General features: G+C 38.5%; 3 protein-coding genes and 3 non-coding genes across 6 annotated transcripts; 5 read left to right on the forward strand and 1 right to left on the reverse strand.

The window, feature by feature from the left end:
* The first annotated feature begins 1,009 nt into the window (after nucleotides 1–1,009).
* On the forward strand, nucleotides 1,010–1,082 carry Trnav-uac (transfer RNA valine (anticodon UAC)). The gene has a single exon. It is a non-coding gene; the product is annotated as a tRNA-Val (tRNA).
* A 367-nt stretch (nucleotides 1,083–1,449) lies between these two features.
* Trnav-aac (transfer RNA valine (anticodon AAC)) lies at nucleotides 1,450–1,522 on the forward strand. Its single transcript has one exon. It is a non-coding gene; the product is annotated as a tRNA-Val (tRNA).
* Nucleotides 1,523–1,820: 298 nt separating this feature from the next.
* Nucleotides 1,821–1,893, forward strand: Trnav-aac (transfer RNA valine (anticodon AAC)). Its single transcript has one exon. It is a non-coding gene; the product is annotated as a tRNA-Val (tRNA).
* A 794-nt stretch (nucleotides 1,894–2,687) lies between these two features.
* Nucleotides 2,688–16,298, forward strand: LOC135476726 (lysophospholipase D GDPD1-like). The gene is made up of 10 exons (XM_064756843.1): nucleotides 2,688–2,876; nucleotides 5,119–5,161; nucleotides 6,178–6,313; nucleotides 8,844–8,889; nucleotides 9,606–9,730; nucleotides 10,555–10,644; nucleotides 11,364–11,497; nucleotides 12,086–12,148; nucleotides 13,507–13,558; nucleotides 14,288–16,298. The coding sequence occupies exons 1-10, from the start codon at nucleotides 2,720–2,722 to the stop codon at nucleotides 14,426–14,428; spliced, it is 987 nt and encodes a 328-aa protein (XP_064612913.1). The 5' UTR covers nucleotides 2,688–2,719; the 3' UTR covers nucleotides 14,429–16,298.
* An 11,653-nt stretch (nucleotides 16,299–27,951) lies between these two features.
* Nucleotides 27,952–45,234, reverse strand: LOC135477015 (pre-mRNA-processing factor 19-like). The gene is made up of 17 exons (XM_064757162.1): nucleotides 45,216–45,234; nucleotides 43,088–43,237; nucleotides 42,104–42,180; nucleotides 41,056–41,113; nucleotides 40,340–40,423; nucleotides 39,848–39,921; nucleotides 39,345–39,425; nucleotides 38,855–38,896; nucleotides 37,919–37,993; nucleotides 37,337–37,412; nucleotides 36,547–36,656; nucleotides 36,199–36,354; nucleotides 34,914–34,983; nucleotides 34,304–34,465; nucleotides 32,794–32,894; nucleotides 31,343–31,404; nucleotides 27,952–30,586 (listed from the first exon to the last, which is right to left on the reverse strand). Exons 1-17 carry the CDS (start codon nucleotides 45,232–45,234, stop codon nucleotides 30,442–30,444), a joined length of 1,542 nt encoding a protein of 513 aa, XP_064613232.1. The 3' UTR covers nucleotides 27,952–30,441.
* A 1,048-nt stretch (nucleotides 45,235–46,282) lies between these two features.
* Nucleotides 46,283–55,919, forward strand: LOC135476537 (selenoprotein M-like). Its single transcript, XM_064756585.1, has 4 exons — nucleotides 46,283–46,397; nucleotides 51,382–51,452; nucleotides 52,880–52,958; nucleotides 54,318–55,919. The coding sequence occupies exons 1-4, from the start codon at nucleotides 46,293–46,295 to the stop codon at nucleotides 54,456–54,458; spliced, it is 396 nt and encodes a 131-aa protein (XP_064612655.1). The 5' UTR covers nucleotides 46,283–46,292; the 3' UTR covers nucleotides 54,459–55,919.
* The last annotated feature ends 1,242 nt before the right edge of the window (nucleotides 55,920–57,161 follow it).

Here is a 57,161-nt window from a genome sequence, read left to right on the forward strand (position 1 = left end):
GGTCTGGCGTTGCCTACGCAGGTTTTACTCTCTTCACGGCTCACACACCTCAATTTTATCCATCCGCGCGGACGTCAACGAAATTCAGGCGCCAACACCGCGCGGTCACCCATTGGTCAGTTTGGGCCCGAAGGAGCTGAAGGAGCTACTCAACCCATCTTTACAAGCCGACGTTTTTGCTCCCCTGATCAATATATTTAATGTTTCATAAAAATGAATGCAAAAGATTGATACTGGGCGTCCACGCGAACGTCAATGAAATTCAGGTGCCAACACCGGGCGGTCACCCATTCGTCAGTTTGGGCGCGAAGGGTCTGAAAGAGCTGCTGAACCAAACTTTGCATGCCGACGTTTTCACTCTCCTGTCATTCATTGGTCCGTCACGTTCCTCGCTCATTGGAGAACGCGCTGCGGACGTCAACGAAATATCGAGCGGGAAAAAAGAACATCCAACCCATCCACCCCATTGGTCCGTTTTAGCGCGACACTGCACAACACCTTTACAAGCTTACCTAAACGGTGGGGTAGGGTGAGCGCGGACTCAAACGCCTAACACCTACAAATTTTAGATTTTTTGTAATCTTTAGGGGCTTGTGGCGCAATGTATAACGCGCCTGACTACGGATCAGGAGATTCCAGGTTCGAATCTAGCAAGCTCGTTATTTTTATTTTATTTTTTTCATTTTTTTATTAATTTTTTTTTTGTGTGAGGGTAGTGTGAGTCTTATTTTCTAAATATTTCAATATACAATATACCTCTATGTTTCTGTACATACAGTTACATGCGTTTTCCTGATATCTAAGTTGCCACGTGTGATATACAGTGCATAGCCTTATACACATGCAAACTAATGAAGAAAAGACTTATTGATTGGATCAGGTATCTGTGCCTGCCTGTTTGACCTGTGGTCACACCTGGAGATATTGATCATCACTGGGTGACAAACGCGATCTTACAATCGTAATTTATAGTATTCAATACACTGGACCACAAAGCCTACAAGTGTGTGGTTCTGTGGTGTAGTGGTTATCACGTCTGCTTTACACGCAGAAGGTCGCGAGTTCGAACCTCGCCAGAACCTTATTTTTCTCTTCATTCCTTTCTTTTTAATTGTTGCAAACAGCGATATTGAGTATTTTTAAAGTTATATTCAATATGCTGCGCGCATGCATGACACGTTGAAAAAAAATTAATTAATCAGTAGTATTCATCTAATATCCCCAGTGAGCTCTGTGTTATATTTGTCCAGTAATCTACATTGATGAGTTTCTCCATGTTTTCTGTGGTTTTCCGGTGATAATACGGCTCCTCAGCGTTTCCATCTTTAGTGAAAATTGTATATATATGTATCACTCAAACGAGGTGAAATGGCTCCACCGCATACCTGCTAGGAGAAAAACCACAAACATATATATTTAACACGCGGTCAATATAGTCATCCTGAAAGGGGTTCCGTGGTGTAGTGGTTATCACGTCTGCTTAACACGCAGAAGGTCGCGAGTTCGATCCTCGCCGGAACCTTGCGTATATTTTTTATTTCCCCACTTTCATTATGCAAGCGATGAAAAGACTCCAACAACTACAAAGCTAGCACAATTCTTCTTTACCATATTTGGTGAACAACAGTTTTAATCCACACAGTATACGGACAAATTAGTCCTACAGGATTTGCTTATTTACTGTTATTAACCTAATAATTAATTCTGAATTAGCGCTGACAACACTGCGTATATAGTGCACGGAACCTTACGTGACAAAATCAACCCACTTACACCTCCGCTTTTGTCCAGGTGTCCTACTTAGAGTCAAACGCAAGAGCGGTTCCGTGGTGTAGTGGTTATCACGTCTGCTTAACACGCAGAAGGTCGCGAGTTCGATCCTCGCCGGAACCTCCTCCAATTTTCATGGCGGACGAAAATACTTTGAAAATCGCGCCTGAAATACTGTTTTCAGGCGCTGTCCTATTTTAAACCAGCTTCTCCAGTAACCATGGTCCTTATTTCTGGCTTGCTTCATGCTGGCTTCCTCTTTGGCTGTCTGGGGGAAGGCCTACCAGCAACCTGCGGATGTCGTTATTTATGTCGTCGAGGTAAGAAGCTTTTAAAACTCTTTCATTTTCAGCACGTCAATTTTAGGGCTCTATCTCTCCAGATCACAGCTGCCAGTGTCACAAAAAAACGGAGATTTCATCTACGACAATCTAGAGCGTGGGCGGCCCTTGGACCCTCGCCTAACTAAGGTACAGTGATAGTGCCCCCCCCCCCCCCCCCCCCCCCCCCCCCCCGCCCCGACAGCCACCTCCACCCCCACCCCATCTCTGCACCACAAACCACTTTTTGCACGACGTTAAACCCCAACCACTTTTAATTTCCAGAGTCGGACTATCAGTGCGGTGTGACCAGTGGTAAACTATACCAATACCCGTGATAGGTGGACGAGGAGAGGAATAAATACCTAGATTTATATAAAGTATATATACATGCTGAAAGTAAACACAACAAGGAAATATCACACAAATTACTTAACGCTGGGACTAATATAACAGATATCTTGTCGCGGTTTCAACGCCTTGGCAGAGACAAAGACCCAAGTGGAGATAACTCTTGTCAGATAAAGAGAAACCATCACAAAATGACGATTTCGCTCTTTTATCGTGAAGGTTAGAAAACACCCCGAGAAACAAATCACCTGTGTTTGTGTTTTCGTTTGCTGCTTTTCATGACTTTACCAATTTATGCCGTGATATTAATCATGATTTCAGTGGCACTTGTTGGGGGATACATAGTCACCTCCCTGGTGTTGCTGAAATTCCCTGGACTGCTTCACAAACGAAAACAAACGAAATTTCGGGCTGTTCATATCAGCCACCGAGGCGGTGAGTAAACCATTATATTTGCAATGATGACTACAGTTTACCTTAGGCTGTTGAACAGATAGTTCATTGTTCAGTGTCTTGATAGACAAGTTTCATCACGATGACAAAGCAAAAATAAACCAGATCGCTGTCTTCATCCAGATCAGGACCCCAGCTGGGCCAAATATAGTCCGATTGAGTGTAGTACGAAGAGCTGCAAAGTGAAAGGTACATGCCTTGAGTGGATATAGTGCAATCCAAAGGATTCAGCATGGCGGGTTTATTTTCGAAAAGGACACACATGTATGATCATGTAGCATTATATGAGAAGTGTATAGGAAAACTTAGCCCGGAAAGACTCCAACTCTTTTTTTATTGGCCAAGCGTCATTGGAGTCTAGATGCTACAACTTTTAATTTCATACTCAGTGATGGTCTAGGCCAATTTTCTTTGTTGTCGAATAAGGTCTCATGTAAGTAAAAGACACCAACCTAAAAGCCTGCTTTCCGCACGTACCGCTCGGCCACCATATGTCCCTACTTTCTTTAGAATAGATTTACTATAGCCATGAAGGCTTCCACGGCACATACTCTTTGACAATTGCCACCATCTTGAATATCTATGTGCATGTCCCACTTCATAGTGGAGCAGTGAGAAGAAGGCGGCAGTGGCCACAGAGGATGTACTGTGGAAGCCTTCATAATAAATCCATTCTAAAGCGAGTAGGGACATATGGTGGCTGTGCGGTGGGTGCAGAAAACAGGTCTTTAGGTTGGTGTCTTCCAAGTGCACAAAACTTATATGATCACAAAGAAAATAGGACTAGACCTTTAGTTGAGTACAAAATTAACACTGTTAGCATTGTGAATCCAATGACACTGTGTCAGTTGAGTCTTTTTGCGGCTATGAGAAACTTGGCCCTGGATGACCGTATTAGAAGATCAGAACCAAATGTCCATGGATTCAGGATTGACAGACTTCTAGCTAGGTCACCATTCCCAGTGTATATTCATCAATGACACGTCCAATCACGTCCAAACATTTCCATCCATTGACGGAAAATATGCTTAAAATAGTAAGAAAATATAAAATATGCCTCAAACATGAATTTTTTTTTCTAATTTTTTGGCCATATCTTTTTTTAAATTTTTTTAAAACCATACTATTTGTTGTATGGTACCTTTTCATTTATCATTTAAATGCAAAAAGGTGGAGTTTTTGTTATTGAACAAAAGTTGTCACACGGTGAAATGAATGAAATAAATTTTATTGAGGATAATTAAAGACCTACTTCAGTGTCAAAACCTTAAGTCTGTGCCTTAAAAGCAAAGTTAAATGATAACACAAGTCCATTACCTAAAAGTATGCATCTCCATGGCACTTTACACTTTTCTTCCATATCTAACATGTTATGTGACGTATCTGTGCAACCATTGATTTTTTTTCTCTCGATTGAGCATCTAACATTTGCGAAGCGGCTGATGCATGGTGGGATCCAAACACTGTTGTGTTGAACTAGACAAAAAAAAATTACAATAATGGAGAGTTTTGTAAAAGGACGACAGTGTCTTTGATAGTAATTGTTTTAGAGTTGCTTGGAATATGAAAATAGTCAATGGGGTTATAACTACATACCAACAATGATTATCGAAGTCGTGGTTTTTAAATATGGAGTTTCGGTTTCAAGGTGTGGCCAGTTACAGATGACATAACATGTGTACTGTGCCATGGAGACAAGCTGTACGGAAGTTGCATAATTCTAGGTAATGGACTTCTAATGAGAAGGATCATTATGGTACGAATTTACTTGGTATGAAAAAAAAATGCATTGTATTAAAACTGCTATTGAAAGTTTAGGGGGATAATACAGAAACAAATGTTTTTTGCCATTTCCACTTTTGCATAGCCTATGGTCATGAAAGAACTGTGACTATCGCTGACTCATAGCCAAAAACCACTCTGTACTTCCTTATGCTACTGATGTCATTCCACATAATTGCCTTACTCGACATTGTATCTGCCTGATTCAACATCACATAAGGAATATTATCACTTTACACCAGGAAAAATTTTATGGAATGCGCCAAAGGTTTTTGTATTGAGGGTCCTTCCTATCATTCTTGTACTTTCATCTAATTTTAATGGGAACTGGAGAAGCACTTTAATGTCTTGTGAACTGCATATCACGATCATGGCAGAATTACATTCTCATGGAATTGTGTTGGTCTATAAGGTTAATAAATCACTGCGTTTTTATTCCCAGGTGCTGGGGAGAATCTGGAGAACACAATGACAGCCTTCAAACAGTAAGTTCTCTTTGTTAAATTTTGCATGAAAAAGTGGAATTTTAGAGGCCAATAAATGTTTTAAAATGTACCAATCAACATCCCTAGCTAGATATCAAAAGGGACAGATGTACATTCCACAAAAAACAGGCAGGGTGGCAATTTCCTCTATAAGTTAACAATGCGCTAAACACAAAAGGCAGGATAATGGAGTCAGCACACTTCTAAAAATAAACCCTGTCTAGGTGTTCACTAGATCTTGAGGTCAATAAAACTCACAGAATCAGGCAAAATAAGTAATGCAGCCAAGGATGAAATATCACTGGAAATACGGTATCTCAGTTCTCTTAGGTGCATACAGTATAAATGTGGGTTGGCCCTGTTTTACATTGTTTGTACTAAGCTCAAGTAATGGACATCATGATGCCCCATGGAATAAATATTATCCTAGTTACTGCAAGAAACATCGCTTATTAGTAGCCTAGTGTGGAAGGAAACGGGACTGGTTGGCCAGGTGTCAGTATAATGTGACTGGCCGGGTGTCATGTTTTGTCTTCGGCATGATATTTCAGTGACGGCAGCACTTTTGGTGGCATGGATTCACCCTGCCACAAGAAGACACAGTATATGTACACACAACCTAATGAGCCTAAAGACGAAAAATTGTAAGTACAACATTAAACCCCAAGCATTCAGTCATCATTAAGTTCCCACGTTAAAATTCACCATGTTTTGCATTCTGATAAACAAACCTCGCCCTTGCGATTTGTTGGATATAGGTGAGTTGACAGTGCTCAGTGCTCAAGCAGTTGGACAGTGCTCAGTTGTAAAAGAGGACTGGTAGGGAGTGGTAATGATCATCATTAACTTGCCAAAGGTTGGTGGTTTTTACCCTGTCCTCCTCATATCATCACATGCTATCCCATATGAAAGTGAAATGAGCACTGGCATGGCAATAATCATACATGTATAAATAAATCCACACATTTTAAAATCATTTTAAATGCTTGAGTGTTTTATGCGTGTCGTATTAACAGTGCATACAGCCTGGGGACGGACATGCTGGAGCTGGACTGTCACATCACCAGGGACGGTCAAGTTGTCGTATCGCACGACAACAATCTTCTCAGAACCACCGGCAAAGATGCTCTCATTTCAGAACTAGACTACAAGGTACTAACAGCTGTACAAAATCATTAGACGTAAATGAGGGCTGATATTTAGAAGTTTCCTGGAGCTCTGTGAAGCATACTGCAAGAAAAGAAAATTGGATAGTACATTTTGTCAGTTTAAAGAGAATTGTGACACAGCTGATTTGCCCAGGTCCATAACTAGACACTGGTCCCTGTCGATCCATAAACACAGATTTGGTCCTGTTGATCCATAAATACAGATAGGTCCCTGGCGATCCATAAATACAGATTGGTCCCTGTTGATCCATAAACACAGATTGGTCCCTGTTGATCCATAAATACAGATAGGTCCCTGGTGATCCATAAATACAGATAGGTCCCTGTTGATCCATAAACACAGATTGGTCCCTGTTGATCCACAAATACAGATAGGTCCCTGGTGATCCATAAATACAGATTGGTCCCTGTTGATCCATAAAGACAGGCTGGTCCCTGGTGATCCATAAAGACAGATTGGTCCCTGTTGACCCATAAAAGACAGATTGGTCCCTGTCGATCCATAAATACAGATTGGTCCCTGTTGATCCATAAATACAGATTGGTCCCTGTTGATCCATAAACACAGATTGGTCCCTGTCGATCCATAAATACAGATAGGTCCCTGGCGATCCATAAATACAGATTGGTCCCTGTTGATCCATAAAGACAGGCTGGTCCCTGTTGACCCATAAATACAGATTGGTCCCTGTCGATCCATAAATACAGATTGGTCCCTGTTGATCCATAAAGACAGATAGGTTCCTGTTGATCCATGAAGACAGACTGGTCCCTGTTGGTCCATAAAGGACAGACTGGTCCCTGTCGATCCATAAATACAGATTGGTCCCTGTTGATCCATAAATACAGATTGGTCCCTGTCGATCCATAAAGACAGACTGGTCCCTGTTGATCCATAAATGCACACTGGTCCCTTTCAATCTATAAATACAGATTGGTCCCTGTCAATCCATAATGACAGACTAGTCCCTGTTGATCCATAAATGCAGACTAGTCCCTTTCAATCTATAAATACAGATTGGTCCCTGTCGATCCATAAATACAGATTGGTCCCTGTCGATTTATAAATACAGATTGGTCCTGTTGATCCATAAAGACAGATACGCCCATGTTGATCCATACACACAGACTGGTCCCTGTTGATCCGTAAAGACAGACTGGTCCCTGTTGATCCGTAAATACAGATTGGTCCCTGTTGATCCATAAACACAGATTGGTCCCTGTTGATCCATAAATACAGATAGGTCCCTGGTGATCCATAAATACAGATAGGTCCCTGTTGATCCATAAAGACAGATTGGTCCCTGTTGATCCACAAATACAGATAGGTCCCTGGTGATCCATAAATACAGATTGGTCCCTGTTGATCCATAAAGACAGGCTGGTCCCTGTTGATCATAAAGACAGATTGGTCCCTGTTGACCCATAAATACAGATTGGTCCCTGTCGATCCATAAATACAGATTGGTCCCTGTTGATCCATAAATACAGATTGGTCCCTGTTGATCCATAAACACAGATTGGTCCCTGTTGATCCATAAATACAGATAGGTCCCTGGCGATCCATAAATACAGATTGGTCCCTGTTGATCCATAAAGACAGGCTGGTCCCTGTTGACCCATAAATACAGATTGGTCCTGTTGATCCATAAATACAGATTGGTCCCTGTTGATCCATAAAGACAGATAGGTTCCTGTTGATCCATGAAGACAGACTGGTCCCTGTTGGTCCATAAAGACAGACTGGTCCCTGTCGATCCATAAATACAGATTGGTCCCTGTTGATCCATAAATACAGATTGGTCCCTGTCGATCCATAAAGACAGACTGGTCCCTGTTGATCCATAAATGCACACTGGTCCCTTTCAATCTATAAATACAGATTGGTCCCCTGTCAATCCATAATGACAAACTAGTCCTGTTGATCCATAAATGCAGACTAGTCCCTTTCAATCTATAAATACAGATTGGTCCCTGTCGATCCATAAATACAGATTGGTCCCTGTCGATTTATAAATACAGATTGGTCCTGTTGATCCATAAAGACAGATACGCCCATGTTGATCCATACACACAGACTGGTCCCTGTTGATCCGTAAAGACAGACTGGTCCCTGTTGATCCGTAAATACAGATTGGTCCCTGTTGATCCATAAATACAGATTGGTCCCTGTTGATCCATAAATACAGATTGGTCCCTGTTGATCCATAAAGACAGATTAGTCCCTGTTGATCCATAAAGACAGATTGGTCCCTGTCGATCCATAAATACAGATTGGTCCCTGTCGATCCATAAATACATACTGGTCCCTGTAGTTCCATAAATACAGATTGGTCCCTTCCAATACATACAGATTGGCACCTTTAAGTCCAAAATTACATCTTTGTCAGCAAAATATATACTCCCACAGGACAGGTTTGCATTTTTTTGTGTACATTACCTATTACATGCTTTTTAATTGTAACAAATAGGCTGTATGTAGACTGATAGGTGTGTTGTTTTTTGTATTTCAGAACTTACCATGTCTCAAGCCAGAGCTGAAGGTAGATTTTGAAGGCAGTAAGTAGTCTGATATTTAGGCGCTGATAGTGAATAGGGAAGTTTTGGGCCTGAACTCTTTTGTCTCTAAAGGTAAAGAAGTCTTATCACGGAACTTGTCAAAAATGTTAATTGTTAACTCAATTAGCAACTTAATTGTCAACTTAATTTGTTGAAATTATTTGCCTCTCCTCTTTCCTTCAGGAACTTATCCAGTTCACAAACGTTCAACCCCATAATTTTCTCCATCATTCACTTATTCTAAATAACTTTTTGGATAAAATGTACATGTAAGTATATAGTTTCTGACAGGTCATGTGATACAGTAGGACTTTTTTTTTTACCTTCAGTGATAGATGAGTTTGAACAACCCTATTCTAGGAGATGTTTTTACAGTTATGGGTCTGCCCTGTAACTGTTCATATTGTCTTATTATGAAACATTGCTACTAAAATTGCAATTCTGATCAGTATAAATCTTCCAGTGTGTGCATTGTCAGTGTATAATGATCACACTTTTACTGTACCATTACTGTTACATATAAACAGGTTGTAAGTGCACTCTCTCAGAGTTCAGAGGGCTAGCTCTTAACTATTGACAAGATTTAGTTATGTCTGGAGTTTTTTATTTGTGTCTGGAGATTTATTTTCTAATCGCCTTTTTTTGTGTTGAGTATTTTATTTATCCAGAGTAGGCATCCTTTTCACAGTGTTATATGCTATGGTTGTGTTTTTCAGATCACTTCACACAGGGGTGTCCAGAAGACAGACGAATACCTCTGCTGAAAGAGGTCTTCCAAACTTTCCCAGAACTTCCAATTAATGTAGACATCAAAGTAGATGATGATCATCTCATTCATGAGGTTTGTCTACCTGTTTTCCCCTTATTATGTCAGCTCATGTTACTATATCAGGGGGGCCTCCGTGGCTCTTTCGGTGAGCACGCTAACACAGTGTAGTGACCCAGAAGCCTCTCACCAATGCGGTCGCTGTGAGTTCAAGTCCAGCTCATACTGGCTTCTTGTCCGTGGGAAGGTCTGCCAGCAACCTGCGGATGGTCATGGGTTTCCCCTGGGCTCTGCCCGGTTTTCACCCACCATTATACTGGCCGCCATAATATAAGTGAAATATTCTTGAGCACGGTGGAAAACACCAATCAAATAAATAAATAAATGCTATATCAGCTCATGTTACTATATCAGCTCATGTTAATATATCAGGTCTTGTAATATCAGATTGATAAATGTTGTGTGGATGAACTGTGTATCAAGTAGAGATACAAGAAGGTAGATGAATTACAGTTGGTCCTGAAAAATGTCTGATCAGGAAAAATGTGTTGTTTTTTAATATGATTCTGAGATTTCTAGTAAGTCACATTTTCACGCTTACACACTGCAGTGGCCTTGACATTAGAGAATTCCCGTCATTATCTTGGTATGTTCCAGGCTTGTCTCATTACATAGGAGAATAAGCCAATAAAAGGTCGTCAGGTCTCCTTACACTTTGACTCGGTGAGGCATCATGTGTTGTGTCTTTCCAGTGAGCCAGCACCCTAAATATTTCAGCAGACCTTTGTGCACAGAATGAAATAATTTTGGAAGTAGAATTTAAACTCCAAGCTTTTTTTTACACTGATACCCAGTTGGTCTCACATTGCTGCATATTTTGTTGTTCTTGATATCTGCAGGTGTCGAGGTTGGTAAAAGACTTTCATAGAGAAGATCTGACAGTATGGGGCAACAGAAGTATAACCATAGAAAAGAAACTTTATAATGAGGTAATTTTTATTCGAAATTTTTCAAACTTTGTTATAATAGTTTTCTCGCTCTTTATACTCTTACCTGTATGGAAATGGTTTTTTGATTATGTATGATTGTGCATGAGATTAAATTTATGCTTTGTTTTCAAAATATAGTTATAACGAAAACAGTGTTCTTGCGATCAAAAATGATGTCATGAAACCTAAATGACTTAAAATATCAAGTAAGGATCTTTTTCCTGGATTCTGAATGTTTTATGGATTTTACAAAAGTGTCTTGGGGTTTGTTTGGAAGGTAGTGTTATACCCCACTGGGAAAATGTCAGCTTTACTACCAAGTGTAGTATTATATCATATTTATTTGCCTTCAAAATGCACTTTTTTTAAGGCTATTTTAGGTGCTTCTTTTACAAAACAATTGGAACAATGACCAAATGATTTCAGTTTAAATCATGTACATGTGAAATAAGGTTGTGTACCGTATAACATAGTGTATGTGTTTTATATCGTGATGTCTTCTTCTGACAATGACATTAAGCCATTGTCATTCATTCTTCTTCCCAAGAAAGAGCCATTATGGTTGAAATTTCAATCCGTCTCTTGCGCATTTGTCAGCGGTATAATTTTCCCTTGTTCCTTCTCATAGATGGGACCTTTGTAGTATAAACTGTGAAAATTTCGTGAGTATAAACTGTGATTCCTATGAAGTAAAATAAAGTTTTTGTGTCTTGTTTCAGAATGCCAACATTCCACTGATTTTCTCCATCAGAAGTGTATTAAATCTGTATCTACTGTTCTACTCTGGACTCTTACCTTTCGTTCCCATCAGGCAGACATTCTATGAAGTTATAATGCCTGCCATTTTCCTCAAGTAAGCTTATTTGTTTTGATTTATTTATTTATTTATTTATTTATTTATTTGATTGGTGTTTTACGCTGTACTCAAGAGTATTTCACTTATACGACGGTGGCCAGCATTATGGTGGGTGGAAACCAGGCAGAGCCCGGGGGAAACCCATGACCATCCGCAGGTTGCTGGCAGACCTATTTGTTTTGATAATGTGGACATTTTCAACATTTATGTATACAGATCTGTTTAGCTTACAAAACTAATTTCATAGATCAGAAAACTGAAAATGATCCAGTTCTTTTGAAAGTGCTAACATTTTATGAATGAGATAAAACCCTAAATTTTTAGTCCAGAATATATTAAATCCTCTTTTCATACCTGACCATAGTTTTTCTTTTTTTAGAAGTTTCCTTTCTGTGAAACTTCCCCAGATATTGGGGTTTAGGGTCTGTCTCAAAATTTGCACAGTAGAATATACCATAAATGATTTTGCACCATTTCTGTGTTAACTTTGACACCACACCTGTTGTAGATTTGGATAATACTGAGCAGTTGATGGTATTTAAGAACGTCTGTTGTTCTTACTTTTGTTTTTGTTGTGTTTTTTAGCCCAGATAAGTTTCCAGTGATGCAGGCCAGGAAGAGCAGATGGCTTGTGAAAGTTTTAGATTTGTAAGTATAGACTAAGATTGCCCTGTTCCTATAAAATATTCCCATCTGGGAAATATAAATTGGTATGATAATCGTGTTTGCGTGTAGGAATTGAATTTTGCAGGGTGATTTTTTCCTGCAATTTTGTTGCTGCAACCATTGATAATTTATGCATGTGTCAGTGTTTTAATCTGTGCTCATTTCTCAATTGTTTGTCTGACCTTGCCTGTGAAAACAAACAACCAACCAAATGAGGAGGAATGGAATTAGCCTATGGGAGAAATTCCTGGCAGGAAAACTTTGAAGGAAACTGACATTAACCTCAGAGTTTAATAGATGTCAGCACAATAGCCTTTTGTAGTTGTTGAAGTCGAAATTTGCTCCTGTACTCCAAAAACGGTGATTAAAAAAAAACGGTCTTATCTAACCATGAAATTCACCTGGCATTCATTTGTGATGCAGCCAATGGTTTGAATCCACTCATAAACTTCGCTAACCTTATAAAAGTTAAACATTATTGAGTTGGGGACTAAACACCAGTTACCTAAGTAAATTTCTTTTCTTGTCCAGTGTGGGGTACCTCTCTGTAAGATACTCTGGTCTTGACTGATTTTAGAACTGATTTGTCCAAATACAATGTCATCCTGTTTTGTCTTGAAACATTAAAAATGCATAAATTGTGGTGGACTGAGGTGGGAGACTTTTCTAGCAGTATTTAACACTTTTTGGATCAGATCTATATGTATTCTTATGTTGGATATAGTTATGGTAGTATTTTGTGTGGTCAGTGACACATGGCCTCTGATATTGAGACAAAATTTGATCAAAAATAATTTCTCCAGCCATTTTTGACAGTTTCACCCAAACCGTGACAAAAGGCATAGTGAGCATCACAATTTTTGCTTGTCCTTCTTTGAGAAATTTTCTTTAGATATGAGATTTCAGAGTCATTTTTTTTTACATGTGGTGTTCCTACCCCTAAAAGTCCTTTGTAGCAAATTATAACTGAATTTCTTCATTTGTGATTTGTCTGAAAATGGAATTACTGGTAGAAAAATATCCAAAGCAGTGACCATTACATATATATCAGATGTTCTACTTGTTCTTGTACATGTTATGTTAAAATTGTGAGCGGTCTGGCAGCAACCTGTGGATGGTCGTGGATTTCTGCATGGTTTCCTCCCACTATGATGTTAGTCGCCGTTGTATAAGTGAAAAACTCTTGAGTTCGGCGTAAAACATCAATCAAAATGTGAGCAGAAATAATTAATAAAATAAAATACTTAACTACTTAACTAAAAATACTTGAATTCCTGCTCAGTACTAATTACTAACAAGTAATTTTCCAATTTTGAGGGTTTGTTTATATAATTTTTCAGCTTCCTCATGCGACCAACTCTGATCAGACACTTGGAGGCCAGAGGAGTTCAGGTGGGTAGTTTTCTCAGTTTTAAGTACTTTTCATTCTGTTTTATGTCATGCTAATGTCAAGACCAGCAGAAAATTCTGACTTGAGAGCTGAAATGTGCTTAAACGTTAGCTGAAATATTACCACACGTTTGCATTCATTGACAGTGAGTACAGTTAGCAACTTAAAAGAGAATCAGGAAATTAGAAAGATTTACAAAAGATAGTCTGTCAGCCAAAGCCAGAGTGATGCTCCGTTAACATTTAGGACACACTTTTGTGGAATGTGTCAGAAAATGACAGGTTATGCCAACAAGAATACAATAAATTAAGAAAAGGATCGACTGAAAAAACATCAACATGGGAATGGCTTGAGAAGAAGAATTGTGATTTGATAGTTTGTGCAACATTCTTTCAGCACATACATGGATTTAATAAGGTGGCCTCAAAATAAATAGGAGCCTCCGTGGCTCAGTTGGTTAGCACGCTAGCGCAGCGTAATGACCCAGGAGTCTCTCACCAATGCGGTTGCTGTGAGTATCAAATCCAGCTCATGTTGGCTTTCTCTCCGGCCGTATATGGGAAGGTCTGTCAGCCACCTGTGGATGGTCGTGGGTTTCCCCCGGTTTCCACCCACCATAATGCTGGCCGCCGTCGTATAAGTGAAATATTCTTGAGTACGGTGTAAAACACCAATCAAAAAAAAAAAAAAAAAATCAAAATAAATAAAATTTGTTGTTGTTGTTCATGCAGACAAACCTGTGGGTATTGAATGAGATGAGTGAATTTGAGCGAGCGTACAAACTTGGTGTGACAGGAGTGATGACAGACTTCCCGACAAAACTTAACCAGTTTCTGGAAGGCCACCCAGAGTACAGACACCGGAGACAATGACACAAACTTCATGTAGCAACGCACCAATATGTAGGCAAATCACCAAGTGTCACTGACTTGTAAGCACAGGTGTGGTTATTTCTGTCTTTGATGTATTTCACAATTCTTTTACATGACATTCCAAAAGCGGAGAATTTTTTTTGTCTTTCAAAATTTCACCTTTACATGTTTGAAAGCACATTGAAAAAATGTTGATGTAGATTTAAATATTTTAGATGATATTTTTTACTCCTGTAATTGTCTTCTTGATGCTAGTTAGTTGATTATAAATCATGTTTAGGCACGTGACCAGCTTATTTTCACTGTGACGAAGAAAAATTCAAAAAATAGATCTGCCCTTGTACTTATTTTAGTAATTTTAGAAACTGTAGAGGTATCAGAATTAAACCTGGTCTGATATCAGTGTGAATGTTATTTTGAAGTCATGTTTAAAGTGTACCCACGTTACCAGTTTACTCTCACTGTGATGAAGAAAAGCTCTGGAGTAGATTTGCCAATGTACTTCACGTCTAGTTTTAGTAATTTATGGGTAGAAACTGGAGTAGATCTGCCAGTGGTGTAATTTTAGTAATTTATTGGTAGAGACTGCATTCCTGGTTAGAAAATATGTAGTTGTTTGGCATGGGCTAATCTTAACACCGAAATGGAACGTTCCAAGTTCAAAAATTTGTTTTGTTTGATTGATTGGAGTGAAATTGTTTGTTTGAGCCGAGGTACTTATATTGACCAAAACATATACTTAATCTTCAGGTCCTCACATCATTATTATTAGAGAAACAAATACTTTTTACAGAGGAAAGTGTAATACAGTGGAGATAAAAGTTTAGCTATTTGTTCAGGTTTTAATAACAGTACAGGTAAAACAACTTGAACTTTATCATCATTTACTTAACTCACACAACTACGAGTCTCTAAGTCATTCTTGTGTTTTACTTAATCAATAGACAATTTTTGTCATTTTTAAAAGTTGAGGTTTGTCAAAGTTGATTGTCATATACTTAAATGTTATGTCATACGATCAAGCATATTGTGTTTCACCTAACGTTTAGCATTTTTCAAGGGACACACTTTGCTTGATTCTCAGTGATTCATTCACCTTAAGAGACAACTTTTTGTGAAATTTGATCAATTTCTTATCAGAAAAACTTATGTGTTGACATCAAAACTGTCATCTTAACGTGTTAATATGCTGCTGAAAGTGAATTATTACAGGCCAAACTCTAGGTGAAATACAGTATTTTAAATGCAGGGCAAAGTGACAGAAGCCAGTAAGCCGGTAAGTTGGATTGTAAAAGAAGACAGCACGTAGCTATTTGGCGCATGTATTTCCTGAGTCTTCACCAGTTGAACTTTTGCCATTAATTTGAAAACTTAGTCTTTCATCATTTGTTCATTCTTCAGATTGTATCATTGTTCATTTGGATTTTGAATTAGTATGTGTTGTAGAGTTTTTAATTTAGAATCCTGTTTATAGTAGATTGCTTTTCTTTTTAAATTGTAGCACATATAAGTTACACTATGATTTAATTTTTTATTTTTTCACATTAACAATTAGATATGATTTTAAGATTGATATTTTTACGGTTTAAAGGTAAACAAAAACAGAGAACTGCCGACATAGTAAATTGTTCATGTTTTACTTTCATCTGCTGTTAAGAAATATGCAGAGTTATTTATTACATTTATTAAGGCCTACCACGTTTATTTTATTTTCTCTAAGAAAAAAAAGTGGAATTGAGGTTGACAAAATGGGTGGGGCCACTATTGTGTGTGGAGTTAAAGATGAGCTGCATGTAAATGGGTGGGACCACAGGCTCAGAACTCATGAATTCTCACCAGTAAAGTGTACATCTGTTGTGGGGAGTAAGAGTTGAGCTAGATGGGTGGGACCACAGGCTCAGAACTCATGAATTCTCACCAGTAAAGTGTACATCTGTTGTGGGGAGTAAGAGTTGAGCTAGATGGGTGGGACCACAAACTCAGAACTCATGAATTCTCACCAGTAAAGTGTACATCTGTTGTGAGGAGTAAGAGTTGAGCTAGATGGGTGGGACCACAAACTCAGAACTCATGAATTCTCACCAGTAAAGTGTACTTCTGTTGTGAGGAGTAAGAGTTGAGCTAGATGGGTGGGACCACAGGCTCAGAACTCATGAATTCTCACCAGTAAAGTGTACATCTGTTGTGGGGAGTAAGAGTTGAGCTAGATGGGCGGGACCACAGGCTCAGAACTCATGAATTGTCACCAGTAAAGTGTACATCTGTTGTGGGGAGTAAGAGTTGAGCTAGATGGGTGGGACCACAGGCTCAGAACTCATGAATTGTCACCAGTAAAGTGTACATCTGTTGTGAGGAGTAAGAGTTGAGCTAGATGGGCGGGACCACAGGCTCAGAAGTCATGAATTCTCACCAGTAAAGTGTACATCTGTTGTGAGGAGTAAGAGTTGAGCTAGACGGGTGGGACCACAGGCTCAGAACTCATGAATTCTCACCAGTAAAGTGTACATCTGTTGTGAGGAGTAAGAGTTGAGCTAGATGGGCGGGATCACAGGCTCAGAACTCATGAATTGTCACCAGTAAAGTGTACATCTGTTGTGAGGAGTAAGAGTTGAGCTAGACGGGTGGGACCACAGGCTCAGAACTCATGAATTCTCACCAGTAAAGTGTACATCTGTTGTGAGGAGTAAGAGTTGAGCTAGATGGGCGGGACCACAGGCTCAGAACTCATGAATTCTCACCAGTAAGGTGTACATCTGTTGTGGGGAGTAAGAGTTGAGCTAGACGGGTGGGACCACAGGCTCAGAACTCATGAATTGTCACCAGTAAAGTGTACATCTGTTGTGAGGAGTAAGAGTTGAGCTAGATGGGCGGGACCACAGGCTCAGAAGTCATGAATTCTCACCAGTAAAGTGTACATCTGTTGTGAGGAGTAAGAGTTGAGCTAGATGGGTGGGACCACAGGCTCAGAACTCATGAATTGTCACCAGTAAGGTGTACATCTGTTGTGAGGAGTAAGAGTTGACCTAGATGGGTGGGACCTCAGCCTGAGAGCTCCTGGATTCTCACTGGCATTGCGTACATGTGTTGTGAGGAGTAAGAGTTGAGCTAGATGGGTGGGACCACAGGCTCAGAACTCATGAATTGTCACCAGTAAAGTGTACATCTGTTGTGGGGAGTAAGAGTTGACCTAGATGGGCGGGACCTCAGCCTGAGAGCTCCTGGATTCTCACTAACATTGTGTACATCTGTTGTGGGGAGTAAGAGTTGAGCTAGATGGATGAGACAACATTCTGAGACCTCATGGATTCTCACCAATGTAGTGTAAATCACTTTAACAACTGAATGTAGTGATGTATTTATATTTATGTAGTAGGCGTTTTACCTACTGTGGTGACCATTTCTTAGGTTGTGACATTCTAAGAGAATGAATCTGATTATATTCACATAACAGGTATTAGAATTAAACCTGGTCCGATGTCATTGGACTCTAATGTGGAAGTTGTTTTGAAGTCATGTTAAAAGTGTACACATGTGACCAGTTTACTTTGACTGTGATAAAGAAGAGCTCGGGAGTAGATCTGCCAATCTACTACACGTGTAATTTTAGTAATTTATGGGTAGAAACTGCATTCCCAGTTAGAAAATATGTAATTTTATTGGCATAGGCTAATGATAACACCGAAATGAAATGTTGCAAGTTGAAATATGTTTTGAAAATTCTGTGGAACTAAGATTGGAGCCAAATTGTTCTTTTGAGCAGAAATGCTCGTTTTGACCAGATATTATTTTTTTGTGAGCCGAGATGCTCGTTTTGACCAGACATTGTTTTTTTTTGTGAGCCAAGATACTCGTTTTGACCAGACATTGTTTTTTTTTTTGTGAGCTGAGATACTCGTTTTGATCAGACATTGTTTTTTTTTGTGGGCCGAGATACTTGTTTTGACCAGGAATTTTGGTCAGTTCCACATACTTACAAATAGATAACCACTGGTCCAACTGGCCTGGGATTTATCGTCATATAATCCATTTGCTAGTGACTGTACTTTTGTGTACTTCATAGCAATAGATTTACTGTTTTTATTTAACTGAGGGCCAAGCTACATGTAATAGCGAGGAAGATCAGTAAATGTGTCTACACATTTTGTAGTTAATTCCAACCCATGATATATGGAAAATATATCCAGGTGGAAATCAAAGGCTGTTCTGGCTGTTCCATTGGATGTTCTGGGTGTTCCATTGGATGTTCTGGCTGTTCCATTGGCTGTTCTGGCTGTTCCATTGGCTATTCTGGCTGTTCCACAACCTCGTACAGCAGAGTGTAGTTTCCTGTACCCATTAGTAAGTGTTAGGGGCCAAGTGTTTAGTACGGAACAAAACTGCTGTGTAAATAAGATTTTTAATAATGTCTGAAGCTGGAAAATTGACCAGTTGTGCCATGCAGCATTTTAAAAATTATTTCTAGGCTTGTGAAAGAATGACATCAAACATGCAGTTTTCTGGCCTGTGACTCATTGTCATGAACATGCATTGGCGTAGGTTACTTAAAATTTGGTCAGATTAGTAGTTTTATAGTGTGAATTGTATGGTGTGTGTGAATTGTGGAGTGTGTGTGAATTATGGAATGTGTGTGAATTGTGGAGTGTGCGTGAATTATGGAATGTGTGTGAATTGTGGAGTGTGTGTGAATTGTATGGTGTGTGTGAATTGTGGAGTGTGTGTGAATTATGGAGTGTGTGTGAATTGTGGAATGTGTGTGAATTGTGGAGTGTGTGTGAATTGTGGAATGTGTGTGAATTGTGGAGTGTGTGTGAATTGTGGAGTGTAGGAAGTATGAAAAGGGGATAATGCGGAGAATTCATGTTCACCTTCATACAAAAATTATTTGTTTGCAAATTTTCATTTTAATTTAACTTGACTATTCTATGTGCAGAAATGCTGAGAAAATAATTGAATTATTAATTACAATTTTTAATTGTACACAAAAAGCAAATAGATGTCTGCTGTGCTTGACATTTTAGAAAAGTAATATGAATGATCGTAAATTATCATGACTCAACACTAGAAAAATAGAAGGTTTATTTGTAAACTTGGAGATACAAAGTAAAGCTAAGCATTATGATGATTTGGGGAATTGTCGGTGCCTGGTTTATAATACTTGCATGCATTGCTAAGCCTTCTCACTTATTGTTTGGGGGAACCAGTAATGCAGAAATAGTTCATTGAAAGCTTTTGTGAATTCTGATCACATTATTTATTTATACATGTATGTAGTCCTCTATAATTTGAGATCAGTGGACTTATATAAAATACTGTTTTTCATCCCAAAAATTGGGCCGAAAAATTGCACTTTCAAAAGTACCAAAAGGCCTTCAAATGATACTTTTGTCATCAGTATGAAGTGATCCTATAAGGTGGGAGAAGCAGTCAGAATCAATCATTATATGTTATTTATATATGTTATGTTATATACAAAAAGGCTTGTATTGGTACATGTAAAATATAGTTACAATGATAAACTTTCTGATGTGACAATTGAACCACATGTAGTGGCGTATAAAGATGACTTAAGGTAGAGATTATTAGAAGCCTGCATCAATCCTTATACAGTCATTTTATCATTGCGTCAGTCAAACAATGCATATGTGGCAGACCTGGTATTAAGGTTCAAGTTTTCCGCAAGCGGTTCAGTGTATCAGGGTATGGGAATAGAATTCAGTGTATCAAGGTATGGGAACAGAATTCAGTGTATCAAGGTATGGGAACAGAATTCAGTGTGTCAAGGTATGGAAATAGAATTCAGTGTGTCAAGGTATGGGAATAGAATTCAGTGTATCAAGGTATGGGGACAGAATTCAGTGTATCAAGGTATGGAAATAGAATTCAGTGTGTCAAGGTATGGGAATAGAATTCAGTGTATCAAGGTATGGGGACAGAATTCAGTGTATCAGGGTATGGAAATAGAATTCAGTGTATCAAGGTATGGGGACAGAATTCAGTGTATCAAGGTATGGAAATAGAATTCAGTGTGTCAAGGTATGGGAATAGAATTCAGTGTATCAAGGTATGGAAATAGAATTCAGTGTGTCAAGGTATGGGAATAGAATTCAGTGTATCAAGGTATGGGGACAGAATTCAGTGTATCAAGGTATGGGAATAGAATTCAGTGTATCAAGGTATGGGGACAGAATTCAGTGTATCAAGGTATGGGACAGAATTCAGTGTGTCATGGTATGGAAATAGAATTCAGTGTGTCAAGGTATGGGAACAGAATTCAGTGTATCAAGGTATGGGAACAGAATTCTTTGTATTAAGGTATGGAAATAGAATTCATTGTGTCAAGGTATGGGGACAGAATTCAGTGTATCAGGGTATGGAAATAGAATTCAGTGTATCAAGGTATGGGAACAGAATTCAGTGTGTCAAGGTATGGGAACAGAATTCATTGTATTAAGGTATGGAAATAGAATTCAGTGTGTCAAGGTATGGGAACAGAATTCAGTGTATCAGGGTATGGAAATAGAATTCAGTGTATCAAGGTATGGGAATAGAATTCAGTGTGTCAAGGTATGGGAACAGAATTCATTGTGTCAAGGTATGGGAACAGAATTCAGTGTATCAAGGTATGGGAATAGAATTCAGTGTGTCAAGGTATGGGAATAGAATTCAGTGTGTCAAGGTATGGGAATAGAATTCAGTGTGTCAAGGTATGGGGACAGAATTCAGTGTATCAAGGTATGGAAATAGAATTCAGTGTATCAAGGTATGGGAATAGAATTCAGTGTGTCAAGGTATGGGAATAGAATTCAGTGTGTCAAGGTATGGGAATAGAATTCAGTGTATCAAGGTATGGGAACAGAATTCAGTGTGTCAAGGTATGGGAACAGAATTCAGTGTATCAGGGTATGGGAATAGAATTCAGTGTATCAAGGTATGGGAATAGAATTCATTGTGTCAAGGTATGGGAACAGAATTCAGTGTGTCAAGGTATGGGAACAGAATTCAGTGTATCAAGGTATGGGAATAGAATTCAGTGTGTCAAGGTATGGGAACAGAATTCATTGTATTAAGGTATGGAAATAGAATTCAGTGTGTCAAGGTATGGGAACAGAATTCTTTGTATTAAGGTATGGAAATAGAATTCAGTGTATCAAGGTATGGGAACAGAATTCTTTGTATTAAGGTATGGAAATAGAATTCAGTGTGTCAAGGTATGGGAAAAGAATTCAGTGTTTCAAGGTATGGGAATAGAATTCAGTGTGTCAAGGTATGGGGACAGAATTCATTGTATCAAGGTATGGGAATAGAATTCAGTGTGTCAAGGTATGGGAACAGAATTCATTGTATTAAGGTATGGAAATAGAATTCAGTGTGTCAAGGTATGGGAACAGAATTCTTTGTATTAAGGTATGGAAATAGAATTCAGTGTATCAAGGTATGGGAACAGAATTCTTTGTATTAAGGTATGGAAATAGAATTCAGTGTGTCAAGGTATGGGAATAGAATTCAGTGTTTCAAGGTATGGGAATAGAATTCAGTGTGTCAAGGTATGGGAATAGAATTCAGTGTGTCAAGGTATGGGGACAGAATTCATTGTATCAAGGTATGGAATTAGAATTCAGCAGTATTCATGGTATGGAAATAGCATTAGCTGGCAGCCAATCAAAAATAATCCCATCATCTTTAAGTCATGTTGTAGCCTTTTCTTCAAATGTGCATTGCATTTTTTGCTGCAACTAAATTTTTATAAATAAAATACATGTATGGTATTTAAAATATTGTCTTTAGTTTGGCAGTTGATTGTTGACCTTGTGGACAGTACTAACCTATTCATACCATAAAATCGAATATCTTGCAAAACAAAAAAACTCAGTAGAAAGATGTTGATGAAAAACTTAATGCATCACTGGAGTTGTTTTGCAGTAACATTTGGGTAGTTATACACAATACAATGTGCCGTTAGGTTTCACCAGGTTTTAACACTTTTGTTGGCTGCAAATATCACATTTATGATTTATGTTTAACTTTGATAATTACAAGGTGAGCTTTGATTCAGGTATAAATTCAATCACCCCTCCCCCACCCCTACCACAAACACAAATATTGTTCTATTTCATTTTTTTTTTTTTTCACTTTTAACAAGAAAAAAAATTAAATGAATATCTTAAGTGATTTTGAGGTAGACAGCATGATGATTTTGTAAGTAATCTCCATTTTATTGAAATTATTGTATTAACTGCTTAGAAATGTTTCAAATATCTACTGCAAGTGACCTAAAACATGGTCCATTACTAAGATGCCCATTCTTTCCCAAATTTTTATTGATCTCGGAAAGGTGTTTTAAGAATTATTTCGAAGCTAGGATGATATCCAACTGGAAAATGTAATTTTCATATTTACCAGAATTCATATTGTATCTGACTATTAAAAATGTGCTTTTTTGTACGAACATTTAGGCTTAAAACAGTGTATATTTTGGGTGATACTAATCTATTTGTGATACAACTTACTGCAGCACTTTGTGATATTCTTGTTAAAATTATTAGTAGCATGCTGCTATAAAGTGTTAGACAAAGAGATATATAGGTAGAAATCTTCAAATCAGTGCAGTCACTTCTATCCCATTTGCAAAATTCTTAAATCACATCAGAGCTTTATTTTTCAATTTTTCAGTTTTTTTATTTTAAAGTGGAGAAATATAATGTTACCACAGAAAACACTTCAGAAATGATTGTTTGCGGAACCGTTTTTAGCATAGCCAAACAATATGATGGACAGGTCAGCAGCTGGTGTTGTTTTTACCAGTTGTATCATCCCAGTAATGGTGTTACCAAAAACAGCATAGGTGACAGTACAACAACTGGTGCTGTTTTTACTTCGAAATATCCAGTTGTATCATCCCAGTAATGGTGTTACCAAAAACAGCATAGGTGACAGTACAGCAACTGGTGCTGTTTTTACTTAGAAATATCCAGTTGTATCATCCCAGTAATGGTGTTACCAAAAACAGCATAGGTGACAGTACAGCAACTGGTGTTGTTTTTACTTAGAAATATCCAGTTGTATCATCCCAGTAATGGTGTTACCAAAAACAGCATAGGCGACAGTACAGCAACTGGTGCTGTTTTTACTTAGAAATATCCACTTGTATCATCCCAGTAATGGTGTTACCAAAAACAGCATAGGCGACAGTACAGCAACTGGTGCTGTTTTTACTTAGAAATATCCAGTTGTATCATCCAAGTAATGGTGTTACCAAAAACAGCATAGGCGACAGTACAGCAACTGGTGCTGTTTTCTTGCAGAAATATACCCTACTTAGCCTGATGGTGCTTTTAAACACAACATAATCTTTGTGATATAATGTCGTAAATGGTTCCTTTTAAATTGGCCTAATGGTGTACATGAAAACAGCATAGTGAACTGTACAGCAACTATTTTTCGCAATTTTCATGAAGAAATATCAAGGTAATTTTACAACTATTTAGCTTAAAAAATCTTAATGAAGAAATTGTAAGACTTTGGCATCTGTGAGGTACATACACTTTGACATTGGTGTTCTGGTTTTTATACTTACTATGCTGAAGCCTTCTATATTCATTGTTTTGGGCATCATTAAAACCACCCATTCAAAAGTGAAAAAACAGGAATGAAAATTGGTAAAGTCCTCAGTATGGTATATAGCTGGGGTTTAAGTATCCAGAGGGAAACCGGAGAGCTTTCCATTAATTCCTCTCAAGATATTTGTTCCCGAGCCCAGCAGTTAATGGTTTGGGTGAGATTCAGTTTTGCAGATTTTATTTGAAACTTAAGAAACCGTGTTTGGCAGAGTGTTAGTGTTTTGTGAAGTACTTCACACGTACATTGTAGGCTTATTTCCCTTAGAGGGGATGCTTCCGTGGGAATGCAGCAAAATGACCCAGGAGCCTCTCACCGATGAGAGTTCAAGTCCAGCTCATGCTGGCTTCATCACCCGCCGTATATGGGAAGGTTGTATGGTTGTGTGCTCCCACGGGCCATGCTCAGTTTCCTCTCACCATCATGCTGGCCGCTGTCGTATAAGTCATTTATTCTTGAGTACAGCTTACAACACCTGTCATATAAATAAATAAGTATTTCTTTGAGGTATGTACAGGAAAGCCGAGGCCTCATCACACTGTGCAGATTGTTTTGATAGCAGTTTTATACCCTTACACTAATTATACATTTATGGCCCTTTTGACAGCATTGTTTATATGTATAAACATGGATGGTGGACACGTGCTTGTTCACACCCTTAAGAGCATACTGTACTTTGTACCTTATTTGTTTACTGGACATATTTTGGCATACTTTGACAGGGTTTTTTTTTTTTTGTGCAAAGATTTAAAAAGCCCCCGACATGCATGTCTATTCCCCTGTAGTTTTGGATCTGGCCCACTATGAGCCAACAACGATGTTACACTGAAAATACCTGGCATACACAATGTAGCAGGTTTAAAGCCACCGAGATGTCACTTAGACTGTTAGCTGATTGTGATGACTTTGTAATAAAATGTTTTCAAATATGTCTGCTTTTACCGATTAGAATAGTGTTTTAATTAATTTTTCCAGACCATACGTTTTTAAATTTCATGTTCTTTGTTGTATTAATAAAATGACACATCCATAACTTAACTTACCTTAATTCCTGAATTATTACTTATTAAAAGTTATTCATTTGCCCTCTTAATTTGATTTGGGAGACAATATTACATTGGCTGGGGTAGCCAGTATAAGGGCTTAATTAAGAAAATGTATGAATGTCTACACAGAATAATACCCCCAAAATATACATCTTGCAAACATTGGAAAAGGTGAAAGAATTACAGTACTGAGTTTGCCTGAATTTACTAATACTGGGTAAATTATAGGGGAACTGTAGTATTTTCATAGAAAAGTGGATTATATCTATGTTTTTGAATGGTATGAAACTTTTAAATGATATGCAGTTTACAGTTTAGTAGTGTGAACTCATAGAAATATATATATATATATATATATATATATATATATATATATATATATATATATATATATATATATAAATTATTATTTAGACTTAAGACTTACTGTGCATGGAGACATGGTGCATGTGGTAGTAATGTTGATATTGTTGACTATTGGAATGGTGCAGACACTGTTGATGGATTGTCAAGTTTGGAAGGTATATGTATATATTGCTCATTTTCTGTTGCTGTATTGATCACCCAAGACTCAGAAAATTTGTATTGGAAATCTGTAACAGTATAATCTATAACAGTTACATAGACTAACAACTGAAAATTTGGGTGTTGGGCATTTAAAAAATGGTAAGAATATATGCCAAGACTTTTTATTACTAAAATGTGATAGAGTGCAATTTTTTTAGCCTTTTCTTGTATTTAGGCTTTGTACCTACATCATGTTTATTTTGAAATATTTGGCCAGAGTGTCTGAATTGTTATTATCATTTCATTTTCAGCATTTGAACTAGCCAGCATTTGGATAGCGGTGTAATTGTAAGCACACTAGCCATGCTCGCTGTCCATAAACAAGGGAGACAACTAGTGAGTGTGCAAATGCTGGCAGACTCCTTGTCCTTTATTCATTTTTGTTTAACTCTCAATCATGTATAAAGTTGCACAGCAGATTTTTAACCTTTTTAACACAAATCTAATCTGTAGAAGTATATTCTGCTTTCATGCACGAACTGAAATGTCTAACTCTCATTGTGCATTTTAATGTCATTGTCAATGTGTCGAAGCATATAATATAATCATAATGACGTTGTCATTAACAACTTTATCTGAGTAGATCGTGTGACACTGCCCTTCACCGTCCACAAAACATTTTCCCCAGCATCGATGTGTAAAGAATAAAATGTACAGGATTACAGACATTAAATTTCAGTCGATTTTATAGAAGTAAATTTAAGAAATATACTGATGGAAAAACCTTGAGAATATATACTCAGTAGGCTTTGTCTTTCAACTCTTTAGCTTTTCTTTAGAATTATCATTCCATTTTGTAGATGTTAGTACATGTGATTATATAAGGTATTGGCATCTGGTTATGTGATACGCCTTGAACAAGGTGGTATTAAAATGGAGTGTTGAGATCTGCGATGGTTTGGTTTGAGATTTATTTTGTGGGATGTTGGCAACGAGGGAGTGATGTGGAAAGAAGAAGTGGGGGGTATTTGGGGGGGGGGGGGAATTTACGGGTCATGACAATCCTTGGTACAAGAACAGTGCTGTGGTGTGCATCTTGTAGTGCTCTAAGGATTACAGTCCTTTACTCGTTCCCCAGCACAATGTGGTATAATGGAGAAGAATGTAGCGAATATCCAAGCCGAAATCTCGCCATAGAGCCAGATTTGAAGGTTATCGCATAGACCCGTGTGTAAGTCCCATCATTTTGAATTGGACTGACGTTGAGAAGTGGGGATTTCCCATTTCCCATGAACTACAGTATTTCACTTAAAGCTAAGCATTTTTCAAGTGAAACATTTTGCTTTATTCAGAGACAGATTCATCCCCCCTTGTTGGGCCACTTAAGTTTTTTGTGTGAACTTTGATTAATTTCTAATCAGAGAAACTGTTGGCAATCAAGAGCATAATTTCATGCCTCCATGGCTCAGTTGGTTAGCGTGCCAGGGCAGCGAAATGACCCAGGAGCCTCTCACCAATGCAGTCACTGTGAGTTCAAGTCCAGCTCATGCTGGATTCCTCTCTGGCTATACGTGGGAAGGTCTGCCATTAACCTGCGAATGGTCAAGGGTTTCTCGGTTTCCTCCCACCATAATGCTGACCGCCATCATATAAGTGAAATATTCTTGAGTACGGCGTAAAACACCAATCAAATAAATAAGTAAATAAACAAAAGCATAATTTGAAGGCCTTTATGTGTTTCTGAATGAGCATTTTTACCATCCAAATTTTAAGTGAAACACAGTGTATCTGGGCCATGTGGACTTCTATTGGCAGTTTATCATCTTGACAGAAACACCAATGATCAGGTTTAAGGTCTTCTCCTCCAGAGCAATGCTGGGTCAAATCCTGGGAAGAAACCTGAGGTTAATTACGGCAAACCCTCATCAGTCACCTCAGAATCTTTCCTAGCCAAAGCTATGATTAACTGGAGATCTGACTGAATGATTGATTGGTGTAAAATGCCATATTTAAAGGGATACAGAATCACCACTGATTTGCTGATGTGAGACTCTTCTATTGCTGAAGGGGAAAAAAAGCCACTACTGTGTCATGTGACCTGTCAGACATGTTATTCAGAGCAGAAGAAAGATGGAGCAAATTGAGGAGGTAAATTGTGAACATAGAAAGTTCCTGAAGAAAATGGGTGTTGGTAGCTGAATGCTGACAAAACTTGTTTAACATTTTTCACTAATCACATGATACAGTAGAACTGTTTACACCTTCAACAAGAAGAGTACTACCTCAAAGTCCTCTATAGGTAATGGTATACCATGAAATAATTGCAAATTAAAGAAATTCAAAAAACACCTGGTATTCAATTTTCACAAACGTAAAAATTTATTCATGAGAACAGAATGAATGACAAGCTCGTACAGTAAAATTGAAAAGTGATGTAATTATCGTATTTTTTTTACAAATAACTGATTCTCTTTCACTCTGCACAGCTTGTTGTACATCAATGCTGGCATTTTCTCCATCCCCCATCTTTCCAGTCCATGCAGATCCATTTAACAGATTGATATTTTCGGTAGGAAAATGAACTAAGCAGTTCAGAATTACATCAGTACTGGAGTTCATCAAGATCTCAACAGCTTCCCGTATGAAAATTAGCACTCCTATTTCATACCTTTATATAATGATAATTTTACCCACATTCCTAACACAGGGTGCTATATACGTCAACATTTCTACCTGTGCAACATTTCTACCATTGCCAATTCAGATGATGATTTCGAAACAAAGAAGTACTTTCCAACATCAGTATCTTGAACATATTGTTCTGTTATCCTCTGTATACTACATTTTTGAACATCAGTGAAATTCTTGATATAATTGCATGTATACATGCACATTTAAATAGGTAACACACAATTCTATGGCTATTAACCAATTTGGATGGTCACGCTTGACATCAGATCTAACGGAGTCTGTAAAAATGGTGTCACAGAGACACTCAATTCACGAAACACTCAACTCCTCAAATTATATTAGCAAATTCTGTTACAGAACTGTTCACTGAAACTTTTATCATGAACATTCATGAAAATGCACAGTACCAAAAAAAATATATGAGTTAACATTAATTCAACAGGAAAAAAAAATGTTTATTCATTGCCTTCCAAGCCACTTCTTTAAACACAGGTTTAGCCACAGCATCTTTTCTTTACTACTTCCTACCTCACAAATGTCAAATCTTATCTCATGCATTTACTCTTGCTATTACACCCTTCTTTTCATTTTATGACACAAAGTCCCTGTATTTACCTCAAATCCAATACTTGCACAAAATGATCATGTGACCAATAATTTTTCTCTGCAGTGAAATACTGATATCACCGTTAGTCACAAATTATTAGTCCCTTAAAAAAAAAAAAATACAATTTTAAGCCTTTGGCGACATCAATAAACTTTTTTTTGTTTTATGGGCTGAATGAATCTTTTTTCAATGTGTGAAGAGGGTATAAAACAAACAAATAAAACTGAAAGAATTCTTGGGAAATATGGACTGTCCCAGCAAAATTTTTTCACTTTAATAGGTATTTATGGGATTGGAAAAGCCTTGAAAAACAGCAAAATCATAAAAAACAGCAAGATCGGACAACATAAAACGGTGGATTCACATTTTTCTCCCCCTCTGTTTTTGGATTTTTATTTAGTTGAAGCCCACCCGTAAAACACAAAATAAGACTGGTGTTGCCTTAAGGAAAACACCAGAGCAGTTATACGTCCGTCACATTTATATTTTTCTTTCAATACACAGATAACAAGAAGTGTTATGTTATAATGAGTTGATGATTAGTATACAAGAATGTAGCGAGGGCTGTACAGAGAGGACACCAATTTACCGGAGATATCACCTTAAAAGGGTGTCCACATCACATGCTAGTGGAAACACCATTTTACACGATGGGATGATGCTATATTGAAGATGACACCACTTACATGTACATACTGTATGACACTGCTTTATAAGTTTTCAAGCCAAATGCCAATGGTTACACCATTTTACAAGGGATAACACCATATGGAAGTGGTGAAACCATTTTACAAAGGATAACACCATATGGAAGTGGTGAAACCATTTTACACACTGCATATCAATGCTTCATATGTTGTCATGCCAAAAACTGACTGTTACAACAATTTACACGGGATTACACCATACAGAAGTGGTGACACCATTTTACACATTATAACACTTTCAAAAAGGTGTCCCAGCCAAATGATGACGGCAGCAACATTTCACATGAGGTACCAAATTATCTCTGTGTGTATACAGGTAGGACACCGTCATATAAAGTGACAACACCATTCACATAAGATAACACCATGTTCAAGTGCCAAAACCTTTTAACATTTGACAACATCATTTACACCATATAATGTTCTTCAAATACATATGGTACCGTTATTAAGGGTAGCCAAACCATATGTAAAAGGCCATAACATCATACACTATGTCAGACCTGAGCATGGCCTAAAACGGCCTGTTAAGATTTTCACAATAGCCTACGAACAATCTTAAGAACCCAATTCTTGTTATTTTGCTCTTGGAAATTCTGGGTCTGACATTAAGGACTGAAACTCGCTGTGTAACTGTGTATTTCCTCCACAGACAAACGCATTACAATGTAATATACTCACATCTTTTACAGGCAGTAGCAAGATCATATGACATGGCAAAATCATGGGCTGCTCAAGTGATGCCACGTCACCAAACAGGTTGGTATGCTATGTTATACCTCTTCCAGCCACTGTACCAAACACCATTATACCTACATTTTACATACAGCCTGGTGAACCTCACTGGAGACCGAAGAACTTGACAGATCTATCCATGCTGGAGGAGGCGAGGAAAGTGGCGTTGTGTCCAAACTGCACACCAGTGGCCAGAGCAGTGTGGTCGTTAAACATGACCAGGTCTTGCCACTGCTTACACAGGTACACTCTGAAAACACGCAAAAACAGCATTCAGATTTACTCATTTACCTTGACGTCAGCTGCCCAGTATTTTCTCAAAGCAAGAGCTTCCTAATTCTTCTTTTAACCTGAACTGATGTGGTCACAGAATGAACCTCCACACAAATCCAGCAACCAATGAAAATCAAGGAATTCATAAAATAAGCAAAACTTATCAACAGACCAGGCTGGCTTTCAAATTTCCCATAAAATGATTCAGCACAGGGCACAGGATTTTATGCATACGTGTCACTATAAAGAGTGGATGATTCATGTGCATATAAAATTTAACTGCTAATGACATTCGATATTCGACCGTATCCATCCAATTCTGTTTCACATCAAACATTATCTAACAAAGATCCATGGGAATCTGCAGGAGTAAGTGCTTAGAGTTTAATGTCGTACTTGATCATTTTTCAATCATGTGACGATGGAGTCCTTAGAGGGCATGTGCCTCCTTGTTGCAGGATGGAATTGCTTCACTGAGATGACTTACCAAAGACAAGCAAGCCGCCCCACCCCAGCCATTATACTGACACGAGTCAACCAATCCCCTGCTGAATGTCAAGCGAGGAAGTTAAAAGTTCCTGTTTTTAAGGTCTTAGGTGTGACCGACCCAGGATTGACCCTGGATCTACCACTTCCCGAAGTAAACACTCTACCAACTGAGCTATCGCGGCCGGTCCAGGAAATTTGCATGAGCAACAATTTAACACAAATGTTTGAACTGTGTCTGTCTTACCTCACGTCTGTACCTGCCACAGCCAGGTACGTACCACTGTGGTCAAAACACAATGACCTCACCTGTAATACACAAAAACAACAGGATTACTCACAGTAATCGATAGTCATCAATAATTTCATTAAATTTATCACCAACCATAAATCACCTTTGAATGAAAGAATGAAACCTTTATTTAAAGAGGGTGGCTCTGTCAAATTTAACAATTTGCTCTTCCCAGAGGCTCTCCATAACAATACATGAACACTAAGCAAGTACAAACGGTATATACAAGTCCATTTTTTAAAAACATGAAAACACTCAATAATACATCACTACATATATCAGCTTATATATATATATATATATATATATATATTAACTGGTTGAAATAATTTCACAAATAATGTGACTGAAAAGCCGACAGTGATGGTGTTGTTTTGATTAGACATTCTAAACTGTTTCAAGCAGAACAGCCCACTACTGTAAAACTTTTTATCGTTTATTTATTTATTTGACTGGTGTTTTACGCCGTACACAAGAATATTTCACTTATACGACGGCGGCCAGCATTGTGGTGGGTGGAAACCGGGCTCAGCCCGGGAGAAACACACAACCATCTGCAGGTTGCTGGCAGACCTTCCAGCATGAGCTGGACTTGAACTCACAGCAGCTGCATTGGTGAGAGACTCCTGGGTCATTGTGCTGCGTTAGCGCGCTAACCAACTGATCCACGGAGACCCCCCTTTTTTATCGTAGAGTTATACTTATCAATATGAAAGTTGTTAACAATTAATGTCAGAAACTTACTGCGCACAGCCGTTTAATACAGTGTTGACTATCATGCAATGATTTAAACATAAGACAAATCATACAATATCTGATGCAATCCGAAATTGGCATCCACTGTAACTCAAGGATAACTGGAGCTGTAAAAGTATGTATTTTACAGTCCAAAATAATTTTAGCTCCTCTTTTTTTAGGCTTAAATAATTTGTCAATAAGTGACTGTGGACAAGTTCCCCATACTGAACTACAGTAAACAAAATGTGGCAAAATCTGCTAAATGATATGAAGAAATCACACCAGATTTACAATAAATCACATGTTACTGACCAACCAATCAAGCTACTGTACTACAATCTGCAGAGCAGGGTGAATAGCCAGCCAAAAATTCCATGTTAATAGGTTGTTTACTGTATTCATTGTTCTGTTGTCACACATTTCCATCAAAGTTTATTAATATCCAAATATAAAGACAAACTAGCCAAGTAAAGTAAGGCCACCTGAAAGCTTTGCTCACTCTGATCATTCATGAATGGCTAACAAAGCTTTAATGAGCAAAATAATCAAGAGTCTTAGAATGTCGTTAACATCATTTAAACAATGTAATTGCATATCTTCTTCAAAACTTTGCTTTTACAAGGAATTACATGTTACAAAGATTTACTGCGACGAAATTTTGTTCTTACCTCATATTTGTCATCTAGCTGTATCGTCTTGAAGTTCTTCAGTTTTCTCAAATCCCACAACTTAACAACAGCATCTTCAGCTGAGGTGGCCAGATAATAACCTGTCAATCAAACCATGACAACATGAAATGGGCGGAGTATAACCCACATGATTTGCCATCAAAACCATGGCAACAAGAGCAGAGGCCATAACATATAAGTACAGCAACCTGAATCACATTATAATGATGTGAAATGGGTGGGGCAAAACAGAAGAGGAGTAATCTTCCAATCAAACGATGACAACTTGAAATGGGTGGAGTAAAACAAGCACAAACTGCCATCAAAACCCTGGCAACAAGTGTAGAAGCAATAAAACAGAAAGTACAGCAACCTGTCAATCACACCATGACAACATGAAGCAGGCGGGCCAACAGAAGCTGAGTAATCTGCCATCAAACCATTGCAACACCAAATAATGGCATGAGATGGAAGCAAAATAGCTTTCGATCAAGTGGAGCAAAAATCACAAATCTGTCAATCCAAAATAGCCTGGTCAGCACAAAATGAGTGTGGTAAAGCAAAAACAAACTGTGAATTTATCTACTGTTTTTGTGCCGCCTGTAATTTTGGGAGGCCTGGGCAAAAAGACCAAATTGTAAATTTCTGAACTTGACCTCCACGACCCACACGCAGATTTATTTGTCTGATTGGAATCTGACGCCATTCTCAAGAATATTTCACTTAAATGTATGTGACACCATCCAGCATTATGGTGGGAAAAAAACTGTGATGAGCCCAAAAGAAATCCAGGACTAAGCTCAGGTTAGACCTACCCACATTCAACATGCAGATACAATTAACCGCTACAATAATATTTGAACACAACATGTTTATTATTTCCTTAATATGTGATCAGACTGCCCTGTATATCAGCCGTCCCTAAGCTGACCTCTGACGTCCTCAGTTTGACCCGAGGTTTCACGGCCAGCCACCTGGACATCAAATGACACGCAAAGGCACTTCATCATCTCTATATAGGGCTCATATTGAGTGAATTCTGCTTTATTGCTCTTTTTTCAATCAGGAATTTTGACTCTGTACCGTGACTCCCGTTCTTAAAAGCACATTGGTTGTTTGATGACCTCTATCACACTGAACTGGATCCCAGGTTCTGGTAGGAAGTCTGTTAATGCCTTAGTATGTTTGGATTTATTTTATTTTGATTGGTGTTTTACGCCGTACTCAAGATATTTCACTTATAAGACGGCGGCCAGCATTGTGGAGGAAGGAAACCGGGCAGAGCCAAGAGGAAACCCACAACCATCTGCAGGTTGCTGACAGACCTTCCCACTTGCGGTAGTATGTTTGGAAGAAAGTTTTACTTTCAATGCTGCTGCTTCTGCTTTTAAGCTCAAAATGTTAATACCACAAAAACCCATGACCCACTGTTGCTACACTGCCAATTTTGCTCCAAAAAAAAAGGTAACTAATCTCCTAATCTCTGTTAATTGCTTCATCAGTATCTCACCGTTCTCGGAGAAGGCAATGCTGGTAATCTGCCCGCTGTGGCCGGGGAAGTTGGCCACGTTGATCCGCTCCTTAAGATCCCAGATCTTCACCATGGCATCCTCTGTGCCCGTCCCAAAGATCAGACCGTCAGGGTGGAACTGGGCACATGTCAGCGCCGGCACTGTGCACACAAAATCAAACGTGATTTTTTTACAGTAATGACAAATATAACACCATTTTATGGCTGAATATCAATGATGACCACTGGTTGCCAGTTCAGGGATCTATTTCCTTACTTGATTGGCCTACCTCTTAAATTCCCTACTCAACAAGTTTTCACTTAGGATGTTTTAATCAGTTAGATGTGTGGATGAAAAAAAAATGCCTTGTAGCAAGAGCACTCACAAGGTAAAAATAAAAAATTTTAACTGATTACTGTTGTGCTAAATATGTCATAGATCTAACATTAATACAATGCATGTACACTTGTAGACGCTCAGATAAATGATAGCAAAATTAATGACTTTTGTGAATGTCTACAAAATATTCCAAATTCATGACTTTATTCTAGGGCAATTCAGGAAAAAAAAACGTTTTTTTCCATGACTGTGGCAGCCCTGCGTACTCACCATGCTGAGAAGATGTGTCTGAGACTTTAGACAAAACACGACCAGTCCTGATGTCAGAGAACGCCCAATTCTGAAAACACAGATGAGAAAAAAGTTCATACAGGATGTCCCAACTCTTGGTTTATAACCAAGGGGAGATAAGTACATATAACAGTTGCAGGTGCCAGTGATTTTGTTGCCAAAGTGCATGTGCTAGAAAAACAAACAGTAAGTGATGGAAGGAGAGAAGGAGAGAGGAAGCAATGTGGTACTAGCAATGCACCTCTAGTAAGTTTACTCTCCATTAAAAATTCTAAATTAGGACTTAGAATCTGTATTTAACAGCACTGATAAAAAGTCACCTAGAAATAAACTCCATAAAATATGTATGGTATGTGATTAAGAACGTGTATGACAAAAACTGCTATTGTCTATGACCCTTCACCTTTTCATACATCAATCAAAACTGACATTGAACGTTTGTTCTGCGAGTTGAGCTTGAACTTTACACAAAGTAATTTGGATTATTTCTTTTCAGGGTTCGTACAGGTATATGAAAATGAAATTCAAGGAGTTTTCCAGGAGTTTTTTTGTCATTTGCAGGGCTAGTTTAAACATACCATGTTGCAAATTATAGACTATATTTGAAGTCTGAATTATAGATGCTTTAATTTGCTTGCATGCATGCATGTATATTGAATAGTATCCTTGTTTTTGTACGAAATATTTGCCCTTTGTCTCTGTAATGTGACACATTCTTTGACCCGGCTCAGTATTTGTCTCAGTAAATGAAAGTGTTTTTTTTCAAGCACTTTCAAGGAGTTTCAAGGACTGTGCGCACCCTGCATGTATAGGAGATAACGAAATCCCCAGTTGATAACAATGCACTGGGCCATCTACCACACGTAACCAAATACTGTGACTCAAGTTTCACAAACAGGGTGTACCACTACTACGTCAAACGTAACTAACGTAAAACAAAAAAAAACACGATTACAGTCAGCTTTGCTTTTTGATGATATCTGAGAAACCATTTCGACCATTAAATATTGAAAACAGGTCTATTTACTTATGATTTCAGCTTATATATGTAGTGATGTATTATTGTCTGTTTCATGTTTTAAAAATATATATAATTGTGTATGCTGTTCACACGTGAGTATGTACTATTATAAACGGCCTCTGGGAAGAGCAAACTGTACATTTTGACAGTTACCTTATTTAAATAAAGGTTTCATTCATTTCACTCATTCATGTAAGTGACAGCTTCTCTAGAGAATGGACCCCAGAGAGCTGCCTGCCTTACCGTATCTGCGGACGAGCTGAGGAGATAATCCCCAGTGGCGTGGAGACTGATGCCCGTGACCGGGGCCTCATGGGCACGGATGATCTGGGCACATTGGGCTGTCTGTATGCCCCAAACTCTGATTGTACAGTCAGGGGAGGCCGAGAACACAAGCTCCTGTACACAAACCAAAACTTACATTAAAACATATAAACCCTATATGACTACTGGAATTACACATATTTTGTTCTGGGTACAACAAACATTCAGGAAATTTTTAACAAGTTTATTTGCCCTTATCATTTCAGCTTTCAACGAATAAAACTGAAATATCTAGAAAAATATCTAAAAACTGATAAGCGCACATACCTCGTCCGGGTGATATATAACACTGGTGACCTTCTTGGTATGACCTTTGAGAATGGCCATGACCTGTTCTGTGTCTTTGTTGAACACCACAGCGTTCTTGTCATTACCACCTGGGGAAGAAAACAAACTTGTCAATGGAGTAACGTCTGTGAGCTCTGAACACTTTTGGGCAATGATGGAAAGATTCTAAATAAAAATCTGAAAACTATTGCACAGTGGAGAATCTCAACATAGGCTGAAACATATGCCTTAGGCAGCTTACCAGAAGGCTTCATTCACTGGATGAGAACTATCACAATTACCACACCCAGGGGATTTTAGGCATTCAACAAATACATTCGGACACTTTTGGCTTTTAACAAATTAAATAACATTAAGTAAAGAAACAAATAAAACTGATGTTTTCTTTATGCAATAACAAATTCAAGCCCAACAAAAGCCGGATAATATTCTCTGGATTATCCCTGCAAACTTTCTCCGAACACGTTTGGACAAGGCTTGTCTTTCTGTTGAGGACTTCAGCAAGGAACTTTCATTGAGTCGTAAAATGGACAAGAAGAGTTGCAGGTTACTATTTGTCCAGTTTTACTCTCCAAACTGATTTCTATTGTATTACACAATATTTTCCCGATGAGATAATTTATTATCTGCCCCTGAATACACCCGAATGTCCACGACTTTACCCTGATGTCAACATTCCTAAGATTCCCACCTGTGTACATCTCCACAACAAGGTGACAAGGTTATCAATAATGCAATTACTCAGTCAGGTTTAAAAGGTGAGGTTTACCTGTAACGATCTTGGCGGTATCCTTCAGGCAGACGTCCAGGGAGAGGATTCCAGGTATGCTGGCGCTGTGTAAACCCTGACAGTCAAAACAGGTCAGTTAGCATCTAGGTCTATATATCTGACTCAGGGTTAATGCTTTACACAAGAATATTTTATAGAGAGAACTTCATGTAAGATCACAAGAACAGCTAGCCAAGTGACATCAACCAATAAGTACCATCAAGCCTCCCACCTCTCTTCACCCCCGAGAAAAGCAGAAAGACACCTTGTCCTTAACTAGGACTGAACCTACGCATCACACGTCCTAGTGACTTGGATAAAAATAAAAATTTATTTATTTGATTGGTGTTTTACGCCGTACTCAAGAGTATTTCACTTATAATACAACAGCCAGCATTATGGTGGAAGGAAACCGAGCAGAGCCGGGGGGGGGGGGGGGGGGGGGGGAAACCCACAACCATTCACAGGTTGCTGCAAGAGCTTCCCACATACAGCCGGACAGGATTGTCTGAAAGACATCTGGCTTCTGTATGTACACTTTGCTGAAAGTTTGCTGGGTAAAAGTTGACATTTACTACTCACAGTATGTGTGGCCAGCTGTCTGTACTGTCTGATGTCATCCGTGGTGGCCAGGCCCTCTGGGACGGTTTTACCTCGCTAAATAATATGCAAAAAAAAATCCATAATACATGTAGTATAACATATCACTAAGGTACATCTTTAGCTATTTTGATTTATTTATTCATTTGATTGAAGTTTTACATTGTGTTCAAGAATATTCAATCATTTTGTAAGAGCATGTGAGGTAAGTAACCAGAAATTTCGACTTGAAGGATGATTGAATGATTATGGCAAAATTTCAAGCTATCCTGGTGACGCCTAAAAAAGAGTAGTTAAAACCACCAAAAGCATGTGTATGTAGTCAAACTGATTTGCAAACTATAAAATCCAAAGTCCACATTGTTTCCCCTACTGATTCACTTATTGATCTGATTCATTTATTGATTTGATTCACTTACTGATCTGATTCACTTACTGATCTGATTCACTTACTGATCTGATTCACTTATTGATCTGATTCACTTACTGATATGATTCACTTATTGATTTCATTCACTTACTGATCTCATTCACTTATTGATTTGATTCACTTACTGATCTCATTCACCTGATGGAAGACTACCCCAATTCTTCAAGATTTTCAACCACGGCTGCGACCAATACTTCAATACATTTCGAGAGAACTATGTTGTCTCAAATAATTTGCACAGTTTAATGAAGTTTGCATCTTTAGTGACACAAACAAATCATTCTTAGCATCGTTTTCATAACAATTGTTTGCATAAATTAGTGCTTGAAAGTACATGCACTTTCCTCATCCAACGCTTCTGAGTGACACAGCGCACAAGGCTGACAGAACTATAGAGCCATAGTGTTTCATTTTGCCTGAAAAGACTTGATTTTCATCGGAAATCAGCTAAATCTATTCGGTTTCCACACTCTTTTGTCATTTCTCACCTTTTTACGTTCAGCTGTAAGCAAGGCTGCCTTGTCCAATAACTGAAATGTGAAAATAAACAGATAAGTCAGACAAGCGCCTAATATACAAGTGGTTAACGTTGATCAAACTAATCATGAAGGGTTTTCCTACTGAAAGTGGACATAAAAGCTGATGTAAGTAATCCATTCATACATCGTATTGTATTTGAAGTGAAACTGGTGTGACATTTCTGCCTATATCAAATGTCATCAGAATTTACCAAAACACAAACAACTTCAACAACGGGTGAAGATTTACAGTTAATCAAATGGAACCTACACATAGATTTATACTTATACCTTAACTGTAAACGTTAAACAACCAAGTCAATCACCTGCTAATAACATTATCACAAGTTATCTAGAGTGAAGTTTTACACAAAAACTTAAAGAGAGACGTAAATGTCACAGGGATAATCTCACTAACATCAATAGCAAGCTGACCAATCAGAAAGCCTGTTACATTTACCTTCTGTATGACCTCCTCACTCATGCCGGCTTCCTCCATTGGCTGTTGGGCCTTCTCTGGTCCAGCTTCTGCACCATATGCCTAAACAGAGACAGACAGACAATAAAATACAGGTTTCCAAATTTCAACCTAATAAGTCTATTTATACACACTAAATATGATTTAGAGCTTTTTTTTTCCTTTTTTGTTACACTTCAGTTTTAAGCGTTTCTCCCCTTTATTTTTACTGCTAAGTTCAAAAACAAAATACAACAAGGTTGCTCAACTGCAGCTGATATTAATCAAAATTTCAACGCCAGTACAACGAAATAAGATTGAACTGTAAAAAAAAAAAAAGTTTTCACATTTGGATAATGAAATATTACATATTAGGAAATTATAGTTCTGTAGGAGTCATATTCAAACTCTGACAAACATGATGATTTTGGGAATCAGCTATTGCCTTAGAAACAAATGTTGTCTGTTTTCACCACACAAATTGACAAAAAAGGGGGATAACTCACGGGCTGAGGTGCAGCAGGAACATAGCCTGGAGCTCCGGCAGTAATACCTGCCTGTGGCTTGAGAGTGGCCAGAGCTGAAAACAATAACACCAGCACACATGGTGAACGTACTTCAGGGAATGAATTATTATTTTCAAAATAAAACTGCACTTTTTGAGCCTCTCACCTTCATTACTAAAACAAATTTGTATTGACCTTAATGCCATCTATCAGCATCTTAGGAGTTACCTTCTAATTTTGGGAACAACTTTTCTGCTTTTTTTAGCCAATACACATGTAACTAACAGAAATACTCAGCTTCACTTTCCTCGCATTGTTTGTCCATCTAATGAACACATCCATATCTCTTCTCAGGAAGAAAAAGGTAATTTTTAGCTTTCATCTCCACTGATATCTGTCGTAAATGTAAGAAAGATTACCGTACAACTGTGCCCTAGAGACAACATTTTCACAGTGCCTTAGTGCTGCGTGTAATGAAAGCGTTCCACTTACCCTCTCTGGCAGCTGTGACTTCTTTGGTAAGACGAGCGATGACACGACAAGCGGCGTCATGCTGGTACAGGGCGTGAGATAACTCTGTTAACACGGATAATAATCTCATTAGATATCAATGGCCTGGACACAAAACAGATGAAAGCTTTTTGCCAGTGTCAGTTAATAAGAGTAAACTGTTAATGGTGCTTATGTTTTTACTGCTCTGTATTTGCTGTTCTCTGAATAATACCAACAATATGGTGGTTGTGGCACTACTTTTCTGCTTCTTTACTCTAATCTCGATGTTTCATTTTCTATTTGTGAACATGGAGCACAGGTATCCCCCTAGTTTTAGAAAACATTTCAACAACCAAATATCTCAGAGATCTTCAGAAAAGTGGAGATTAATGCACAGTATAATATTTTGGAATCTTTCATACATCGCCAGCCCATTTAAAAAAATTACAAACTTAAAAGGACTCCTTCTCAAAAAAAACCTTTTTTGAAGAGTTTCAAGGACTTCCAATGCCTTGAAAAGCTTTCAACAAAACCCAAGTACTTTCCAGGCTTATAAGTATCAGTAGGGCTCTTTTTCGAAAATGATGTATGAAAACATATGCAAAGTGGTGACTATTTTCTACCCCCATTTAACATGGATGACTCCTCCTAAACTGACTTTAATCAGTCGGCAATGACTGACTCGCAATGAGAGAGAAAACTTGAAAAACACTGACCTTGACGAGCTGTCTGTAATTGCTGTCTTAGAGTAAAACTGTGTAACATGACAGCATCCTAATGAGGGAAAATACAGACAAAACATAAACCACATTTCTATTTCTAAGTACTCACATACTTTGTCTATCTCAAATCCATGACATGTAAACTATTTTTTCTAAACTCTTAATCAATAATGGCTGTATTCTGCAAATCTCTATTCATCCCAAAGATTTAGCTGCTTTAACTGGCAACACCTGCTTCCTGTGGATTTTAACCACTTTTTCAGAATGTTACACTTTCATCTGTGAAGTATATTTTGACACATAAAACTTGAGAGCTGTGGTAAAGCTGTTTCGGAATTATATCAATATGCCTACAAAGTGAAATCCAGGGGGAAATCCTCTCCATTTCACTGCATGGTTATTTGGTAGGGCTACTTGTCCGTCTTTTAACACTGTAATATCTATGTTCAGATAAATTTATCAGCAGAATATCATCATCTGCAACATCGGACACCAAACGTAAGGGCAAACAAAATCCAAGATCCTATGTAAATAGTTTATTCTATTTATTTATTCTGGCTCAGTCGGTTAGCGCGCTAGCGCAGCGTAATGACCCAGAAGCCTCTCACCAATGTGGTTGCTGTGAGTTTAAGTCCAGCTCATGCTGGCTTCCTCTCCGGCCGTAAGTGGGAAGGTCTTCCAGCAACCTGCAGATGGTCGTGGGTTTCCCCCGGGCTCTGCCCAGTTTCCTCCCACCATAATGCTGGCCGCCGTCATATAAGTGAAATATTCTTGAGTACGGTGTAAAACACCAATCAAATAAATAAATAAATCAATTCCGCCATTTATTTATTCTATGTATCATGCTAATTGATCCTTTTTTGCCGTAGAGCGATGGCGTCACAATTCAGTGGGATGCAACTCTTGTTGTAAGTCACATCTTGAAACATAAATATTAGCTCTGACTTAACAAGACTGCAAGCTGTCCAACATTGGACAGACATAGGCCTTAATCAGGTTCTGTTCTGTATGCTTTCAGACACTCTGAAGCAGAATATCTTACCCACTCATCTTGTAGAGACTTGAGGATAGCAGGAATACTGGTGGCTGACGGAGGTCGTGGCTTCACAAGGGGTGATGCTGTGAAATAAAAATCACTTTACATCAGGCCTTAAAATATTTATATGTATACAATTATATATTTAATTTAATGGTGTTTTACCTATGTATACTTGAGTCTTTACGTCATACTTGACAATTTATCAGGCGTATGATGACGAAAAACCTTTCCAATCTGTTTACACAGAGTGTCTTCTTGTGGCAGGGAGAGACCATGGCGCCAAAGTGATGATGCCACTGAAATATTGTCCCACAGACGCTCGACATGACACCTTACCCAGACACCTGACATGACACCTTACCCAAACCCCGTCACACTATGCTGACAACACGCCAACCAGTCGTGTTTCCTTGCTCTAACCTCTCAGTGCCCAGTGCACTTATTTCACTTATACGACAGTGGCCAGCATTATGGTGGGTGGAAACCGCGCAAAGCCTGGGAGGAAACACACGACCGTCCACAGGTTGCTGGGAGACCTTCCCACATACTAATGGATAGGAAGCCAGCATGAACTGGTCTTGAACTCCCAGCGGCTGCACTGGTGAAAGGCTCCTGGGTCATTGCGCCGCACTAGATGCTTTACCCACTATGCTATCCTGCATTAAATTACATTTATATGACAGTGTCCGTTTAACAGGCCCTGAAACTCCAGAGGGCCTGAAGTAAACAATTAACCTGATGAGCCTGACGTTACCCAGATTTACGCCACTTATTGCAAATATGGCCTTAAAAATTGCAAAGGCAAGCACAAACATTTTTCAAAACAACAATTTTTGAACGCAAAGAAATCAGGCCATTCCACAAGTCTAATATTGTGGAATATTGGGAGCAGGAAAAGAACAAAAGTGATTTATTCTTGATCTTTCCAATTCTACTATTCTAATGTCATGTTTTAAACTGAGAAGCTGGTATATTTTCGATTCTTACTTTTTATGTCTAGTAGCATGTCCACAGACAGTTTCTCTCCATTCATCGGGTCGGCCCCATTGTCACCGATGTACTTCTCAATGAGCCTCTTCTCAAAGACGTGGCCAGACACAGGTGAGACCACCGGATGCTCCGGAACTTCATTGCTAACTACAAAAAGAGTATAACTTGTTACTGTGTTATCAAGCATTTGCTAAACGCCTTCTTCCAAAACCAGATGCTAATGTAACTTTCTCCACTGCTCATGATGCACAATGGCTAGTGTGAGTACATGTTTACAATTCTGACACTAATCATGACATTGTGTCTATCAGTAGGTCAAAAAACCAAGGCGCAAGGGGCATGCTTTAATACTGCATTGAATTTCATCTCAATGAAATTCACATAGTAAATCAACAGCAAAGTCATTTAATTCCATATATTTTCATCTACAGTCTACAGTAAAATATACATGCATATGCTTTCAAATCGCCATGCCAATCACACAGCTCCCACGCCACTTTATACCCCCATCGAAACTCACTACTTCCTTTTTTTTTTTTTTTTGGCAAGAAGTGTCACATTGGGTGAGATTACCATAAAAGATGGCCAAAACAATGAAAATTGTCTGGCTGATCTCTCCAGTTTTTCATAATATTGACAGAAAACAAGGAATCAAGATTTATAGGCTTTATAAAGGAGTTCCCGAAATTTGAAACTTTTTTTGTCGTACTATGTATGGACTAAATTCTGATAGATTCCAACAAATGCGGTTATGTGGGAATCCATTTCAATTCTTGTAAAAATAAAACATTAATTAAAGCATTAATGTTATGCCCTACCATAGCCGCACTGCTCCGACAGTTACTGAACTAACTTACGTACATTGCTGTAATTCTTCAACCTTTCTGCATGTTTGCAAGGTGTTTACTGAAGCATATTCTGAGGGTATTGTTCTTTGAAAACTGATAAAATTGTACCTTTTATGAAGCCCTGAAATTGATCAACACAACCAAGGCTTTTTTTTCTCTAAAATGGAAGGAAAAATGTGCATAATGTGCACTGAGAGCTTCTCTTTCATATGCGAAAAGGTTGAGGTAATTAGTTCAGTAACCGTCAGGGCAGTTGCAGTTAGTCCTATAATTGAGTAAATCAGAAGTGCTCTTTCATGCACAAAGATCGGAGTATTTCCATCTATCACTATGTTAATTACTCCCTGTTCTGGGAGAAATGATGTCCGTCACACAGCCAGTGAAGTCTAAGTGACCAATACAGCATGCAATAAAGCCTACTATGAGCTTGAGGTGGCTACTTCAGCTCCTCTCTTTATACTGGGCTGGTGGAGTTTCATATCCACAGGGGCAACCAATGGTAAACCATACACCAATTCACACCATGTCCGGTAAGTCCTCTCTAAAGAATGGCTGCGTTCCAAAACTGGTGTCAGCTTCGGCTCTTACCTCTCAGCTCACCCGCAAATGCAACATCTCACGTATATCCCACTTGGTAAGAATACAAGAGACCTAAATTCATCTCACAGTCATCGCTAAAGCAGCAGCCATTTGGCCTTCTGCACAGTTATGGGTGTCGAAAAAGTTATCGTTCCCACATCGCGCATGCTCGTTAAACCTGAAAGATGAACCTAATGGCCCCCTTGTATAGAAATGGGTTGCCATGTCGTGAATACGGGGCTGGTGTGCCATTTCCGAATGGAATATACCTGGGATGTTGCGTGTGTGAGCAAGTTGAGAGGTAAGAGCCAAAGTTGACTCCAGTTTTGGACTGTAGCCATTGTTTTGAGAGCAATAAGCGGACGTGGCGTGAATCGGTGTATGGTTTACGACTGGTGCCCCTGTGGCTACGATAATCCACAAACCCAGTATAAATAGAGGAGCTGAAGTACACGCCTGGGGTTAGCCTATTACCAGTATCAGTAACGTTGTTGTTGTTGTTCTAACGTTTGTAATATTTGTAACGTAGAACCGACACAAAGACACAGGGTCTGATTTCTTCTATTTCGCTGTTTACACCATCAACACGTCTGCTGGTTTTCAAAAGGAAACATGTGGAGCAAATTAAACGGTAACACATTAAACACACATATGAAGTACAGGAATAAAATAATGGATCTAGTCACATGTTCACTTACTCGCACAGCACAGCGCCATTTTGCTTTCTTGCCGCTTTCCGTCACGTGACTTGAAAAAGGACTAGTTGCACGTCAAATATTGGACCATAAATACTGACCAGGTTTCGTTCAGACGGATTAGATAAATAAATATGTGACAAATACGGACGTGAAGTGTTTGGACTGAAACGTTGCACATGTAATAATTTTTTACAATAATTTCCGAGGTAGTTGTATGTGACCACCTCCTATAGTATTTCCGTTTATAAAATTCATGTTCAAATGACACTTGTACAAAATTTCAAAAAAACCTAACCTAAAAATCCAGGCCACTTTCTCCCTCCTCCATCTATCTTTAGAAGCAATGGATTCAGTCTGTCACTTGCGTTGTAAAACGTTCACGAATGTAAATAGGCATAGCTAGGTCTTCTGTTTTCATGTCATTTACAGTGAAAACAAATATAATTCTAGTGATGGGTATCATTTTTAGGATTATAGTGGTTCAAAACAATCCTGGTGACCTTTCACCAGGATTGTTTTGAACCAAGCCTGAGCCTGTTACGACTATAAATTAAGCCATGATTTGCATGTCATTTAGTTTTATCCAACATAAACTAAAAATGACTGACATGATCAATATTCATGATCAAATAAACAAATAAGATAAATAAATTTTTCATCAAAAGCGTTCCTCGGTAAAAACATGTTATCATTTCTCAAATATGTCAATAGTATTGGAGGGTTTGTAACCAAGTTATTATGTGGGCCAACAGAATATGCTTCAACATTGAGGTTTGGAAATCTTTTTTTTATTTTTTTATTATATATATATATACATTTTATCGCTTTTTCCCCCTTTTAGTGCCACAAGCGTGTTCTCTAAGCAGACATCACTGGTAAGTTGCGTAAGTAAGCAAAAAGCTCTGTATGCAACCTTACTGAAAAATAAAATATGTTTATAAAACAGTTATATCAAAACATACAGGCGACGTGATAACAGGCACACCTCCCGCTCCAAACGAGGTGCGCCAGCGTGGTCATACTGCAGCGACCCTCTCTAACAGGTGCTTCACGCTCTCTTGTGTCAAAGCACACAAGATGGCTTGGCGACTGCTGACGTGTACTTTACTTCTTGTCGCGGTTTTCGCGAACGATTCCGAGGATGTCGTAACTGACAAAGATGTTGTGAAGGCTCGAGTCGAGGTGAGCATATACCCGTGTTTTGTAAATCAGTTTGATATGATTTGCAAAAGATGGGTTGGTTTGTTATTCTCCAATTGAATGATGAGGCTCAACACGGTCGATAATGTTTACATTGACAGGATATGATTGACACATTGCTTCGGAGAATTTTTCTGTACACTTTATATCTCAGAATAATGGGTTATGCATAAGTGAAATTCAAAGAAAGGAGAGTGGTTAAATGGTAAACCTACACTGTCAGGCACAGCTCAGTTAACTGGTTAGGACGTCAAGCAGGCGGCATGTGATTGAAGGCTTGTCATAACATTTGCTGTAACTTTATCGGTCTAGTTAGAAAATTCGGACCAGTTACCAGTGTGCAATACTGAAGCTTTGATATATCCTAACTCCAATGAGTTTTCTGAAAACATTCTACTTGACATCTTCTGAGTTCTTCATTTTCAGTCCACTAGATTTGGAGAGTGAGAAATGTTAACTTAAGTATCATCGTGATCAGAGTTAGAAACTTTATTCCTGTCCTGATGAAATGTTATTCTGTGTTAATTGTTTATTTACATGTATTTGATTGGTGACTTTGGGGTGTGTAAACGCTCGTCAGGAATATTTCACTTTTAGTATGACGGTCACTTTGACATTATTGATGAAGGAAACATGGGTGCCGAGTGAAACCACAAACAGTTTGTGGCCAACTGAACATGCAGTTCATGGAGTCTTCCTAAAACATTTGGATGCACATCGTAGATGTCACTGACAGTTGTAACGACAGGGTGGATGCCTTCATTGGTCGTTGACTTTCTTTTACCACATGACCGCAACCTCAGCCTAACAAATCCCAAACCTACACGTCGTTGACAGGTATTCGTAGTATTACAGCAATGTTGAGCATTTTGGGTGAGGTGTAGCTGACAATCATGACACTGCTTTGTTAACAAAGGAGTCATGTTATGGTTTGCAAATCAGAGGCTTCAAATGATTGAAATAACTTTGATGAAGTGCATTTTTGTGCTGTGTGTGTGTGTGAGAGCCTAAAATCTTGTTTTAGGAATGGTGATCATTCCTTGGAAGGAATTTCCCTTGGAATTGCATGTTGCCCTTTTGACCTCAGTTTTATTTGAATGAAGTTTTCATCAAGGAATTATAGTAATGCAAGACTTTGTTAGAAAATGACAGAATGAAAGATACAGCCATACAAGTGTGCTGTATGTATATTTCACCTGAAGCTTGGTATATACCAATGCGTTTTGGGAAGCACATACAGGTCCTTCATATGATACTTAAGTTTTTCTGATAAGAAATGTCACAAAAAGCTTTTTATGTCGCCTTATAAGGTGAGTGAATCATCTGAAATTAAGCAGTATGTTTCACTGGAAAAATGCTAAACTTTAGGTAAAATACATAGTATTAGTGAAATGTTTGTAATCTCCTCACCTACAGAGTAGATAGTGATTCTTATTGTACACTTGGGAGGAAATATAGAGAAAAAGAGAAGCCCATAGAAATAGCCTGAAAAGAAATCTTGGGCCGGGCCCTAGCCGTGTGATATCAGTAGCCAGTGAATGCCTTTTCATGGTGCAGGCACAATACACTTTAGTCTGGCATGCGTGCATACATACATATATACATATGTCATAAATGAAAGTTCAGAGTGAATTATTTAGGGCTAAATAAATTATAAGAACCCCAAATCCACTGTCATTGAAGAATTGCCACAGCAGTGAAGAGCCATATATCATGAAAAGGGTTCTGAGAATGTAAGATGTCAGGAGCCACTTTACCTTCCGACGATAACATGTGCACATGACCATTGGCACAAGACTAGTTTACATGTATACCTTGTCAATAAATATCATTGGAAGACAATCAGACACTAAATTGGTCTGGGTAATACTAGTATGCAGATAATGTTATGAGTGATTTATATACCACTATTTATTTATTTATTTATTTGATTGATGCTTTACGCCGTACTCCAGAATATTTCACCCTGCAGAATGCAACCTGCATTATGGTGGGAGGAAACGGGGCAGAGTCCGGGGGAAACCCACAACCATCCGCAGGTTGCTGGAAGACCTTTCTACTTACTGCCATAGAGGAAGCCAGCATGAGCTGGATTATACCATTATAAACTAGTCTGTTATAAGTGTACAGTATAATTTCTGTCTTATCCACCGGGAATTCGTGATAAGTTGTAGCATTGATGTTGTCAGTAACGTGGCGATGATATGAATTATTTGCTGAAAAAGTGAATGTGTCGGTGTATATGTATGCTTACATCAATCTACAGCCGTTTTTGTCTTCATGGCTCCATTGTCCAGGTAACACTGGCAAATTAGACCATGTGATTGTCATTACGCTCTTATATGTTTATGCATCTGCATATAATAGTGTTCATCTGACATCGTGAGACGAGAACTGATGATGGTAATAAGATAATATGATTTGCATATAGACTGATTGCTCTGTGCGACTGTATAGTTGATCATTGCTGAATTAGATCTAATTAAGATGTCATGCTCATGTTGTTAATTATGAATCTATCCATGTACATGTCCAAGCATGAGAACATGCTTCATGAGGTTAAATAGAGGTTTGGCATCGTTTTTCTGTTGTGTTATCGCCAACAAAGACGTTTTTAATGGTGCCCTGAATTGGCAGCATATAGATTATGTATCAAGCATGCGTTTGTGGCCACACCCGTCTTCCATATTTCCAAGCACGAGAACATGCTTCTGCAGGTTAAATAGAGGTTTGGCATTGTTTTTCTGTTGTGTTATCGCCAACAAAGACGTTTTTAATGGTGGCCTGAAATGGCGTCATGTAGATCATGCATCAAGCATGCCTTTGTGGCCACACCCGTCTTCCATATTTCCAAGTACGAGAACATGCTTCTGCAGGTTAAATAGAGGTTTGGCATTGTTTTTCTGTTGTGTTATCGCCAACAAAGACGTTTAATGGTGGCCTGAAATGGCATCATGTAGATTATGCATAAAGAATGCCTTTGTGGCCACACCCGTCTTCCATATTTCCAAGCACGAGAACACGCTTCTGCAGGTTAAATAGAGGTTTGGCATTGTTTTTCTGTTGTGTTATCGCCAACAAAGACATTTTTAATGGTGGCCTGAAATGGGATCATGTAGATTATGCATCAGGCATGTGTTTGTGGCCACACCCGTCTTCCATATTTCCAAGCACTAGAATATGCTTCATGAGGTTATATAGAGGATTGACATTGTTGTCTGTTGTGGTGAATTGAGCCCAACAATAAAAGCATGTTTGTTACAGGTAATGTGACAAACTCTCCACAAAATGGCCTGACTTTTTATTGGGTTTTTCTGGAATTTGTCAATGTTGTCAAAGTTTACATCTTTAAAATCCCTACTGGTATTGTTTTCATTAGCCAGAAGAAAAATTCTTCACAGACCAAACCTATTCTTTAGGTTACCCGCACAAAGAAGTTTTCAATGATGGCCTGAAATGACAGCATGTAGATTATGTCTTAAGCACGCATCTGTAGCTATCCTGTTACCTGTGTGAATCACAAACAGGTGTTCATTTGATGGATAGGTTGTATCTCGACATGTGCATAACTCTTACATGTACATTACCATACTTCTTCTAAAAATTGTAATCCTTACATATTACCTATGACAGCTCAAACTCTATGAATTTGATATAGATGTGAGAGTGATATTTATTTTATTTAATTTTTGTGAAGTGCTTGGTATTAAAACTTGATGATAATTGGCAAATAAATAGAGGATACTGCACAATGAAGGTTGAATACCATCGATGTTTTGCGAGTGATGTGATATTTAACTGGGTAAAATATCAAATTATGTGTAACGGAAGACTGACGTTTGACCTTCATACAAATAATGAATCGTATCATTGGTTGAAAGTATTTTAGGCTTAATAGGTACAGAACTGGGGGGAAAAGTATATAATTTACGGTAATTATGTAGTGGTGTGTGACATACTGTGTGTAGTTTTGAATATTCACTTCTGTCTAACCATTGATTGTGGAATTAGACTCATTGATGCTGTTGTTGCTCAACATATGTGACAAGAAATATTGACCACTTTCACAGGACGTTCGAAAGATACATGTGCATTACAAAACCCTTATGCATTTTAAGAGGTAACTTCGCCTGTCGTCAGATGTTGCCTTGATACATTAAAGTTGAAAAGTGGCTAATGGCTACCCTAAGCCCTCATCTTTTTGCATATGGAAGAAAAACTTTCACTGCAATTGATGCTCCTTTTTAATTTGATTTTGGAGACAAAACTGTGTTACTTGGATTGGTCAGTTGCAGGGCCCAAAAAGCATAATTTTATCAGCCTACGCAGAATAATGCTGTCAGGATATGCTTGTATAAACAGCTTGCAAGCATGCGACCATCTTGAAGAATTAAGGTATTAGTTTACAATGTACCTTTTCTAGATTGAAGTTACAAGTTGAACTTGTAACTTCTAATTAAATTTCTGTACTGGGTCAAAGTTTCCATTTGGAACCAGAAGAGGTGGTCAGATCTCAGTGTAACCAGAAAGCAGTTATGTTACCGTTACTTTTGGTTTAAGTCATTAGAATATCCCAAGTAATGGGTTACATGAACAACAGTAGACTGCCGCCCGCTACACGACCATCTGCAGGTTGATGACAGACCTTCCCACTTACGGCCGGAGAGGAAGCCATCATGAGCTGGACTTGAACTCACAGCGACCGCATTGGTGGGAGAATCCAGGGTCATTACGCTGCGCTAGTGCGCTAACCAACTGAGCCACGGAGGCCCCCCGCTACTTGTACAAGCGCCTTGTGATCACCCTGGGTAAATAGAAGCGGGATGATGGACTTCAGACTACAGAATACACAGCACGGTGTGGTGTACATGTACACATTAGTACACATGTAGGTTATGTATGGAGAATAATGGTCTTGCGGATGTAATAAAAATCTGTATATTCTTTTTGTTTTTTCTCCCAACAGAGCTGCACTGGATGAAAATTAAACCGGCTCCCGTTGGTGAAGAAATTCATCAATCAGGATATCCCGCTTTTGTATCCTTTGTACTGTGTGACAGAAGCAAGCTGAGTTGTCACAGAAGCAGTCTGAGTTGAATACTTGATCAGGTGTATTTGTGTAAGCCATTGTTTGCTGATACAGTACGTGAGTAACATACATGATCTATTCGGCCTCATTCCTCACTGATGCCATTTCATCTTTCACCTCCTCAGCCATTCAACCTTGTCCTCCCTTTGAAGCCCTCTTTGTCGTCAGTGATTTCCCCTCCTCCTCAGTGTTTCTGTCTTCCTCCCTTTAATGCCCCTTCATCCTCAGTGATTCCCCATCCCTGTAAAGCCTCTTCTCCTCAATAATTCCTCCTCCTTCCCCCTTTAAATCCCCCCTCCTCAGCGATTCAGTTCCTCCTCCCTTTAAAGCCGCTCCTCCTTAGCAATTTCCTTCTTCCTCACATTATAGCCCATTTCATCCTCGGTGATTCCCCCTCCTCCCTATAAAGCCCATCCTCCTCAGTGATTCCCTCCTTCCCCCTTTAAATCCCCCCTCCTCAGCGATTCAGTTCCTCCTCCCTTTAAAGCTGCTTCTCCTCAGCAATTTCCTTCCTCATCACATTATAGCCCACTTCATCCTCAGTGATTCCCCCTCCTCCCTATAAAGCCCATCCTCCTCAGTGATTCCCTCCTTCCCCCTTTAAATCCCCCCTCCTCAGTGATTCAGTTCCTCCTCCCTTTAAAGCTGCTCCTCCTTAGCAATTTCCTTCCTCCTCACATTATAGCCCACTTCATTATCAGTGATTCCCCCTCCTCCCTATAAAGCCTATCCTCCTCAGTGATTCCCTCCTTCCCCCTTTAAATCCCCCCTCCTCAGCGATTCAGTTCCTCCTCCCTTTAAAGCTGCTCCTCCTTAGCAATTTCCTTCCTAATCACATTATAGCCCACTTCATCCTCAGTGATTCCCCCTCCTCCCTATAAAGCCCATCCTCCTCAGTGATTCCCTCCTTCCCCCTTTAAATCCCCCCTCCTCAGTGATTCAGTTCCTCCTCCCTTTAAAGCTGCTCTTCCTTAGCAATTTCCTTCCCCCTGACATTAAAGCCCACTTCATCCTCAGTGATTCCCTCTCCTCCCTATAAAGCCCACTTCATCCTCAGTGATTCCCCCTCCTCCCTATAAAGCCCATCCTCCTCAGTGATTCCCCCTCTTCCCTATAAAGCCCATCCTCCTCAGTGATTCCCCCTCTTCCCTATAAAGCCCATCCTCCTCAGTGATTCCCCCTCCTCCCTATAAAGCCCATCCTCCTCAGTGATTCCCCCTCCTCCCTATAAAGCCCATCCTCCTCAGTGATTCCCCCTCTTCCCTATAAAGCCCATCCTTCTCAGTGATTCCCTTCTTCCTCCCTTTAAAGCTGCACTCATCATATCATTGATCAGTCAATCAGTCAACCATTAATCCTTAACATGGTACCTCAGTCACAATGTGGAGTTTAAGGGTGTTCCAGGTGCCAACCCTGATCTCCTCCTGTTGAACAAGGATGGACAAATCGTAGAGGTGAGGCCATAATGAAAAATATGTTTGTTAGGCATAACCAGACTGACCCTCCAAAAAAGTGCTCTACTATGAAATTTTTTATATGGATTTTTTTTATATTTATATTTTTTTTTTATATTTTTCTCTCAATGCCAGAATGGACCCTCTTTTCCTTTCCATATGGTCGGGTTACACCTCAAAAAGAATTTAGGCCTGGCTCCTGGCTCTGGCATTTATGTACATTACTCACAAGAATTGATTGCAAAAATGCTTCCACACATCGCTCCCTAAGAGCATAACAAACAGTCTCTGGCTCAGTCGTCCCTATTTTGCTGGAGATAGATGGAGGTTTATTTATTTGGTTCTTGTATGGAGAACTTCATTGAGACGATATCGTATCTACAGGAGACCACACCTAATATCATCACAATGATTTTTTTTTCAGGTTGGATATTCATGAATTTCTACCTGAGCTGTTCTGATTTATTGACACGCAGTGCATGAACCCTTTTTACTTTTATGTTAAGTAAATAAGAAAGCTTCACACATCAGTGATTCCTAATATCGGTGAAATAGATCCATGCATTGCAACACTACAGCAAAAAGAGTAAAACCAGATCAGTGAAGACATAGGATAGTTTGGTAAATGGTCAAGTGTAGTAGGTGAATCCAGGCCTCTTGTCAGTTCACCTGCAGTTAAGCTTTTATTCCAACTCTTCATGTAAACATGAAGGTATATGGTCTGGATAGACCATTGTAATCGCCATTATCAAAGACAACCCCAAAGTCAGAAATGAAAAATTTATATCTCTACGTGGACTTCAGAGATTTGAAGCGGTTATTTAAAAATATTTTTTTTTATGTTGGGTATTTAGGACCACCTCTTGGTATACACATGTACTGTCTTTTTGTAATGATGTTATAAATGAAGAGCAACCTGTGGATGGTTGTGGGTTTCCCCCAGGCTCAGCCCGGTTTCCTCCCACCATAATGCTGGACACCGTCATATAAGTGAAATATTCTTGAGTATGGCATAATACACCAATCAAATAAATAAAATAAATAAAATAAGAAAATATAAATGAAGATGTAACTCATGTTTAATAAATATATTCGAATTTGGTCTTACCAACTAACAAATGTGTTTAACCTGGATTTTGATCATATTTATATCTTTAATACATTCATTTATATCATAATTCGTATTGAATACTTCAATACATGTATTGAATATTCTGCCTGGGGTGGTGGACCAGAATTGTTTCCTACCTGATTACGACTTTAAAATGAAGAATGTCAGCCTTGAATTTATTCATTTAGTTACATATTATTTTTTACGCTTATTTATTTATTTATTTTTTTTCTTTTTTGGCATTTCAGCGAATTGATCTGTCTAAGCGTAACAGGGAAGAGTGCAATGAGCTTCTATTAAAAAAAGGATTTTTCAAGAAAGAGGATGTGAGCGAGGAAGTTCCTGCTGAGTATTTACATGGGCCATACAAAGAAAAAGAAGAGTTATAGGGAATTTACACATTAGCATTGTCCAGTTTTTATTTCCGAATTCAGTGTTTTAGAAAAAGAAGCGTTTGCATTTACCTGATATTTAGATATTCAAGTAGGAATTTTCTTTCTCGTGTCTTTTGCTGGTTGGTCATCAGTGGACCATTTAAAAACAGTGGCCAATCATGGAATTAAAAGTTTTCTTGATTTTAGAAGAAAGAATGGAAGGAAACTCAGTTTTTACTTGTATCTACCTGTATCAATAGCTCAACTACAAATGTTAGTATTATCAGAAGTCCATGAATTGGAAGTGCGCAGCTCTCAGTTATATCTGCTACATGGTATTGGAGTCAGACATCAGTGACGTCACATGTCAGCGAGGCCTGTTTTTTGTGCAATGCTGGGTCATCATATATTTACCGTAATGGCCAGCTCTAGTCAAGTACTGTATTTCACCTGTAGTTTAGCATTTTTCAAATGACACATTTTACTTGATTGCAGCAGATTGCCTCACCTTTTACATTTAAGCTTAAGGGAGTTTTTTGTAAAGTATGATCATAAAAACCTAAGTCTTGGCATCGAAAATATCATTTTTATGCATTTCTGTGCTTCTGAAAGTGCATTTTTTTTAGAGATGAAACTTGAAAAACCTGCAGTATTTTCATGAACGAAGGCTTCCTTTCTATGATATATAATGTGTAATGTGTGGACAATTAGAGCAGGGAACTTGAGCATAGAACCAGGCTATTTCCCATCATGCTTCAGTGATTTTTGTAGTTGTGTGTTTTGTTTAGTGTTTAATGAAAGCTTCCATACACTAAGGCTTTGTAGCTGGCCAAATTGAAAGTTAAACATTTCCATTTCGTGGACTTCTGCTAGTATGCACAGGTGTACATGGATAAGCAACTACTTCGGCATATTTTCGAAAATATATAACTTTGAATTTTTTACTGTGTTAGCAGTATCCATCTTACACAGCTGACTGAGATTATTTGTTGGACAAAAACTGTAGGTCTGGTCTATGAAAGAGAAAAGAGGCAAAAGAAAATATTAGTTTGAAAATGAATTCTCTACATGTTCATGTACTTAATATTCGTTTTTTGTACATGCCCTATGTTTACATGGATTACTGTTTTGTGCCCCCTCATTGTTAGTGTAAAATGTGATTTTACGACATTGTCTACAATTGTCTCTGGTAAATGTTCTATTGGGTTACATGTGAAAGGTTGGCACCTGGTCAGAATTGTGAATTTTGATTTTCATATGCTCAATTCCAATTGGACACAGCTTTGTACGAACTTTGTACTTGATTGGACATCATGCAGAGCTCGAATGAAGCCATTGGCACGAAACCTTTTTCAGGGTAACCAATGGTGGATAAATATGCTGTGGTATGTTGTCCAGTCAAAAAGCGGGTTGACAAAGTTGACAAGTTGTCTCATTAGTCTCGTCAATAAAGTCTTTTTTTTTTCTTTTTTATAATTACGCTTTCTCTTTCTTTATATTATTTATTTATATTATTTATATTTATTGAACACAAGCGCCATAGGAAGTTTGCAGTGATACCATAGCATTCAGGTTTATGAGGGGATTAAACCAAATTAAACTACTGACCTTTGGCAAGTTACTAACAAACTAACCGGGGACCTCTGTGGCTCAGTTGGTTAGTGCACTAGCGCAGCGTGATGACCCAGGAGTCTTACCAATGCGGTTGCTGTGAGTTCAGCTCATGCTGGCTTCCTCTCTGCACGCATGTGGAATGGTCTGCCAGTAACGTGCAGATGGTCGTGGGTTTCAGTCAGGCTCTGCCCAGTTTCCTCCCACCATAATGTTGGCCACCGTTGTATAGGTGAAACATCCTCGAGTACGGCATAAAACATCAATCAAATAAATAAGTGAAACAAACAAACCCATATGTTTCATGCAGACTTACATGTGGTCTTCAACAAATGTAAAATTGCTCAAGCTGGCCAATGAGCACTGTCAACTGCCTAGTTATATCTGGCCCCTCTAACCGTGAAAACAGAGAAATCTACAAATTCCACGTCAAAGGTCAGGATTGAACCCACACCCATTGAGATGTACACGTCCTTCTCTCCAAGTACTGCAAATTGCAGGGGTTAAGCGGGAGATGCTTGTTCACATTTGTTCAAAAGTGTATTTGCTAGTACTGGGATAAAGTTATGCACATATTTAAAAACTTAGCAAAACTGGGCAGCCAGTCCAGTAATATAAAGGCTAAGTATAACAGCAGCAGATTTAGTATATACTTAATATACTGTGAAACCACTAATTGTAGACTAAGTACAAACTTGAAGACTTGGCTTTAAATTAAATCTTGTACTAAGTCTAAAGTCAAGGGTCCATATTTATCAAACGTCTAAAAGACTAAAGTCAAAAATTCAAACACAGCTAATATTAAAATGTTCTGCTCTGGGCATCTAAAATTTATACACTGATTCTTTACTGTGTAACAATGTACCAACCATAATTTGTGTTTTTTTCCTGTTGAGTGTGGCTTTTTAGTCTTCGCTGCCTAATATATAGGAGGTCAGAGGCCAATCCAATCACAGGTCATAGCTTTAGCAAGACGTAGGTCAACTTGTGATTGTAAGCTGCTGGGTCAAATTAAATCAAGTCAATCTACACATAAGTTCGTCAAAAACTTTTTATGAAACCTATCGATCGTAAGCAGTTGTCACCAAGTGGGCGCAAACGTGCATA

This window comes from Liolophura sinensis, chromosome 10 (genome assembly GCF_032854445.1).
Source record: "Liolophura sinensis isolate JHLJ2023 chromosome 10, CUHK_Ljap_v2, whole genome shotgun sequence".
Lineage (NCBI taxonomy): Eukaryota > Metazoa > Mollusca > Polyplacophora > Chitonida > Chitonidae > Liolophura > Liolophura sinensis.

Excerpts from the sequence above, each read along its gene's own strand:
- LOC135477015 (XM_064757162.1), bottom strand. Across the intron at positions 36,355-36,546 it reads TTATATATCACCCGGACGAG|GAGCTTGTGTTCTCGGCCTC; the intron begins GTATGTGCGCTT and ends GTTTGTGTACAG. Across the intron at positions 34,466-34,913 it reads AGACACATCTTCTCAGCATG|TGCCGGCGCTGACATGTGCC; the intron begins GTGAGTACGCAG and ends TTGTGTGCACAG.
- LOC135476726 (XM_064756843.1), top strand. The coding sequence starts at position 2,720 with ATGACTTTACCAATTTATGCCGTGATATTAATCATGATTTCAGTGGCA. Across the intron at positions 9,731-10,554 it reads ATGATCATCTCATTCATGAG|GTGTCGAGGTTGGTAAAAGA; the intron begins GTTTGTCTACCT and ends TGATATCTGCAG. Across the intron at positions 12,149-13,506 it reads CTTGTGAAAGTTTTAGATTT|CTTCCTCATGCGACCAACTC; the intron begins GTAAGTATAGAC and ends ATAATTTTTCAG.